Below are 72,089 nucleotides of genomic sequence, written 5' to 3'. Positions count from 1 at the left end.
TTCTAAGATCTTTCCCACTTTTCCTTTGATTGGTTTCAATGTACCTGTTTTTTTTTTTCTTTTTCTTTTCTTTTCTTTTTTTTTTTTTTTTTTTTTTTTTTGTGGAGGTATTTGATTCATTTGGACTTGAGCTGTGTACACGGAAAAAAATAATGGATCAATTGCCATTCTTCTGCATGTTGATTGCCAGTTGAACAAGCACCATTTGTTGAAGATGCTTTCCTTTTTCATTGAATGCTTTTAGATCTTTTGTCAAATATCAAGTGACCATAAAATTGTGGGTTCATTTCTGGATCTTCAATTCTGTTACATTGATCTACCTCTACCTGCCTCTCTCTATACAAATACCATCCAGTTTTTTTTTTTTTTTTTTTTTTTATCATGATTTATCTGTAATATAGTTAAGGTAAGGGATGGTGATTCTCCAAGAATTTCTTTTATTGTTGAGAATAATTTTCACTATCCTATGGTTTTTTGTTTTTTTGTTTTTTGTTTTGGTTATTTCAAATGAATTTACAAATTGCTCTTTCTAGCTCTTTGAAGGATTGAGGTAGAATTTTAATGGGGATTGCATTGAATCTGCAAATTGCTTTTGAATTTTGAATTGTGGGACATTTTTACTATGTTGGTCTTTCCAATCCATGAGCAGCAGAGACCTTTCTATCTTCTGAGATCTTTTTCAATTTCCTACTTCAGAGATTTGAAGTTCTTGTCATACAGATCTTTCACTTGCTTCCTTGGAGTAACACCATGTTATTTTATATTTTTTTGTGACTATTATTAAGGATGTCATTTCCCTAATTTTGTTCTCAGCCAGATTATCCTTTGAGTAGAGGAAAGCTACTGATTTGTTTGAGTTAATTCTATATCAATCTACTGTGATGATGTCGTTTATCAGCTGTAGGAGTTCTCTTGTGAAATTTTTGGGGTCATTTAAGTATACTATTATATCATCTGCAAATAGTGATAAATTAACTTCTTCTTTTCAGATTTGCATTTTTTGACATCCTTTTTCTGTTTAATGTCTCTGGTTAGTAGTTCCAGTAATATAATGAATAGGTTGGGAGAGAGCAGGCAACCTTGACTCATTCCTGTTTTTCATGAGATTGCTTCAAGTTTCTTAAAATTTAGTTTGATGTTATCTACTGGTTTGTTATGTATTGCTTTTACTATGTTTATCTATGAGCTTTGAATTTCTGCTCTTTCCAAGACTCTTACTATGAAGGTGTGTTGAATTTTGTCAAATGTTACTAATGGATTTTCATATATTTAACCATTCCTGACTCCCTTGGGTGAAGCCTACATGAACATGAAGATTGTTCATTTTGATGTGTTCTCAGATTAAGTTTTCAAAAATTTTACTGAGTATTTTTGCATTGATGTTTATAGGAAATTGGTCTGATGTTCTATTTCTTTATAGGGTCTTTTTGGGAATTAGGTATAAGCTTAATTGCAGATTTCAAGAATACACTAGGTAGTGATACTTCTGTTTCTATTTCATGGAAGAGTTTGAAGAGTAATAGTGCTAGGTCTTCTCTGAAAGTATGATAGAACTCAGCACTGCAACCATCTGGTCCTGAGCTTTTTTACTTTGGAAGGATTTGATGACTGCTTCTTTGTGTTTAGCTGTTATAGGATGGTTTAGATTGTTTATCTGGTCCTGATTTAACTTTGGCACCTGATATCTGTCTAAGAATCTTTCCATTTCCATCAGATTTTCCAGTTTTGTTGAGAATATGCTTTTGTAGTAGGATCAGATGATTGCTAGAATTTCCTCAGTTTCTGCTGTTATGTCTCCCCTTTCTTTTCTGATTTTGTTAATTTGCATACTTTCCCTCTGCCTTCTTACTAGTCTGGCTCAGGATTTATCTCTCTTGTTGATTTTCTCAAAGAATCAGCTTGTAGTTTTGTTGATTCTGTGTGTAGTGTTTTTGTTTCTACTTGGTTGATTTCTGCTCTGAATTTGATTATGTCCTGCTGTCTCCTCCTCATGGATGTCTTTTTTAAAATTTTCATTTGTTTTGTTTCAGAGCGTTCAGGTATGGTGTCAAGTTGTTAACTACAGTTCCTTTTCAAAGGCACTTTGAACTATAAGTTTTACTCATAGTATTGGTTTTATTACATCCAATAACTTTGGGTATATTGTGCCCTCAAATTCATTAAATTCTAATAAATCCTAAATTTCTTTCTTCATTTCTTTTTTGACCAAGTTATCATTGATTAGATCATTGCTAGGGTTTCATGTATATGTGATATTTTTGTTCTGTTTGTTGTTTTTTAGACTAGCCTTAGTCCATAATGATCTGATATGATGCATGGGATTATTTTGATCTTTTTTTATATGTTGAGGTCTCTTTTGTGACTGACTACATGGTCAATTTTTGAGACGATACCATGTGATAAAGAGAAAAAAGTATATTTTTGTGCTTTGGGATGAGATGTCCTGTTGGAATCTGTTAAATCCATTTGGTTCACAACTTCTGTTAGTTTTACTGTGTCTCTGTTTAGTTTCTGCTCCCATAATCTGTCCATTGATAAGATAGAAGTGTTAAATTCACTCACTATTATTGTGTTTGGTGCAACACATGCTTTGTGCTTTATTATAGTTTCTTTTATGAATGTGGGTGCTCTTGTATTTTGAGTGTAGATTTTAATTATTGAGAATTCATCTTGATAGATTTCTTCTTTGATGAGTAAAAAGTGTCCTTCCTTATCTTTTTGTAACTTTTGATTGAAAATTTATTTTATTCAATATTAGAATGGCTATCTCAGATTATTTCCTGAGAGAACTTGCTTAAATATTGTTTTTATATCCTTTAACTCTGAGATGTGTCTGTCTTTGTAAGTGAGGTATTGTTTTCTGAATGCAGGAACATTCTGGGCCCTGTTTATTTATCCAGTCTGTTTTTCTGTGTCTTTTTTTGATGAATTAATTCTATTGATATTAAGAGATATTAAGGAATAGTGATTTCTGTTTCCTCTTAATTCTGTTAGAGGTGGAATTACATTTGTGTGGGTATCTTTTAGTTTGATTGTTCGTTGCAAAAATATTTTTTTCTTGGTTTATTTATTTCTCTCCTTCTGTTGAAGATTTCCCTGTATTATCCTCTGTATGGCTTCATAGAAAGATATTGTTTAAATTTATTTTTTCTCATGGAATATCTTGGTTTCTCAATGTATAGTAATTGAGAGTTTTATTGGGTATAGTAGCCTGGGCTGACATTTGTATTCTTTGAGTGTCTGAATGACATCTTTCTTGAATCCTCTTTCTTTCATGGTCTCTGTTGAAAAATCTGATGTAATTCTTATAGATTTGCCTTTCTATGTTACATAATCTCTTTTTCTTTCTGCTTTGAATATTCTTTCTTTCTTTTCTGCCTTTTGTGTTTTGACTATTATCGAACAGGAAGAATTTCTTTTCTGGTCTAGTATATTTGGAGTTCTGTAGACTTTTTTATGTTTGTGGTCAACTCTTCTTTATGTTAGGAACATTTTCCTCTATAATTTTATTAAAGATATTTACTGTTCCTTTAAGTTGGGAAACTTTGCTCTCTTCTATGCCTATTATTCTTATTTTGGTCTTCTCATTGTGTCCTGGATTTGCTGGATGTTTTAGGATAGTAGGTTTTAGGATTTTGCATTTTCTTTGATGGTTGTATTAATTTTTTTCTATGATACCTTCTGCCACTGAAGGTTTTTTTTTTCTATCTCTTATATTCTGTCGGTTATATTTGTATCTATGATTCCTGTTCTCTTTTCTGGGTTTTCTACTTCTAGATTAGGGCTGTTTCTCTTTGTGATTTTTGTATGGTATATATTTCTATTTTTAGATATTGGATGGTTTTGTTCAATCGCTTCTCATGTTTGGCAATCTTCTCCTGTATTTCATTTAGGGGGTTATTCATATCCTTACTGAGATCCTTTATTATCTTCATGAGATATGATTTAAATAGAATCTTGCTTTCCAGGTATGACAGGATAGCTATAGTGGGAGAAATGTGTTCTGATGATAACAAGTAACCTTGGTTTCTGTTGCTTATGTTCTTGCACTTGCTTCTCACCATCTGGTTATCTCTAGTGCTACCTACCTTTGCTGTCTCTTATACTTGCCTGTCATTCTTGAGACTACAATTGTGTCAGAATTCCTCGGACTCCACATGTCTCTGTGATCCTGTGATCCCATGATCCTCAGAGTATCTGGGCTCCTGGGAGTCAAGATGATTCTGAGAAACGGAAATCCCAGTTTGACAAAGCTCTAATGTCCTTGAATGTATCATAGTTCTTGTGGTCCTGAATGTTTCCAATCTCCTAGGAGTAAATTTTCCTCTGTGATCCTGTATTCCTGGACCTGTTATCACAGCCCTGTTTCAGTGATTCACAGTGTGTTAGAACACCAGATAGATGACCCCCTCTGGGTTTTGTGTGGATGAGTGCAGAACCAGTACCAAAAGTTTTCTCAGGGCTCAGGTTCAGACCACAAAAGACCCACTCTGCTGGCTAGGCCAGTAAGTTGTTTCTGGAGTGTTCAGAGATTTCTGGAATTAGTATTCAATTATCAGTGACTGCATATTATGTCAGTTCTTTTGTAACTGGGTTACCTCACTCAGTATGATGTTCTCTAGATGCATGCATTTTCCTGGAATTTCATAAAGTCATTGTTTCTGATAGCTGAGTAATACTCCATTGTGTAAATATACCACAGTTTTTGTATCCATACATCTACTAAAAGACATGTGGGTTCTTTCCAACTTCTGGCTATTATAAATAGGGCTGCTATGAACATTGTGGTGCATGTGCCCTTATTGTATGCTAGAGCAGCTCTGGGGTACACGCCCAGAAGAGGAATAACTGGGTCTTTAGGTAGTACTATGTCCAATTTTCTAAGGAACCGCCAGACTAATTTCCAGAGTGATTGCAGCAGTTTACAACTCCACCAACAGTGGAGAAGTGTTCCTCTTTGTTTGCATCCTCACCAGGATCTGCTGTCATCTGAGTTTTTGATCTTAGCCATTCTGACTGTTGTGAGGTGGAATCTTGGGATTGTTTTGATTTGCATTTTCCTGATCACTAGTGATGTTGAGCATTTCCTAAGATGCTTCTCAGCCATTCGATATTTCTCAATTGAGAAATTTTTGTTTAGCTCTGTACCCCACTTTTTAACACAATTGTTTGATTCTCTGGTTCTAACTTCTTGAGTTCTTTGTATATATTGGATATTAGACCTCTATCAGATGTGGGATTTGTAAGGAGCTTTTCCCAATCTGTTGGATGCTGTTTTCTTTTCTTGACTGTGTCCTTAGCCTTACAGAAACTTTGCAATCTCATTAAGTCCCATTTGTTGATATTTGACCTTAGAGCACAAGCCATTGGTGTTCTGTTCAGAAAGTTTTCACCTGTGCCAATGTGTTCTAAGGTTTTCCCTACTTTCTCTTCTAACAGTTTCAGAGTACCTAGTTCAATGTAGAGATCTTTGATCCACTGGCATTTAACCTTTGTACAAGGAAATAAGAAAAGATCAAATTTTATTCTTCTGCATGCTGAGTGCCAATTGGACCAGCGCCATTTGTTGAATAGGCTGTCCTGTTTTCCATTGAATATTTACAGATTTTTGTCAAAAATCAAGTGTGAGGGTTCATTTCTGGATCTTCTATTCTGTTCCATTGATCAATGTGTCTATCTTTGTATCAGTACTGTGTGGTTTTTAACACAATTGCTTTGAAATATAGGTTGAGGTCAGGGTTGGTGATTACCACAGATATCTTCTTGTTGTTGAGGATGAATTTTGATATGCTAGGTATTTTGTTATTCCAGATGAAATTTCACATTGTTATTTTCTACCCTATAAAGAATTAGTTTGGAATTTTGATGGGGATTGCATTGAATCTGCAGATTGCTTTTTGAAAGATGGCCATTTTTACAATGTTGATCCTTCTGATCCATGAGCATGGGAGATCTTTCCATCTTCTGAGATCTTCTTTAATTTCCTTTTTCAGAGATTTGAAGTTTGTGTCATACAGGTCTTTCACTTGCTTAGTTAAAGCCACATCAAGGTATTTCATATTGCCTCTGACTATTGTTAAGGGTATCTTTTCCCTAATTTCTTCCTCTGCATGTTTCTCCTTTGAGTAGAGGAAGGCTACTGATTTGTTTGAGTAAATTTTATATCTAGTCACTTTGCAGAAGTTGTTTATTAGATGTAAAAGTTCTCTGGTGAAATTTTTGGGTCATTTATGTATACTATCATGTCATCTGCAAATAGTAATCTGATAGGATGCATGGGAGTATTTCAGTCTTCTTATATATATTGAGTCTTATTTTGTGACTGACTATATGGTCAATTTTGGAGAAGGTACTGTGAGGTACTGAGAAAATGGTCTATTCTTTTGTTTTAGGATGAAATGTTCTGTAGTTATCTATTAATTCCAATTAGTTCATAACCTCTGCTACTTTCACTGTGTCCTTGTTCAGTTCTGTTTCCATGATCTCTTCATTGATGAGAGTGAGATTTTAAGTCTTCCACTATTATTGTGTGTGGTGCAATGCATTTTTTGAGCTTTAATAGGGTTTCTTTTATGAATATGGGTACTCTTATATTTGGAGCATATATGTTAAGGATTGAGAGTTTCTCCTGATAAATTTTCTCTGTAATGAGTATAAAGTGTACTTCCTTATCTTTTTTGATAACTTTTGGTTGAAAATCTACTTTATTCAATATTACAATGGCTACTCCAGCTTGTTTGTAGGGGCCATTTGTTTGGAAGGTTTTTTTCCCCCAACCTTTTACTCTGAGACAGTTTTTCCTCTTTGTCTCTAAGATAAGTTTCATGTATACAGCAACACGCTGGATTCTGTTTATGTATCCAGTCTGATAGCCTATATCTTTATATTGGGTAATTGAGTCCATTTATGTTAACATATATTAAGGAATGGTGGTTTGTGTTTCCTGCTTTTTTTTGCTTTTAGAGGTAGAAGTATGTCTGTGTGTCTTTCTTCTTTTAGTTTTCTTGCTTAGTTATGTTCTTGTTTCTTCTAGGATATAGTTTCCCTTCTTGTGTTGGGTTTTCCATCTATCATTCCACATAGAGCTAGATTTGTTGTCAGAAATTATGTAAATTTAGTTTTGTCTTGGAATATCTTGGTCTCTCCATCTATGGTGATTGAGAGCTTTGCTGGGTATAGGATCCTGTCCTGACATTTTTGTTCTCTTAGGGTCTGTATGTTGTCTGTCCAGGTTCTTCTAGCTTTCATATTCTCTGTTGAGAAGGTGGGTGTAATTCTGATTGGTTAGCCTTTATATGTTACATGACCTTTTTCCTTTTGTGCTTTTAGTATTTTTTCTTTGTTTTGAACCTCAGTGTTTTGACTAATATGTGTCCACAAGGATTTATTTTCTGGTGCACTCTATTTGGAGTTCTGTAGGCTTCATTCATGCACATGGTCATCTCATTCTTAAGGGTAGGGATGTTTTCTTCTAAGATTTTGTTGAAGATATTTACTGTGCCTCTTAGTTGATATTCTTTGCCATCTTCTATTCCTGTTATTTTTAGGTTTGATCTTCTCATTGTGTCCTGGATCTCTTGAACATTTTGGCTTAGGAGCTTTTTCGTTTATGCATGTTTTGTCTATGTTTTCAATGTTGCCTTCGGCCCCTGAGATTCTCTCTTCCATCACAGGTAGTTTGTTGGAGATGCTTGCATCTGTGATTCTTGATTACTTTTTTTTTTGTTTGTTTTTGATCTCCATGGTTGTCTCTTTTTGTGTTTTCTTTATTGTATCTAATTCCATTTCAAATTCCTTCATTTCTTTGTTTCTGTTTTTCTCTAGTTCCTTGAGTATTTCTCGTGTTTCCTCTTCTATTTGTTTATGGTTGTCCTCCCATATTTGTTTGAGTTATTCATGCTCTTCTCTAAGATCTCCATTTTCACCTTGAGGTATGATTTCAGCTCTGAGATTTCTTTTTCTAGAGTGTTTGGCAATCCACTGCTTGCTGTGGTGGGAGAGCTGGGTTCTGATGTTGCCAGGTTGTCTTGGTTTCCATTTCTTAAATTCTTTCATTTTCCACTTGTCATCTTGTTCTCTGTGATTATACATGGTCTTATTGTCAGTGATTGGTGCCCATCTCTCCTGTGTACCTGAGGGTCCATGAGTTCAGGAAGAAAACTGATTCTGAGTGTTTGGCTTTTGGTGGGCAAGCAGTGAGTTCTGGTAGCAGTGACTCAGCTCTGTCTTTGTGTGCTCTGATATGGGAGATCTTGTGTGGCACTTCTGGTAGCTCAGCCCTTTTTTCATGATCCCTGAGTACTACTGGCAGGGACCTGGCTCTTTGTCTAGGCCACAGTGGACCCTTTTCCGAATGGCCCAGCACTTTCTGCTCACCGAGGACTCCCAATTTGCTCCCTCTGTGCCTATGTGTCAGACTCCTCTCTAGTCCAGAAGTAAGAGGGTCTGTAGGCTTGAACTTCAAGCACTGCCTTTTCTGGGCAAACCCTGGCTCCCACTGACAAGGGCTTGTGCTTTACTTTGGGCAGGTGTGTCTAGACTTTGAGCCAGGCCTTATCAGATAATCCCGAGTCCCTATGCAAGTGTTCAGGCTCCACTGAACAAACCAGAGGGCCACATTTTCTGCATCCTCTGCTTAACCCTCTCTGAGATTTGGATACTCACCGTGCAGTCTCACAAGAACTGTGTCCCCTGGATCTCTGCTCTGCCAGGTGCCAAAGAAAGAGAACATTTGGTCCAAACCCAAGGGCTTTCTGGGCAGATCTGGAGTCCCTATGTCAAAGTTCTGGCTCCACTGAACCAAGTGGACAGGTGAGTTTTCCTCATGCTCTGCCAAGCTCTCTATGGGCTTTGATTACTCACACTGTAGTCTCACTTGGACTGTGTCCCTGGATCTCTACTGTTCCAGGTGCAACTTCTTCTTTTTTTTTTTTTTTATTTTTTTTTTTTACATTTTCTTTTTTTTTATTATTATTATTTTTTAAACGACTTTATTTTGCAAAACAAAGATAAATGTACATATTTTAAACATTTTTTGCTTAAAATTATACATTTTTGTCAGTACTGTTTTTTCAGACATTAAAATAAATTTTACATAAAACCATGTGAATATGTTTTTTAGTCAGTACTTGATTTTTTTCAAGGGCTTGACAGTATGCATTGAAAACCTACTAGTTGCAATAAGCGTAAAGTACATGCAAAACAAAACACAACATGGAAATAGTCAAAGTCTTCTTGTTTTGTGAATATATGTATATTTTTTGTTTTCTTTATTTCTTGGACTTCATACAGTCTGTGAGTTGTTTCTGGGGGAGTGCAAGCCTCTGGGGTTAGCATCCCACTATCAGTGACTGCATATTATGTCTGTTCTTTTGTGACTGGGTTATCTCACTCAGGATGATCTTCTCTAGATGAAGCCATTTTCTTAAGAATTTGGTTAAGTCATTGTTTCTGGTGGCAGAGTAGTATTCCATTGTGTATATGTACCACAATTTTTGTATCCATTCGTCTTCTGAAGGACATCTGGGTTCCTTCCAGCTTCTGGCTATTATAAATAGAGCCGCTATGAACATTGTGGTGCATATATCTTTGTTGTGTATTGAAGTGTCTCTGGGGTATATGCCCAGAATTGGAATAGCTGGGTCTTCAGGTAGTACTATATCCAATTTTCTGAGGTATCGCCAGACAGATTTCCAGAGTGGTTGTATTAGCTAGCAAAAACACCAACAGTGGAGAAGTGTTCCTCTTTCTCTGCAGCCTCGCCAGCATCTGCTGTCATCTGAGTTTTGGATCTAGGCCAATCTGACTGGTGTGAGGTGGAATCTTAGGGTTGTTTTGATTTGCATTTCCCTGATGGCTAAGGATGTCGAGCACTTCCTCAGATGTTTCTCGGCCATTCGGTGTTCCTCAACTGAAAATGATTTGTTTAGCTCTGTACCCCATTTTTTAATAGGGTTATTTGATTCTCTGGTGTCTAGCTTTTTGAGTTCTTTGTACACCTTGGATATTAGGCCTCTATCTGATGTGGTGTTGGTAAAGATCTTTTCCCATTCTGTTGGTTGCCGTTTTGTTTTCTTGACGATGTCCTTAGCCTTACAGAAACTTTGCAATCTCATTAAGTCCCATTCGTTAATCTTTGACCTTAGAGCTTGAGCCATTGGTGTTTTGTTCAGGAAATTTTCTCCTGTGCCTATCTGTTCTAAGGTTTTCCCTACTTTCTCATCTAATAGTATCAGTGTATCTGGTTTAATGTGGAGATCTTTAATCCACTTACACTTGAGCTTTGTACAAGAAGATAAGAACGGGTCTCTTTTCATTCTTTTGCACGTTGAGTGCCAGTTGGACCAGCACCAATTGTTGAATAGGCTGTCCTTTTTCCATTGAATGTTTACTTCTCCTTTGTCAAAAATCAGGTGACCATATACATGAGGGCTCATTTCTGGATCTTCTATTCTATTCCATTGATCCACATGCCTATTTCTGTACCAGTACCATGCAGTTTTCAGCACAATTGCCTTGTAATATAGCTTGAGGTCAGAGATAGTGATTCCCGCAGATGTTTTTTGTTGTTGAGGATGGATTTCGCTATTCTAGGTCTTTTGTTATTCCATATGAAATTGCACATTGATCTTTCCAATTCCATGAAGAACTGGGTTGGAATTTTGATGGGGATTGCATTCAATCTGTAGATTGCTTTTGGTAGGATGGCCATTTTTAAGATGATGATCTTTCCAATCCATGAGCATGGGAGATCTTTCCATTTTCTGAGATCCTCCACAATTTCTTTCTTTAGAGGTTTGAAGTTCTTGTCATACAGGTCCTTTACTTGCTTAGTTAGAGTCACACCAAGGTATTTCATAGTTTTTGTAACGATTGTTAAGGGTACCTTTTCCCTAATTTCTTTCTCCACATGTTTGTCCTTTGAGTATAGGAAGGCTACTGATTTGTTTGAGTTAATTTTGTAAACGGCTACTTTGCTGAACTTGTTTATCAGCTGTAGGAGTTCTCTGGTGGAATTTTTGGGGTCACTCAAGTACACTATCATGTCATCAGCAAAGAGTGATGTTTTTATCTCTTAATTTCCGATTTGTATCCCGTTGATCTCTTTTTGCTGTCTAATTGCTCCAGCCAGGACTTCCAGTACTACGTTGAATAGGTAGGGAGTGAGTGGGCAGCCTTGTCGAGTCCCTGATTTTAGTGGGATTGCTTCAAGTTTCTCGCCATTAAGTTTGATGTTGGCTGTTGGTTTGCTGTATATTGCTTTTATTATGTTTAAATATGGGCCTTGGATTCCTGTTCTTTCCAGGACTTTTAACATGAAGGGGTGTTGGATTTTGTCGAATGCTTTCTCAGCGTCTAGTGAGATTACCATGTGATTTTGGTCTTTGAGTTTGTTTATATGGTGGATTACGTTGACGGATTTCCTTATGATAAACCATCCCTGCATCCCAGGGATGAAGCTTACTTGGTCATGATGAATGATCGTTTTGATGTGTTCTTGGATTCGGTTTGTGAGGATTTTGTTGAGTATTTTTGCATCAATGTCCATAAGTGAGCTTGGTCTGAAGTTCTCTTTCCTTGTAGGGTCTTTGTGTGGCTTAGGTACGAGGGTTATTGTAGCCTCAAAAAATGAGTTGGGTAATATTCCATCTGATTCTATCTTTTGGAATAGTTTGGTGAATATTGATGTTATATACCCAATAAATGTCTGATAAAATTCTGCACTGAACCCGTCTGGACCTGGGCTTTTTTTTGGTTGGGAGGCTTTTGATGACTTCTTCTATTTCTTTAGGTGTTATAGGGTTATTTAGATGGTTTACTTGGTCCTGGTTTAACTTTGGGATCTTGCATCTGTCTAGGAATTCATCCATTTCCTCCAGATTTTCTAATTTTGTGGAGTATAAGTTTTTGTAGTAGGATCTGATGATTTCTTGAATTTTTTTAGTTTCAGTTGTTATGTTACCACTTTCCTTTCTGATTTTGTTAATTTGGATACTCTCTCTTTGCCCTTTAGTTAGTCTGGCTAGGGGTTTATCAATCTTGTTGATTTTCTCAAAGAACCAACTCTTTGTTTTGTTGATTTTTTTCAATGGTTCTTTTTGTTTCTATTTGGCCTATTTCTGCCCTAAATTTGATTATTTCTTGCCGTCTACTCTTTTTGGGTATATCTGCTTCCTTTTGTTCTAGGGCTTTTAGCTGTGCTGTCAGGTTGCTAATGTGAGCTCTCTCCAGTTTCTTTTTGGAAGCACTTAGGGCTATGAGTTTTCCTCTCAATACTGCTTTCATTGCATCCCATAGGTTTGGGTATGTTGTGTTATCATTTTCGTTGAATTCTAGAAAGTCCTTAATTTCTTTCTTTATTTCTTCTTTGACCTTGCTATCCTTTAACAGAGCGTTGTTTAGTTTCCATGTGTATGTGGGCATTTTGTTGTCTTTGTTGTTGTTAAAGACCAGCCTTAGACCATGGTGATCTGAGAGGATGCATGGGAGTATTTCAATCTTCTTATATCGATGAAGGCTTGTTCTGTGTCCAATTATGTGGTCAATTTTCGAGAAGGTGCCATGGGGTGGTGAGAAGAAGGTGTATTCTTTTACTTTAGGATAGTATGTTTTGTATATATCTATTACTTCTAGTTGGTTCAAAATCTCTGCTAGTTTTGCAGTGTCCTTGTTCAGTTTCTGTTTCCCTGATCTGTCCATTGGTGAGAGTGGGGTATTAAAGTCTCCCACTATTATTGTGTGGGGTGAAATGTATTTTTTGAGCTTCAGTAGAGTTTCTTTTATGAATGTGGTTGATTTTTTTTTTGGAGCATATATGTTAAGGATTGAGAGTTCCTCCTGACAGATTTCCCCGGTAATGAGTAAAAAGTGTCCTTCTTTATCTTTTTTGATAACTTTTGGTTGGAAATTTACTTTATTCAATATTAGAATAGCCACTCCAGCTTGCTTCTTGGAGCTGTTTGCTTGGAAGTTTTTTCCCACCCTTTTACTCTGAGATAGTGTCTGTCTCTGTCTCTGAGATGAGTTTCCTGTATGCAGAAATAGGCTGGATTTTGTTTATGTATCCAGTCTGATAGTCTATGTCTCTTTATTGGGGAGTTGAGACCATTTATGTTAATAGATATCAAGGAATAATTGTTTCTGTTTCCTGCCATTTTTGCTTTTTTGGGTTGAGTTGTGTCTGTGATTTTTCTTCTTTTAGTTTTCTTGTTTAGGAGTTTTCTTGTTTTTACTAGTCTGTATTTTCCCTCCTTGTATTGGGTTTTCCACCTATAATTCATTGTAGTGCTGGGTTTTTGGTCAGATATTGTGTAAATTTTGATTTGTCTTGAAATATCTTTGTCTCTCCATCGATGGTGATTGATAGTTTTGCTGGGTATAGCAGCTTGGGCTTGCACTTGTGCTCTCTTAATGAGTGCATGATGTCTGTCCAGGCTCTTCTAGCTTTCATAGTCTCTGTTGAGAAATCGGGTGTGAGTCTAATTGGTCTGCCTTTATATGTTACCTGACCTTTTTCCCTTACTGCTTTTAGTATTCTTTCTTTACTTTGGGCACTTGATGTTTTTACTATTATGTGTCGGGAGGTATTTCTTTTCTGGTCCAACCTATTTGGAGTTCTGAAGGCTTCTTTTATGCTCGTGGTCATCTCATTCTTGAGGGTAGGGAAGTTTTCTTCTATGATTTTGTTGAAGATATTTACTGTGCCTCTTAGTTGATACTCTTCTCCCTCTTCTATTCCTATTATCCTTAGGTTCGGTCTTCTCATTGTGTCTTGTATTTCCTGGACATTTTGGGTTAGGAGCTTTTTGTTTTTTGCATCTTCTCTGGCTGTTTTGTCTATATTTGCAATGTTGTCTTCTGCCCCGGAAATTCTCTCCTCGATCTCTTGTAATCTGTTGGAAATGCTTGCTTCTGTGACTCCTGATTTATATTTTTGGTGTTGTGACTCTAGGGTTATCTCTTTTAGCGCTTTCTTTATTGTGTCAATTTCTGTTTTAATTTCCCTCTTCCATTCCTTTATTTCTTTGGTTCTGTTTTCCTCTCGTTCTTTGAGTTCTTTCAGTGTTTTTCTTGTTTCTTCTTTAAAAGCTTCTGAATCTTTTTGCTTTTCCTCCCTTTCTTGTTTAAGTAACTCTATCAGCGTCTTGAGGCATGATTTCAGGTCTGTGTCTTCTTTCTCTGGAGTGTTTGGAATTCCAATGTTTGCTACTATTGGAGAGCTGGGTTCTGGTGTTGCTAGATTGTCTTGGTTTCCTTGGGATATTCTCTTTCTCTTTCCTCTTGCCATTTTGTTGTCAGTGATATGTTCTTGCCTTTCCCTTGTATCTGGTCTGTGTCCCTGGTCCACTTTCTGTGTGCACTCCGCAGAGATCTCTCTACTCCCTGGCAGCCCAGGTTCTGGGTAGCAGCTGGGCTAGGCTCCGCTCTGCGTCCTGAAGTCGCCTCTGGGTGGGAACAGACGTTCCTAAGATCTGTTCCTGGTCACAGATGCTCAGCCTCTCCGAGCCACCTTTCTGGGTGGCAGGTGGGCCAGGCTCCAGTCTGCATCCTGAAGTCGTCCCCGGGTGGGAACAGAAGTTCCTAAGATCTGTTCCCGGTCACTGGATCGGGTTGGACAGGGCAGGTCAGGGCAGGGGGTGCCCTTTCCGTGTGCACTCCGCAGAGATCCCTCTGCTCCCCAGCAGCCTAGGTCTCCCACTCACCAGTTGCTCAGCCTGTACGAGCCGCCTTTCCGGCTGGTAGTTGGGCCAGGCTCCGCTCTGTGTCCTGAAGTCGTCTCCGGGTGGCAACAGAAGTTCCTAAGATCTGTTCCCGGTCACAGTTGCTCAGCCTGTACCGCAAATTCTTCTTTTTAATCACTATTGCTCTGTAGTATACTTTAAGGTCAGGTATCGTGATTCTCCCAGAAGTTTGTTTATTGTTGAGAATTGTTTATTTTAACCTGGGTTTTTCTTTTTTTATATATAAAATTGAGAACTTATCTTTCTCTTTCTGTCAAGAATTGCATTATAATTTTGATAAGGATTGCACTGATTTTGTAAACTCCTTTTGGTAAAATGGCCATTTTTTTTTATGTGTTAATCCTACTAATCCATGAATATGGGAGTTTTTTTATCCTCTTTTGTTTTCTTTGATTTCTTTCTTCAGAGGCTTAAAGTTCTTGTCATACAGTTCTTTCACTTACTTAGAGTTGTGCCAAGTTATTTTAATACAATTTGTGATAATTTGAAGGTTTTTGTTTCTCTATTTTTTTTCTCAGCCCATTTATATTTTACGCAGGGAAAGCTTAGTGATTTGTTTGTGTTAATTTTATATGCAACCACTTTGCTGAAGTTGTTTATCAGGTATAGTAGTTCTCTCATAGAACTTTTGGGGTCACTATACTATATATTCTGTAAACAGTGATATCCTGACATTTTCCTTTATAATATTCCTTTCATCTTTTGATGTCTAATTGCTCTAGCTAGAAATTCGAGTAGTATAGTGGATAAATAGGGATAAAGTGTGCAACCTTGTCTTGTTCCTGTTTATTGAGATTGCTTCAAGTTTCTTTCCATTTAACATGATACTGGTTGTTGGTATGCTTTATATTACTTTTATTATGTTTAGGTATTTGCCTTAAATGCATGATTTCTCCATTAGTTTTAACTTGACGGTGTGCTGAATTTTGTCAAGAGGGTTTTCAGCATCTACTGAAATGATTATGTGATTTTTTTAGTTGTATATATAGTGGATTACATTGACTTAGGTGGGGAAGTGGAAAAGAGTGAAAAAGGAGGGTGGGATTAGGTATGGAAGGAGACAAAAGAAAAGCCCAGAGGGCAAGAAGAATGAATAAAAATATGAATTTGTGTGTGGTGAGGGACTGGAAGAACTACCAGAAGGTCCCTGACACCAGGGATGTGAGCAGCTCCAAGGACCCATAGAGGAGATTAGCCAAAATGCCCACCAGTATAGATCGAATCTGAAGGGACCACCTCAAGAAAATAGGCATGGACCCCAGTTGAGGGATGGGGCCACTGACCCATCTAAAAAATTTTAACTCAGAATTCTTCCTGTCTAAGGAAATGCAAAGGCACAAAATGGAACAGATACTGAAGGAAAGGACATACATTGACTGCTCCATCTTAGAATCTATTCCATGTGCAGACACCAAACCCCGCATGATTGCTGATGCCAAGATATGCTTGCAGACAGGAGCCTGATGTGACTGTCTAATGAGAGGTTCTGCCATTACAGGATTAAGACAGATTCAGATATAGCTATCCGCTGAACTGAGCCTGGGAACTCCATGAAAGAGTTAGGGGAAGGGCTGAAAGAGCTGAAAGGGATGGCATAGGAAGAACAGTGCCATATATTTAGTTATGTAAATTATGTCTGTTTTGGTCAAGTCAGCTATTAGCATACTAAAGCATTTTAAATACTTCAAACCCACAATTTTTTATTCATTTTAGTTAGTTGGTTACTTACTTTATTTTAATTAGAATGTAATTATACCAAGTCCCGCGCCACCGTCTTGCCGGCAAGAACGGACCCGGTACACAAAGATCTTTCTGCAGCAAAACTTTAATGGAGGAAGATGCTGAAGGGTGGAAAAGCACCCAGTTTTATACCCTTAAGGGAGGTGGGGGAAGCGTGTCTCTACCTGATTGGCTGCTCGCTGGTGGTCTGATGATTACGCCCCGAGATGGGCGGTGACTTTGGCTCGACTTGCTCTTTACACATGCGCTTTTAGGTTGTTTGTCAGTTTTAGCTGACTCACGGCCCCGGAAACCGGTGCCATCTCTGCAGGGCGTTGGTTGCGGCCCCTTACATCTCCCCCTTTTTGTTTTATTAGGACAAGAGACTTGGACTAGAGATATTCTTGTGCTGTGATCTCTGTCTTAGGTCAATCACTCTCAATGTAGCCTTATCTGTCTTTGGATTCCCTCATCATCTCAGGGGTCCTGTCTTAGATTGGTCTACACCAGAGGAAGGTTGCCCGTCTCTGAGTATCACAGCTTATAGTCCGTTTCGCCTCTTAATAATCCTAGGGCGAAACTCCAAGCAGGAGGCTAAGCGCTATGAGGAGTAAATCTACTAGTTATTGTCTGAGTATAGAAAGCCATATTTTGGGAGAGGCTACATGATCAAGAGTGACAAGCGCTTGAGCAATGACAGCTTTGTCACGTTTTTGTTGAGACCTCAGCTTACAAACCAACCAGAGCAAGAACACGATCCCACAACATAAGATTACTAAGAATAACCCCACTCCCACCCATTCTTTAAAGTAGGAGGAGATAGAGGAAATCCAAGTGGACAGCCCCTCGGTCAGCGACAGGTCCAGTCTCGTAGAGTTCACTTCCAAGATAGCAAGTCTCAAATCTCGAAGCAACTGCTTGAATTCAGTGGTCCAATTCTTCATTAAAAACCGAGAAAGGGATTTACATAAATTGGCCGCTCGGGCAAATTTTTCAAATCGCACAGATGTGATGCAGAGTCCAGGTAATTTTTGTTCACAGCCCAAATGGGCCATCTGCCACAAGATGTCTACTTGTTCTTGGACTAGGTCTATCTGCTGATTAATCAGCATTAGGCCTCCCTGTATCTGGGAATTGGCCGTGGCCTGGAGATCCAAGGCAGATGTCACGTGAGCCGAGAGCTCATTGATGGTTTGTACAGTCTGCACTGATGTTGAGATTGCCAGTGCCGAGGCTGTAACTGAGGCCGCCACAGCCGCAGTGGCAATCAGACCCATGATAACAGCAGAGATCCCAAAATCTCTTTTCCCTCTCATCAGGCTCAGGCTACTGGGGGCGTCCGCTGGAACAGGGATGAAGCGGGGCATGCGAGTAACCACAGCAGAAGGATAAACAGCCGTTTCCCAGCATAAGGCATAAAAACAATTACTTGGGGAGCAATCTAAGCTGTCTTGACCCTGGGTCACACTGATATTACTTACTATTCAAATAAAAGGGGGCCACACACAAACAGGGGAAGCCGAGTGCTTCACTCTCTTATAAGTTGTATATTTTACACTGGAGGTCTTCCATTTGAAGCTCCCTGAATTCTTACCAATTCACAAGCCTGCGGCTATGCGACCCTTCCAATCAAAGCCTAGTTGTCCCTTTTCTGCATATCCTCCCCGTAACATTGCCATTGGTGATAGGTCAGTACAACTCCCATTAATCCCACAAAGAAGCCACTGATCAAAGGGGTTAACATCAGCTTTGCTAGGATCTCTAAAGGTAAAATTATATCTTGCAAAGGAACTATTAAATAAAGCTGGTGCCAATATATGAGGAAAAGGAAAAATAACTTTTAACGGCCCATGATGACCTTCTGGCCTGGCATCCAGTCCAAGGAAGCATTAGATCATCAGTCGTAATTCCCTTACGAAATGGCACCAACCTGGGCTGCTGTGGTGGGACATCATCACCCGAATGGCTAGGCCACCATCCAGAAATTACAGAGGCGTTAGCTACTATATCAGAGGTCGAGCCCCAGGTTGCATCTTTAAGCCAGGCTGCTGATTGGTTGTATAGCAGTATGCAATTACTATGGACCCCCAGTGTTAGAACCACTGTAAAGTAGAGGCTGCCTTTGACAAAAAGTGTCCGATTGTCTTGTAGGCTCTGAATCTGATTATCTAAAGGCAAGTATGCAACTCCTAATTTCCTATTTGTAGCAAAAAAGTGTGGGAAAACATGAGCTGTATGCATAACAGGCATGGATAAGGGGAAGGTAGACATAATTCCCCATCGAGGGTCTCCCAGAATACTAGGAACCAGTATCCAAAAGAGGAGTAGCAAGATCATCTTCCGCCTCCTGTTTCCTCTGGTGATCATCATCCCTGCCGTGGGGTATCCTCCTGGTAAGGCGCTTTGGGATCCAAAAGGGATTGTCTTCATTCTGTGGGAAAACACAAACAGCTCCCCTGGATCTTATCAAAATAGGATCTGGGCCTTTCCATTGTCTTGTCAAGACATCTTTCCATTTGACCATTTCTTTAGGCATGGCAGGCTCGGAGCAGTGTCGCTCAGCCGCATTCCTTCCATGGTCATCCAAATTTAGAAAATTAAGTGTCCAAAGAGTTATTGATACTGAAGTTTGGGGTGTCGAGGACAGTATGCCTTCTATTCCCCCTTTTTGTTTCATTAAATAGGATTTGATTGTACGCTGGGCACGTTCAACAATGCCCTGTCCTTGAGGATTATAAGGGAGGCAAGTCAAATAGGTTACTCCCATTTGTTTGCAGAATCGCTGAAATTTCTGTGAGGTATAAGAAGGTCCATTGTCAGTTTTTAAAATTTTTGGTTGTCCCCAGGCGCTCCATGCCTCAAGGCAATGTTGGATAACATGTGAGGTCTTTTCTCCTCCTAAGGGAGAGGCAAAGACCACGCCTGAGCACGTATCAATGGACACGTGGAGATACTTAAGTTTTTCCAAATGACTGGATGTGTGTCACATCCATTTCCCAAATTTGTAGCAGACGAAGGCCACGAGGGTTGATACCCACATGAGAAACAGGCAGAAACTGACAACAGTTTTGGCAATGAATGACAATGTCTATGGCTTCTTTTCAAGTTAAAGCAAACCTTTGGCGAAGGGTCTCAGCGGTAACATGAAATTGCTTGTGGAATTCTCTAGCTTTGTCTAAGGATGAAGCTAACACAACAGCTGCTAATCTTGTGGCTTTATCTGTCAAATCATTACCTATGGACATGGGTCCTGGAAGACCAGAATGAGCACGAATGTGGGTAATGTAAACCTGGAATCTCTTCATAAGGAGGACTTGTAATTGAATAAAAATTGGGGCTATCCTGCTCTAGGGCTTGATTATACCAGCAACCTCTAAAACCCGCAAGGCATTAACTACATAGGCCGAATCAGAGACAATATTAAGAGGCTCGGAATAATTTTTTAATACCTATAATACTATTAAGCATTCTACAAGCTGGGGTGAATTTTCTTTAAATTGTCTAGTAATAATTTTCTCATTCACAACATATGCCCCCAGCCCAGACTTGGAGCCGTCTGTGTAAATAACCAGTCCATCTTTTAGTGGATTAGGGGAAATTGCTTGTGGTAAAACCAAGGATTGTTGTAAAGCAAATTGAAGAATGGGATGTTTAGGATAGTGACTGTCAATTGTACCTGAAAAAAGGGTTACCAAGACAACCCAGTTATTTGAGGCAGCTGCAAGCACTTGGACCTGCATTGCAGTAAATGGGATAATTAACGTCTTTGGTTTCCTACCAAAGTGTGATATTGCTAATTTTATGCCTCTGATGGCTAACGAGGCCACCGCATCAGGGTACCAATCAATGACTTTTGCAGGGGAGGCATTGGGATGGACCCATAGTAGGGGTCCCCCTTGCCACAAAACTGCAGTTGGAAGTTGCAGGGTTTTGAACACACACAAATCAAAGGGTTGACTGTCATCAATTCGCTGCAGCTGGGCAGATTGTAAAGCACTCTCCACCAACTGTAGAGCCCTATTTGCTGCGGGTGTTAACTTTCTGAGGGAGGTGATGTGAGCATCACCTTCGAGTGTGTCAAATAAGGCCTTAAGCTCTACTGTGGGTATCTTGAGAAAAGGTCTCAGCCAATTAATATTTCCCAATAATTTTTGAAAATCATTAAGTGTTTTAAGATTATCTTTTCTTATCTCTACCTTTTGCAAGCGAAATCCAGATCTTTCCCTAACTTATCCCAGCACGCCACTGTTAGGTTTCCCGAGACTGCGAACCAAGGTGCAATTGTATCACACTCATCCAAAAACCTTTCTTGGGTGCTTTTCTTTATTTTGAGGTTTACTTTGACAAGAGTAGCTCTTGAAGACCCAGAAAAATTGGATGAAACTGAGAAGTTCCCATCCTAAATCTTTTACTTTCGGTTTGTGGCTGCAGTGAGAGCCCTTTCACTTTCGGTTTGCTACTGCCCTGAGAGCTCTTTCACTTTCAGTTTGCTACTGTTGCAAACCTCCTTGCTTGCTACCCCAGACCTTATAGCTGCTTTTCTCCACCTTTCTCTGTTTCTCTACCAGGGCGTCCTTTCCCTTATCTCTCACTACAGGGGCCTTGCCGGCTCCTGTAGGGCCTGTTTTCTTTGACCAGTCAGTTCCCCTGCTTAATTGCAGTCTCTCACTTCGCTCTGTTTCTGACATGCTATCCTGGATCTCATCTAGGGCCTCCTGTCCTGCACCCCAGTCAGCGATATCAGGACCAAACATATCTCCCAGAGCCTACCTTTATCCTGCAGTTCTGGATCCCCTCCTCAATGCTGCCAGCGATGATAAGGCTTGTCCGGGGTTTACAGCACTAGATGTCCTGAGCCACCGTCTCGCAGGCAAGAATGGACATGGTACACAAGGATCCTTCTGCAGCAAAACTTTAATGGAGGAAGACGCCAAAGGGCAGTAAAGCACCCAGTTTTATACCCTTGAGGGAGGCAGGGGAAGCATGTCTCTACCTGATTGGCTGCTCGCTGGTGGTCTGATGATTACACACCGAGAAGGGCGGTGACTTTGGCTTGCCTTGCTCTTCACCCATGGGCTTTTAGGTTGTTTGTCAGTTTTAGCTGACTCACGGCCCCGGAAACCGGCGCCATCTCTGCAGGACATTGGCTATGGCCCCTTACAATACCAATCTTCTCTCTCTCTCTCTCTCTCTCTCTCTCTCTCTCTCTCTCTCTCTCTCTCTCTCTCTACCTGCCTATAGTCCTAGCACTTAGGAAACTCAGGCAGGAGAATCATGAGCCTGAATTACATACCCATAAATGCAAAACCAGCATAAGTTACATAGGATATAACTGCAACAGAATAAAGAGAGGGAAATAAAGACCTTACTGAGGGAGATGCTATAGATATCAACACAGTATTGTCCTTTACTAAGATAAGACAACCAATTCTGGGGTAATAACATTTTATATCACAGAGTTACAGTTTTGTTATAACTTGAAATATAATTTAACTTCACATTGCCCATTTGAGAAAATGAAATATTTTTAGCATATAAACATTTGTTGTGGGTATGTAATTAAAGTGAAACATCTACATTTGGTATGAAAATTTATTTATAATATTTTTAATTTTATATTATCCATTTTAACAGAAAAGATTATTTGAAATGCAGCTGTAAGGAAAGCTTATGAAAATTTATAGTAATATAAGCTATATGAAATTTCACAGTATTTTAACAGACACTATCTTGAGAAATATGCTAGTTTGCAAATGTCCAGTGTATTTAATAACTATACATTTTTGTAAACAGACATGCAAAACATTAAACTGAGTATGATTTCTGTAGATTTCAAATTGGTTTAATTAAATATCTTAAATAATAATAAAGGAATGTTCTCATTTTATGTTTTAAGTTGTAATGAGTAAATATCCATATGGAAATGAGAACCAGAAATTTCCTTTCATCTTAGATTTATTTTATAACAGAAGTTATAAAATACTGAGGTTAGCATCATGGTTTAATTCTCTTATTTAATAACAAAAACAGAACCCTGAAAATTAAGTTTCAATCAATATATCCATATGAGGAGGGTAATTGGCATTATTTCCATAACTTGAGGAATTATAAGGAAGACTTATGATGGCCCACAGTTCTCCTGACCACTTAAGCCATCTTACTAGGGGACAATGGGAAACAAAGTAACAACTACTCTTTTGACAACTGGAAAGCAGACAAAAATATAACTCTTCCTTTCAGACAGAGACAAGCATGATCCAAATCCAATTACATCAAATTAAAGATTCAATTTTTTTTTGATATTCATGCTGCTGTGGCAAGCAGAGTGATGGGGGCAGGGGGCTGCACTGTACAGAACTATGTATTCATAGAAAAGGTCACTGGCTGGTAATCTCTAATTTGATTAGACTTGGGATGCGTGATGTAGAAATCAGTGTTTTTTTGGCTTCTGTGTCTATCTGGAACAAGTCATTCTTCAGGGACCTCAGTCTTGGAAGAAGGGTGTTGCACAGATGATGCACACATTCCTGATCACAAAGCCAGCAAGATATTAAAAAGGATTCACTATCAAAACAAGCAGAGCTTGCAATTCTTATGGCTCAGTGATTTGGGAGGCAAAGGAGGAACAAATTAATATCTGTGACTGTTGAGCTGAAGGACGGCCAATTTGATCAATACCCGTGGGGAAGATAAAACTAGGATTTTGCTGCTTTGCACAGTCCTCTAAGGGCAATCTAGTCAAATTAGGATAAATCCACATAGGGGTTCATACATGAAAATGCTGCAACTGGATGTAGAACAGGGAATAAGAAGAGCAATTGGATTAAGTAAAAGAGAAAAGAAATACAATGAATATAAAACACATGATATAAATTTATATCAGAACAGGGTTAAGTTACCTGGAGCTTGTTATAATATAATACTTATTGTTATAATTTTAATTCATCTTTTGTATGTGTGCATATATATGATGTACTCACATGGATGCATCTGTGCATGTGTGTATGGAGACATGTGTGCCATAACACAGTATGTGTGTAGAGGTCAGAGAACAACCTCTGTATAGGGTTTCACCTTACACTTGTCTGATACAGTAATTATTTGTTACTTCTAAGATGCATATACCAGAAGTATCTCCTCTGTGAACTGCCAGATAATTTCTTATGTCCATCTCCAGTCTTTCTATAGGAGTGCTCGAAGTACAAATATGCCACCAACTCCACACATTCCAGCTCAAGTCTATGCTTGGGTGGCAAGCACTTTATCCCCTGAACTAACTTCCCAGCTGAAATGTACTCCTTTTTAAAAACTCACTCCTTCCATCTCTGCTATATGTTAACGCTAAATTATGTTACTCTTTTTAATAGTGAAGCTGCTTTGTTTGCAAGATTTACTATTATAATTATGATTTATGATATTTTAATTTTAAAAGGTTTATGATGCATAGAAGTAAATAAGTACTTTTAGATGAATTCAAGGGGTGTAGTGGTTTTGCTCTAACCTGATAGATCATTAAATATGTATTGAATACATGTATACACAAAGTCTATAAAATAATAAATTCTCTCTAGGCCGCTTCTGGCTCTCGGTCAGTTTCTTTCTGGGTACTTTTATCTGCCTCCTTTTAACCTCATATTTGAGTCTTTTTTTCAAAAAACTGTAACTGCAAAAACTTCTAATTCTTTGGAGACAATATTTGGAAGTTCTTCAAAGCACTTTGTACAGCATTTGGGGAAAATAACTGAAGTTAAGCAGGATATGAAGTGGAAACTTTCACAAGTTTTCCCTCAGTTCATTTCACTGGAATTCAATTCTGAATAGCCCTAGAGTGTGATTACATAGTTCAGAGCCCCAGGCAAAGCACACATTTCTCAGGATATCCTTCAGAACTGGTTGCAAACTTCTATGTAGAAATGGAAAATTCTAGGAAGAACCAATGCATTATGTAATGGTTTTATTTAAAATAAAATGCAATACCCTCATGAAGTGTTTGAGTCATCTTTGAAGTGACTTACATCAATTTTTATCCTGCATGGAGTTCATTAACATATCAGACACCATCACAAAATACCATTGTCTCATTCATGTATAATAAGTTTTTACCTAGAATGTATTACTACGGTGATGCTAATTTACGAAATGCATTGACTAGAATATACAAATAAACAGGAAAGACAGTCTAGTGTACTTAGTAAATGGAATATTATGAAGATATAGCTCTTTAAAATATTACTGCTAACTATGAAAATTAAATTAAAATTTACTTAAAACTATCATTTTACCTGAAAATTTTATAAAAATTATTTATGTATGATGTACATATAAATATGTACATATTTATTGTACGCAACAAATGTCCAATTCTCAAAAACTCCAGAGAGTTTTAATTTTTCAAGAACTATAGGCCACAGAAAGTCCTACATATATAAAAAATATATTGCAGTATCTAAAAATGAATGCACACAAATATAATTATAAATCAATCATCTTTTTCTATCTTTTGAGCATCAATAGATGTAGTCTAACAGTAATGACTATATTTTACTGAAATCATTTTTGTGTTTAGGATATATGTGTATATATAAATATATGGATTAAATATATATCAACAAATATATCATATATTATATATTATATATAGATATGACCATATATGTATAAATTTGGATAATTTAAGCTTTTTCCATTTACGATATTAGCAATATCAGTACTGCAAGTCTCAGAAAGTTAGATAAGAATTCAACCACAGACCTTCATCTCTGGCCCACTAATTTTCTTGAAAATTTTAAAATTAATATATTTTAACAATGTTAATTAAATAATAGCAAATATACATATTATTGTGGTTTCTCATTAAATTTTATTTCAGTTATTTGATTATTTTTAATTGAAAAGGGAATTAAGGTATTGTTCAAAAATTATCTTTAGGAGTGGATTTTGACTATAAGAGATGCATATTTAGCAAAAAACAATTGATTTTTATTTTATGTGAAGTGGTGTTTTGACTACATTTGTATTTCTCTTAGTGTGACTGTATCTTCTGGAATTGGAGCCATAGGCAATTTTGTTTTACTGTGTGGGTACTGGAAATTGAACCCTCATTCTGTAGAATACCAGCCTGTGCTTTTAACTACTAAATAACCACCACAGCCCTGTTTTAAAAGTGAGCCATTTCAAAGGAAAATGGATATATCTCCTGCAATAAGCAATTTCCTTTAGAACTTTCTGATTCTTTGCAAATGTAAATAAATTTAAAAAATACTCACAGAATATTTGTTAGATACTATAAAATATGGCCATGTATAATTATTATCAAATAAACTCTAATTTTATGTTTTACTTAATATTTTAAAATATTCATTTTCATAAAATTCTATTTAGGTTCATGAATTTGATCACTTTTGAATATTAGTATATAGTGAAACCCTACATAATTACATGGCCACTAGCTGATACTTCTGAAGGATAGTAAACTATCTTGAGAAATTGCATTTATAAGTGTTCCTAACTGCTGAATATAGCCCATTTTGCTTGACAGAATCTAAATTTTCCTAAAGAAATCTTTCTCTTAGGTTTGTCACCACTCTATATAGTTACTTCCCCTTACATGCAATCAAACATTGCCAATAAAATATAGGTGTTATATTAGCATTGGATAGGTTGAGAGAAAGACTGATACAATCCTTAATCAGTTGACATTGAAACAAGTTTTAAAAGGAGACTAATCACATGAACAAGTACCTGACTTACCTCTGGTTATGGTGGAAGAAAACAGCCACTCTTTGAACTACCAATAGAAAAGAGATCTTGACACCAGCCATAATTGTGCTCCTGAGTAGACAATGAAGCTCTGTACCTAGGTCACAGAAAGGCAAATTTTATGACTATCTTGAACTAATGTTGGCCTACTCAGAGTGAGTTGTATTAGTTTGAATGAGAAGCCCTCTATATGCTCAAACATGTGAATGCTTGATCCCAAGTTGTCAGTATTTTTGAGATTTAGGGGGTGCCTTCTTGCTGGAGGATGTATGTCAGTGTGGGGTAGAAACATTTGAAACGTCATAGCTTTTTCTAGTTCCACTTAACTCTCTATGCTTTATGCTTCTATTCAAACATGTGAACTTTGACCTTTCTGCTCCAGCTGCCATGACTTGACACTTGTGGCTGTATTTGCCCAGTATGATAGATGCTAAGCCAAGCTAAACTCTTTTTCCTATAAGATGCCTTGGTCATGGTGTTTTATTACAGCAACTGAAAAATAAGTAAGACAATGATTTCATCCATTCATTACTGAGGAGGAGTTAGAATCTGCTGAACTTTGCAGCAAAATGAACATATTTGTTTCATACTAAAAATATGAATTAGAGGAATCAGGAGGACATAAATTCAATGGTTCTGTTGTGTCATGTGGTCATATTTACTGGAACTTGTTACAGGCAAAAAGAAATATAGCTATGTCACAGGTAGTATCAATTATGTACCATTGTTCTCTCACATGCGAACAGAAAACATGCAAATGATCTCTGTAAACTGTATGTATAAGGTCAGCCAGCATCTATTGATGAAAAAATTATAAAAATACTGGTTTATAACTATGATAATATAGTTAGACATAAGTGTCTTCCTTTGTACATGCTAAGTCATACATTTTCATTATATGAAATTTTTGGTCCACATATCTTGAAATAAAATATCCATTTATTTTGAGCAACAAGGCATGTATTGCAAGGAACTGACTTCTGACAATTGATCAACTATGCTGGAAGAGTGGGAAGAAGTGTCTTTTTTTTTTTTTTTTTTTTTTTTTTGCTTTAAAATTAGTCCTTAGGCTTTATTGCAATATCTTCTTATATGTGATAAACTGAGGAGAATAAGCACGGAAGGACATAACAACAGATTCAATTTCTCTGATGTGCACATGCCTACTTCATAGTTTCAACTATGTGGAATCTCAAGTCCTTGTTATTTCTGTTACAATGAATTTATCATAATTCCTTCCACATGGAAATTTTTTACTTTATTTGTTTATTTGTAATTATTGTATACATACAGTCTGATTAAAATATTGGTCAATGGCATGTTATTTTATTTGGTTAATGACAAAGAAGCACCAGATTCTTCTTTTTTTATCATTTTTATAGGATATTCTCTGAATTTACATTTCAAACGTTATTCCATTTCCCCCCACTCCCATCTCCTTTGCCCCTGCCCTTGTTTCCATGAAGTTGCTCCCACTCCCAACTGCCCACACCCACCTCAGCACCTTGGCATTTCCCTAATTTTGAAAAAGGAGCCTTCACTGGAAAAAAGTCCTTTCTTCCCACTGTTGTCAGACAATGCTATCCTCTGTTACATATGCAACTGGAAACATGGTCTCTCCAGGTGTACTCATTGGTTGGTGTTCTAGGCCCTGGAGCTCTGAGGTGTCTGGTTGGTTGATATTGTTGTTCTTCCCATGAAGTTGTAAACCATTTCAGTTTCTTCAGTCCTTTCTCTAGCTCATCCATTGGGATTCTCATGTGCAGTCTGATGCTTGGCTGCAAGCTTCCAAATCTATATGTGTATGGCTCTGGCAGAGCCTCTGAGGAGGCATCCATATCAGGCTCCTGCAAGTAAGCACTTCTTGGCATCAGCAATAGTGACTGGGTTTGGTAGCTGCATATGGGAAGAAACCCCAGGAGAGACAGTCCCTGGATGATGTTTCCTCTAGTCCCTCCTCTTCTCTTTTTCCCTGAATTTCATCCCATAAATATTTTGTTCTCCCTTCTAAGAAGAACTGAGGTTTCCACATTTTGTCCTTCCTTCTTTTTGAGCTTCATAAGGTCTGTGAATTGTTTCTTGGTTATTCAGAACTTTTTAGGGCTAGTATCCAATTATCAGTGACTACATAAATGTGTTGTTTTTTTTTTTTTTTTTTTTTTTTTTTTTGTGAATGAGTTACTTTACTTGGGATGATATTCTTTAGTTCCATTCATTTGCTTTGCCTAGGAATTTCATAAAGTCATTGTTTTTAATAGCTGAGTACTCCATTTTGTAAATGCACCACATATTCTGTATCCATTCCTCCATTGAAGGACATTTGGGTTCTTTTCAGCTTCTGAATATTATAAATAAAGCTGCTGTGAACATGGTAAAACACGTGTCCTTGTTAGATGTTAGAGCTTTTTTGGGTATATGCCCAGGAGTGTATAGTTGGGTCCTCAGGTATTACTATCTCAAATTTTCTGAGTGAAGGCCAGACTGATTTCAAAAGTGGATGTACCTGATTACAACCTGTCCAACAATGGAGGAGTGTTTCTCTTTCTCCATATCCTCACCAGCATCTGCTGTCACCTCAGTTTCTGATCTTAGCCATTCTGATAGGTGTGAGGTAGAATTTCAGTGCTGTTTTGACTTGCATTTCCCTAATAACTAAAGATATTAAACTTAAAAAAAAGTTTTTAGCCATTTGATATTCCTCGATTGAGAATTCTTTGTTTAGCTCTTTCCACCATTTTAATAGGGTTATTTGATTCTTTGGAGTCAAACATTTTAAGTTCTTTGTATATAATGGATATTATCCCTCTATCAGATGTAGGATTGGCAAAGTCTTTTCCTTATCTGTTGGTTATTGTTTTGTCCTTTGACAGTGTCCTTTACCTTATAGAAGTTTTGGAATTTCATGTGGTCCCATATGTCGATTCATAATGTCTGTTAGATTCACTGTGACTTTGTTTAGTTTCATTTTCCATGATCTGTCCATTGATAAGAATGAAGTGTTAAAGTATCTCAGTATTATTGTGTGAGGTACAATGTGTGCTTTGAGCTTTAGTAAGGTTTCTTTTATGAATGTATGTGCCCTTGCATTGGATGTATAGTTATTCATAATTAATAGTTCATGTGGTAGATTTTTTTTGATGAGTATGAAGTGTCCTTTCTTATCCTTTTTGTTACCTTTTGGTTGAAAGTTGATTTTAATTTATAGAATTGCTACTCTAGTTTGTTTCTTGGTAATATTTTCCAAGCCAAATTGATTTTCTGCCTTTTACTCTGAGGTATTGTTTGTTTTTGTCACTGAGGTGTGTTTCCTGTATGCAGCAAAATGTTGGGTCCTCCTTATGTATTCAGTTTATTAGTATATGTCTTGTTATTGGGGAATTGAGTCCATTGTTGTTGATTAGGGACCAGTGATTGTTATTTCTTTTTTAAAAAAGATTTATTTATTTAATTTATATGAGCACACTGTAGTTTTCTTGGTACACACCAGAAAAGGGTGCCAGATCCCATTACTAATGGTTGTGAGCCACCATGTGAATGCTAAAAATTGAACTCAGGACCTCAGAAGAGTAGCCAGTGCTCTTAACCTCTGAGCCATGTCCCCATCCCACGATTCTTGTTTCCTGTTTTGTTGGTTTTTTTCTTTTTTTGGTAGAGGTAGAATTATGTGTGTGTATCTGTCTTCTTTTGGGTTACTTGAAAGAAGATCATTGTCTTGCTTTTTCTAGGATGTGGTTTTCCCTCTTTTGTTGGAGTTTTCTACCTATTATTCTTTGTAGTGCTGAATTTTTGGAAAGATATTGTGTAAATATTGTGTAAATTTAGTTTTGTTATGGGATATTTAGGTTTCTCCATGTATGTTAATAGAGAGTTTTGTTGGATATAGTAGCCTGGGCTGTCATATGTGTTCTCTTAGGATCTGTATAACATCTGCCCAGGATACTAGCTTTCATAGTCTCTGTTGAGAAGTCTGTTATGATTCTGATAGGTTCACCTTTGTGTGTTACTTGACGTTCTTTCCTTACTGCTTTTAATATTTTTTCTTTGTTTTGTGCATTTGGTGTTTTGACCATTATGTAATATGAGGAATTTCTTTTCTGGACCTATCTATTTGGAGTTCTGTAGGTGTTTTGTGTGTTTATGAGCATATCTTTCTTTAGGTTAGGAATTTTTTTTCTATAATTTATAAATTCTATAAATTTCTAAATATTTATTGACCCTTTAAGGTGGGGATCTTTGCTCTCTTCTAAACCTATTATCCTCAGGTTTGATCTTCTCATTGTACCTTTGATTTTTTTGATATTTGGGTTTAGACATGTTTTGCATTTTGCATTTTCTTGTGTCAATGTTTTCTATGGCATCTCCTGATCCTGAGATTCTCTCTTCCGTCTCTTGTATTCTGTTTGTGACCTTTGTGTCTATGACTCCTGATCTCTTTCCTAGGTTTTCCATCTCCAGGGTTGTCTCCCTTTGTGAATTTTTTATTGTTTCTATTTTTATTTTAGATCCTGAATGACTTTTTTCAATTCTTTTACCTGTTTGGTTGTATTTTCCTGTAATTCTCTAAGCAATATTTGTTGTTGTTGTTGTTGTTTCCTTTTTAAGGGCTTCTATCTGTTTATCTGTGTTGTCTTCTATTTCTTTAAGGGACTTATTTATGACCTTCTTAAAGTCCTCTAACATCACCGTGAGTTGTGAATTTAAATGAGAATCTTTCTTTTCTGGTGTGTTTGATGTGTTGGGGTATCCAGGACTGGCTGTGGTGCAGGAATTGGGTTCTGATGATGCCAAGTGGCCTTGGTTTCTGTTGTTTAGGTTCTTGCACTTGCCTGTTCCCTTCTATATGTCTCGGGTGTTAGCTGCTCTTGCTGATTTGGACAGTGGATTGACTCTCCTGTGTTTTTCAGCATTCCTGGGGTACCAGCTCTCTCCCAGCAGGATCTGTGTACAGATAGCTGTGCCACAGGGTTAGCACAGGGCATAGACTGAAACTGGAAGGGCCCTCTCCCAAACTGCTTCTTAATTCCTGTGGCCAGAGATTACTGTGTCCTATGTCCTGAATGTTTTTACAGAGATGTAGTGGTGGTCTTATCTGTGCTCTCAGGTTTGTCAGCATTTCTGTGAGACTGCGTTTTTCATGTGGGGTCTGAGTACAGAGTGTTCCAGCACTGGGTCAACTCAAGGATTAGGCAAAAATTGGAAGGATCCTGTCCTAGACTACTCCTAGGTTTCTGTGAACTGAGGGCTTTAGTTGAGAACCTCAGAGCAGAAACAATGGTTTTGCCTGTGTCCTCAATGGTATCATCACTTCTGGGGAACCAGTTTTCTTGCAGTGGGGTTTGTTTATGTAGAGCTGTAGCATAAGTTCAACTCCAAGTGCAGGCAGAAACAGGAAATACCCTGTCCTAGACTGCTCCTCAGTTCCTGTGTCAGCATTTATAATGTTTTTAAAGACTACATTTAATGTAAATTTATTGTGCTTCAGTTGTGTTTGGATACCCCGGGCTTGTTGTGGTAGGATAGCATTCCTCCAAAGGTGACATATTATTCTAGCTCTTGTTGATTGTGCTCATATGCTGGACTTCATCTATCCAACTATTTTTGCTATAGAAGGTATCAATACCTAAATGTTCTGGAAGCAGCTGGCCTCTGATGGGCAGCCTTGGTGGCAGTGATCCTTTCAGATGAGCTGGATGGACCACATAGGACTTGCTGGGCAGGGGCATGTAAAAGGGACATGGAGATTTATCCTGGATGTTCCTGGTGCAGCAGGCGTAGTAGAGGCCTATGGAGTAGTATCTTTACATTGAAGTGTAATGGGAAGAGCATGTAGCTCCCATATAGTCTTTAATATGAAAAGGAGTCTAATAATAGTTTATATGCAATATATCTCTACAAAGGACCTTACAGAAAGATAGACTTACTTTGAAAGAAAAATATGTATGCCCAAATAAGATTGGTAGAAATATAATTATAAATTTAATTGAATATAAAATAACAAAATAATATCTAATGGTCTTTTAACAGTGTGTTATATATTCTTAAATGGATACAAAAAGGATTATAAAGCAGTGTTAATAATTTGTGATTTATTGTTACATGCTAGACACTCTTCAGATATATAAGTACATTTTAAAATTCCAATTTGTTCTCTGAAGAACCTAATGAATGAGTAATGTTAATAATTTAAGTTTCTTTACACAGAATAAAAAGTGTGCATGTTAATTGTTCTATAATTTTAAATAAAATTAAGCAATGATTGATAATACAAGCCTGTTATTCTAGCAGGTGGGAATCAATGAATGTTTGAGACAAGATTGAGGGCTTGAGGTATACACAGATGACATGCTTTAAATTAAAAAAAATATTAAAAAATAATAAAATGAAGGATAGAGGAGACAGCCAATACAAGCATAAACTGCTTTCAGAAGACCTGAGTCCAGCTCCAGCTCCTATGATGGAAAGCTCAGACTCACATGCACCTCAAGCTGAAAATTCACAAGTGTACATATTCACAAATATATACTTGTATTTTTGTATTGTATGCTACTGTTAAGAATGATTTATTCCATTACATACATTGTTTATTTGTGATTCTTCTTTGTATTTTTATCATTTGTAAAATTTAATTGGATAAAAATAAAATATGCAATTTCCCTAAAATAAGTTATTGTTAAGCTTTCATTATGTGGCCATAATTTCCTGTGTTTGATACAAAATATTTAAGTGAATATTTTTCCATCAGCATAACTAGTTTATAATTCAAATCATGCCAAGATCACTTACATGAACATAAGCAGAGTTTATACTTTGACCACAATGGTATATAACACATGCATTTTAACTATCATATATTTAATATAGTAGTGGACTAGTGAATTTTAGTTGGCAAATAAAAATATCTGTTATAGCTTTTCTTTTAAAATATTTAATTAATTAATTAATTAATTAATCCATTCATTATTTGTGTGTTTGTGTGTATGCAGAAGTGTGTCTAATCATGAATGTGCATCTGTGTATATGTACAGAAGACACAAGTGGACATTAAATTTTTCTTCTATCACTTTACAGCTGTTCCTGTCATACTGGGCTTCATTTACAGCATGGAGCTTTCATCCTCTCTAGGTTCAGAACTAACAAACTACAAAGACTATATTCTCTCCATGTGCATTACAGAAGAAGTAACAGGGTGGGTGAAAATACCTCATGGTTGACTATGTGGGAGCTCAACTTCAAAGTATATTTAAGCGACTATGGAAAACAGACTTTAACTGTTGAGCCATGTCTGCAAGCACATATACAAAGTATTTTCTTAAACATATAGACACATTGGTGAGACAAGAATCTATAGGCAAATAAGGAATGTTAAGAGTTTAGCAAGTTGTCTAATTTAGGGATACATACAAATTAGTTATCCAATACCAAATTTTCAGTCCTGAATACATACATGCAAGTAACATTATACAAAACGAGAATACTAAGACAATATATATATATATATATATATATATATATATATATATATATATATATATACATGTATGCATGAATGTCTGTGTGTACCCATGTATCCATGTATTTATGAAGTAGCAATTAAGAAAACCAAGGGCATAGATTTGAAATTGAGCAATGAAGGACATCTAGTAGTTTCTGAGAGGTGAAAGAGAAGATTCAAGTTATATAATATATTGTAATTTCAGAAAATATAAATAATTTAAAATCTACAAATATCAAGAGAAAATGTAACTCTAAAACTCTGCAATATACAGTTATCAATTTGTATTGGTGAGTAAAATAGTCAAGGTATTTGAAATTCACTTTTGCACACAGAAACCACCAAAAACAACAAAGTATATGTTGAGCTGTTTAACTCAAAGATGTTGCAGTCTTTGAGCCTACAGATATATGATAACATACTTTTGAGGTTTGGTTGTGTGCATAAATTGACTGCTTATTTTTATTTCAAGCAAAATAATTCTAGGTGATTGTACTAAAATATGATCTACTAAATATATCTCTCCCTTTCATTTATTGTATTAAAAGTCCCATAGATTTTAATATGAATTAAATTCATTACAGTCTTATTTTGTAGAAATCACAAGACAATATTTGAACGACAACAGTGACACACTTTTAACCATACTTTTGCTTTTCTTATCACATAATATTTATTCTACCACATATATTGTTCTTTTCTGCATTATTTTATTTTATAAAATATGGAAACTTTGCACATTTAACATCCTCTCCCTCACAGGCTATACCCATTTTTATATAGACCCAATTTTACTTTTAGTCTCTGGTATCAGAAATAATTCACTCCTAAGAGTTTTGTCAAAACCACACCCCAGTTTCAGTCTTTACTTGGATTCCTACTATCCATAATTCCTTTTGTCACGATCTTTTCCATCTGTCATGCTATAGTTGTGGACCATTTCCTCCTAAAATATTTTTGTTGAAACTAGAAGCTTCCAAGTATGTTACTTACGTAATATGTACTTGCAGTCCTTACACCTATTGGATATATGCAAGATTCTGTTTCTGTGTTCTTTAAAGTTACAACACGATTACATTCCTGTGGCATCTATTCATAAATAAAGTTTATTGGAGATGAAGGTTTACTCAAATAGAGAAACATAACTCTATGAACATAAAGATTTACCCAAGTTTAACAAAGCACCATGTGTACAACAATTTTTTATATTATATAGCAATGATTTATTACAGCCTTGTCCTATATTTTCTATTTAATCGAGAACATAGAGATTTAATGACTTCTTTAATCCTTGGGATTTAAAATGAATTTACTGTACTCTAACTGACTCAGGTCAAACAAAACAAAAACAAAAACATGGCTGCCTGACTTTTATGTACTTTTACTTAATATTTTAATATTATATTTTCTGAATGTTAAATAGAAATTTTTACATCACAAATCTTTTTTCCACTTTTTAATTTTTAATTTTTATTTCTTATTATTTCTTTTTTTTTTTTTTACTTATTCACTTTACATCCTGCTCATTGTCCCCTTCCGGTCTCCCTATTCCCCAACATTTTTCTTCTTAAGTACTGAGCCATCTCTCCAGCCAGCAGATGTCATTAAGTGATAGGTTTACATGGCATGCATTGAAGTCCTAACAGTTTTCTTATGCGAGGTTGATCTCTTTTTATTTGTCAAAAGTGTTCAGTGAAACTCACTTCTGTATATTTTTGAAAAATTAATAAAATATCTTATTCTATTAATGAATTAATATTTAAAAAGTATGTAACTTTGATTAGAATTTGCAACATTATTTTGTGCATAACAGGAGCTTTTAAAAGGTTTAGTGAGTCTACAAGTTTTTTATAAGACATACTATCTGCTGCACCATATCAAAATTTACCATTTAATAACAGCATCAGAGGGCTAACAAGTTAATGCCAATAATGACTGTAATCCTGTAAGGAAAACAAATATTATAGGGGACCACATAACATCAGAAATGATGATAAAGTATAATAAAATTAGATATCAAATATTAAGACCAAGGAATTGATGACTTATTTTGTAAAACAGTTCTTTTTTTTTTTTTTAATTTAAAAACTTTATTTTACAATACAAAGATAAATGAACAAATTTTCAGCATTTTTTGCATAAAAGTATACCAGAACATTTTTAAGGTTGTAATTAAGTATTTGTGGGTACATATACATAGTCACACCTGAAATCATACCTCAAGATGATGATAGAGATCCTTAAAAAAGAACAGGAGGAAAAGCGTAAAGAAACAGAAGCTTTTAAAGAGGAAACAAGAAAAACACTCAAAGAAATCAAAGAACTAGAGGAAAACAGAACCAAAGAGATGAAGGCATTGATGAAGGAATTAAAATGGAAATGGAAACAATACAGAAAACAGTAAAAGAGACAACCCTGTAGGTAGAAAACCTAAAAAAAAATCAGTAGTCACAGATGCAAACATCTCTCCAGTTTTTTTTTGGCAGTGCTCAGAGTTATGAGTTTTTCTCTTAGCACTGCTTTCACTGAATTCCATGTGTTTGGGTTGGTGGTGCACTCATTTTCATAAATTCTAAAATGTCTTTAATTTCTTTCTGTCTTTATTCTTTGACCAAGCTATTACTGAATAGAGCATTGTTAAGCTTCCATGTGTATGTGGGTTGTTTGTTGCTTTTGTTGTTATTGAAGACCAGTCTTTTTTTTTTTTTTTTTTTTTTTTTTTACATTAAGTATATTTTATTTTATTTATTTTTTAACAACTTTATGTTACAAAGCAAAGATAAATGTACATATTTTAAGCATTTTTTGAATAAATTATACAATACATTTTTGTCAGTACTTTTTTCATATATTTTTTTTAAACAATTTTATTTTTCAAAACAAAGATAGATGTAAAGATTTTAAACATTTTTTGCTTAAAATTATACATTTTTGTCAGTACTGTTTTTTCAGACATTAAAATAAATTTTACATAAAACCATGTGAATATGTTTTTTAGTCGGTACTTGATTTTTTTCAAGGGCTTGACAGTATGCATTGAAAATGTACTAGTTGCAATAAGCGTAAAGTACATGCAAAACAAAACGCAACATGGAAATAGTCAAAGTCTTCTTGTTTTGTGAATATATGTATAGTTTTTGTTTTCTTTATTTCTTGGACTTCATACAGTCTGTGAGTTGTTTCTGGGGGAGTGCAAGCCTCTGGGGTTAGCATCCCACTATCAGTGACTGCATATTATGTCTGTTCTTTTGTGACTGGGTTATCTCACTCAGGATGATCTTCTCTAGATGCAGCCATTTTCTTAAGAATTTGGTTAAGTCATTGTTTCTGGTGGCTGAGTAGTATTCCATTGTGTATATGTACCACAATTTTTGTATCCATTCGTCTTCTGAAGGACATCTGGGTTCCTTCCAGCTTCTGGCTATTATAAATAGAGCCGCTATGAACATTGTGGTGCATATATCTTTGTTGTGTATTAAAGTGTCTCTGGGGTATATGCCCAGAAGTGGAATAGCTGGGTCTTCAGGTAGTACTATATCCAATTTTCTGAGGTATCGCCAGACCGATTTCCAGAGTGGTTGTATTAGCTTGCAACCCCACCAACAGTGGAGAAGTGTTCCTATTTCTCCGCAGCCTCGCCAGCATCTGCTGTCATCTGAGTTTTGGATCTTGGCCAATCTGACTGGAGTGAGGTGGAATCTTAGGGTTGTTTTGATTTGCATTTCCCTGATGGCTAAGGATGTCGAGCACTTCCTCAGATGTTTTTCGGCCATTCGGAGTTCCTCAACTGAAAAAGATTTGTTTAGCTCTGTACCCCATTTTTTAATAGGGTTATTTGATTCTCTGGTGTCGAGCTTTTTGAGTTCCTTGTACACCTTAGATATTAGGCCTCTATCTGATGTGGTGTTGGTAAAGATCTTTTCCCATTCTGTTGGTTGCTGTTTTGTTTTCTTGACGATGTCCTTAGCCTTACAGAAACTTTGCAATCTCATTAAGTCCCATTTGTTAATCTTTGACCTCAGAGCTTGAGCCATTGGTGTTTTGTGTAAAACAGTTCTTAATCAGACATGATAAGGCATGGTGAAACAGGGCTACTTTTTTTTCTTTTCTTTTTAAGTTCCTTGTAGCAGTAACAGTAGTAGATTAAAAATTTCTCTCCCTGTGAAATGTACCCACATGGTATGCTGACAGCTGTGATGGGTGAAGTAACTACAAGAACTGTGAAATTTAACACTGAAGAGTTTTAATATTCTATCTAAACTAATTGAAAATGAAAACTAATGATCCATATGATATAATGTGATTAAATACAATATAATTTATGAGATATTGCAAAATTGAAAAGGATACCCATTGTTAATTAAAGCAAAGGGAGATGAAACCTGAACAAAAAGGATAAATTAAAAAACAAGGAGTGAGGACAGAGAATATCCACATGTATGTCAGGGCTGCCAATTATTTTACTTATGCAAATGGCTCTTCCGTCATCATTTATTAAGGTAATTTGGGAAATCAAGGCGGTGTAATTGAGAGGGATGTGGGAGAGGATATGCCGCTGCCACAGGGGAAAAATCACTATAAGTATTGAGATAGTGTACAGAATATGGTTCAGGAGTATATTTCCAATAACACTGCTCTCAATACGTAAGTTGAATGGAAATGAGTAATGCATCAAAGAAGCAGGATATGTGAGAAATCACAGAAGGGGATCACAAATAAATTAATAAAACACAAAAACTTATGAATCTCAATTATTTTCTTAACTTTCCTTTTCAGTGATGTAGTGAAAATAAAACTTTGAAAATCTAGTTTCACTAAAAACAAATACCATTTCATGTTTTTATCAATAAGCAAAACAGTTGTGCTAAACATATAAGAAAGAATGTAATGCATCATTTAATATATTAGTGAACACCGAGACTGGTATAGTTCTATAAAATTTTAATCTCCGAATTTGAGGGTGCAGAACAGTTCATAATCATAATTCCAGACCAGCATTAGGTAAATTACTAGGTCAAAGCCACCTTGGACTACAGAAGAAATAATCTCAAAATAAAAATAAACAAGTAAAATGAAATTAATAAATGAATAGTACATTGTTGGTGGTTTCCAACAATAGCAGTGGTTGTAGATTCTCTGGTCTCTTCACCTTCATCAATACTGGATAGTTACCTGGGTTTCAGAACCATAAATGATTTCCCTTTTGTTGAACACTGGTAATATTTTGATTGTTTTGTTTTATTATTAATTTCTAAATTTTCTAAATACCACTTGGTTTTGTGTTTGTCTTTGCAATGCCAAGATATTAAAAACATTTCTAGAGTATTTATTCAAAGCTCAGTCAACACACACACACACATCTCTTTATCTAAATTTTTAATTTATGTATAATTATAATATATATTAATTGAATGATGAGTTGAAAACATAACATACCAATGTAAGGAATATTCAGGTGTAGTCATAAGTATTATAACCTTTTGTTGGTAGAGTTATCAATAAGTAAATTATTGTAGATTATGTTCATCAGCCCATATATATTTACTAATAAAAATATGCCTTTTTCTCTGTATGTTCTTACAGGTTTTACATGGTTGCACATTGAACGTACTCTCTCTCACAGATTATACCCATCCTTATATAAGTAATATACAGACAGCAGTCTCTTCTAGTACTTACAACCACACCCATGTTTTTTTGGTAGATATTTAAGGCCAACATTATTTTGTTGAGAATTCAAAATTATATCTTGCATCTCTTTTAATATCACTACATTTTTGCTTGATTAATGAAAGAATCTAAAACTAATTTTTTTCTCACCTGACTGCTCCAGTAGCAGGTTCATTCTGAATTCATAATAGATTTAAAAAAAAACTCATATTTAATTCCTATTTTACAACCTTGTCACAAGAGAATGACCACATAGACCTGAATGTGATCAAGAATCACAATAATAATTGATACATTGTTTCAAATGCCATTGATATTTTCCACACAGTACCTCCATTCCATAGGCAAATTTGATCAAGAACAAATGTTTGTTACTTGATTTTGTGACTCAAATACATGATGATAGAATTTGAAAACAATAAAGACAGCGGGCATGCTACCAGGGCTCAAAGGAAAATCTATGTAGATTCTTCTTTTAGTTGGCTACATAAATACTTTCTATGCCATTGTCCCAGTAAGAAGCATTTTACATTAACACATTAAAATATTCTTAAAAATACACAAACAAAAGGTGAAGATGGCAATGCATTTTGATCGTGTTATTTGTAAGGAAACCGGTGAGATTATTTTTGTCATCTACTTGTGACCATTCCATTTTAATTGTGATAACAGAGTATGTGTTTTTGACATGATCCTCCTACATTGACATGCATTTTATACTGAGTCTGTCTATTACTTCTTGAATAGCTGTGTATCTGTATTTTTACCTGAACTAAAGATCTGATACCTACAGTGTCATTCTTTGCCTCTTCCCTTAAAATTCACTGTCACACACACAGTTGCTATAGCTATATGGATTTTTTCTTATTATAACTGTTATACATGACTCATTAACAGTAAGCATTAGAATAGGGGTTATTGAATATTGGCTGTGTGAAAATCCTCTTTTGTACAGTCAATGATAGATGGTTACAGTGCTATAAAAATCATGTACACTCCTATCAATGATAATGCTTTCAACTATAGTGGACACAGTTCTAATGTTGTAAGTTTAGCCAGATGCCTTGTCTTCTAATGTAACACATGTCTCAAAAGAAGTCAGTGCTATATATTTTACTATGTGAGTTGCATTGAAGATGTTCCATTGTGGACTATTCATGATTAATAGATGGGACCAAATAACATTTTAAATCAAAGCACATTGAGATTCTGAGAATTTAGTTATGTGCCAAGCATAAGTTTGATTTATCTGAATAAGGTTTTCTTTTTTAATTGATTTATTTATTTTATAAAATATTATTACAGCTCACAAACTTTGATACATAATAATATATGCTTAATGCTCAGTTTTTTTTTTTCTTTTTTTCTAAGAAGGATGGAGGTTTCCATATTTTGGCCTCCCTTCTTTTTGAGCTTCATAAGTTCTGTGAGTTGTCTCTTGGGTATTCAGAGCTTTCTGGAACTAGTATCCAACTGCATATTATGTGTGTTCATTTGTGACTGGGTTGTCTCACTCAGAATATTCTCTACTTTTATCCCATTTGCCTAGGAATTTTGTGTAAAGTCATTGTTTCTAATAGCTGAGTAGTACACCATTGTGCAAATGTAACCATTCCTTTCTTGAAGGACATTTGGGTTTTTCCAGCTTCTGGTTATCATACATAAGGCTGCTATGAACATGGTGGAATTTCTATCTTTATTATATGTTAGAGCATCTTTGGGGTATATGCCCAGAAGTGGAATAGCTGGGTTTTCAGGTAGTACTATGTCAAATTTTCTGAGGAAATGACTTCTAGAGTGGTTGAACTAGCTTACAACCCTACCAACAGTAAAGATGTGTTCCTCTTTCTCCACATCCTCACCAGCATGTGCTGTCATCTGAGTTTTTGCTCTTAGCCATTCTGACTGGTGTGAGGTAGAATATCAGGGTTGTTTTGATTTGCATTTCCCTGATGACTAGGCATGTATAGCATTTATTTAGGTGCTTCTTGGCCATTTGGGATTTCTCAGTTTAGAATTTTTTGTTTAGCTCTGTATTCCATTTTTATAGGATTGTTTGATTCTCTTGAGTAAAATTTCTTGAGTTCTTTGTACATATTTGATATTAGCCATCTATCAGATGTGGGATTGGTAAAGATCCATTCCCATTCTGTTGGCTGCCATTTTGTTTTCTTCACAGTGTCCCTAGCTTTACAGAAACTTTAAAATGTCATGACGTCCCATTCTAATAAGGACTCAAGCATCCAAACTTTAATCTTCCTTCTTCTTAAGCTTCATGTGGTCTTAGAATTGTATATTGGATAATCTGCGCTTTTGGGCTAATATCCACTCATCAGTGAGTACGTACCATATATGTTTTTGCATGATTTGGTTACCTCACTCAGGATGGTATTTTTTAGTTCCATTTATTTGCCTAATAAGTTCATGAGGTCATTGTTTTTAAATGCTGAGCAGTACTCAATTGTGTAAATGTACCATATTTTCTGTATTCATTCCTCTGTTTCCTAGAGAAATATCACTCTGTTTCAGTTGATACCAACTATCAATGGCTTTTCATCAAGGGTAGGTATTAAAATATGCCACACCAGATTCATATTAGAATTTTGATTGGCTTCATATGTAAATGCAGGTTGGCTATAGGCAGCCATTGCTTCTATGGGCAAGAGCTACACTTTTTCTAGATAAGCATCAACATCATACAGAACACTTCCCCATCCCCATTTCAAGAATGAGAGAGAAGAAGCTCTCTCATTCTTTCTATCCTATTTTCCACTGTTAAAGATTTCTCATGAACAGATGAATCTTCACATGATATTAATCTCAGTAGTTTTGCTGTATATCTTTATTCTGTGCACTATATATTGAATTAAAAAGCAATTCTGATCACATTTAGTAGCATCACAAATTTATGTATATAAATATAAATGTTTAGTAGCCATCTAGTTGATTCTAACTTTTAGAAAAATAGCAATAAGTCATGCCCTATATCCTGTGACTTCTCTAGCCATGAGTCCTGACTTTGCTTATGGTGCTAGGAATTAATTTCCTCCTGTGAAATAGGTCTTAAATCCTACCAGGACAGTAGTCAGTTACCTCCAAGGTCAGTCTTGCATCCACTGTACTGGGGAGACATCTGACTTTACATGTTGTTAGTGTAGCAGACAGGGTCCAGTGCTGTGTAGCAATACTGATATCTTTTTACCCCAGCAGCTGACATAACATTTGAAAGCATTATGAACCAGTGTTGAGGGCCCAAAATTAATATTAGAATACAGGCCGTATTAGGTTAACATACTACAAATGACTGGCCTAAATTCAGACTCATCCTGTAGGAGAGAACAAATGCTGACTCTGTTAATGAGACTCTGCTATCATTAAAGACAAGATTCTACCATAACTGTCTTCTGAGAAGTTTCATCCAGCAATGCATGGAAAGAAAAAGAGAGATCATATTCACCCATTAGACAGAGCCCTACCCCCTGTTTGGTTGATTCAACATCCCATACTTTCTTTCTTTGCTGTCAATTCAACCACATTTCATTACCTCATCCCTATAAATGCACCCTACAACAATAGTCTAATTCTAGTTTTCTAGAGTTTACCTGAGTTCAAATTCAATACTAAACACACATGACAGAATTGAAGGTGGGACTGTTTGTTATGTAAGAGAGAACATAAAACATTTGCATCTTTGGACCTGAATGACCTTGTTCAGTGTAATTGTGTTTCACTTCCACCTAATTTACATGTATGTTTTGTATTATTTTTTTTTTCCAGGTGAGTATTACCTTATGTGCATCTGCTTCATTACCCATTTGTTATTTGGTGGTCATCAACTTTGATCCAATTTCCTAGCTATTATAAATAGGTCATTAGTGAGCATGGTTGTGTATATTCTCTTTGCAGATGGGCCCTGGAGTATCTTCAGGGCCATATGGTATACCTATTTTTAGATTCTTAAATAAATCTCCAGACTGAGTTCCAGAGTAGCTGCCCTAGTTTATATTCCAAGAGAGGGTATACTTTTTCCTCTTCCCTTCATTCCTGCCAACATTTGTTCACATTTGTATTCCTGCTAAAGCCTATTCTGGCTAGTGTGGATGGCATCACAAATTAGCTTCAGTCTGCATTTGCCTGACAGCTAAAGAGAGTACACGTGTTTTAATGTGTTTACGAGTCAATTCTATTTCTTCTTTTGAGAACTTTCTGTTCAGTGTCATATCCCATATTTTTAGCTGAGTTTTTCTTTGCTTACTGTTCAATTTCTGTAATATTTTCATAGCTGGATACTATTAATTTTATGACTATATAGACAAAATTTGAAAACAGTATGGTAAGAGGAAAACAATTTTCCAGAATGATGTCTGTGAGCATCTAATCATGAAGAGCACAGAGGCAGTTAGGAAAAGCATGCTCAATAGAGGTAATAGCAAGCTTGCAAACATTTAGAGATATTTGACGTGGTGTGAAGAACAGTAGTCTGGGATACTTATTAGACATGGATGAAGAATGAAGATCAAGGAGACTGACTGAAGAAGCCTGACCATGTGGCCTATTAGGTTAGTGAACTCCATTTAAAGTCATTTTTTGAGGTTATGAAAACATGCAACTTATATCTTATGTAGATATAGTAACACACTGCAAATTAAATGGGAAGATCTAATATTAGGGATCTAAGTAGATGAAAGTTTCAGGAAAATTAGATAAGGTGATTAGATAAATATAGTTTCAATTGTAATTCAACGGAAAGGCTTATGTAACAAAAATAGATTAATGGAAGTTTTATTTGTGAAAATTTTAATTGTTGACCAGAGGTGCAAAAGGTGGATCCTTTTCTCTGAGGACACAAATTTGTTTTCCCTTTTCTAGAAAGTGGCCTTTTCTAAGAATCTGGAAAAGGGCTAGCTTTCTTCTAACACAGGAGTAACTGAACTATGAAAAAATGATTTGTTACTTTATATATAGGAAGATATTTTACTTTCACTTGTAAAGTTATAGCACACATTTAATTTTGGCAAAACCATAAGGGGAATGCCCTAAAAAAGTTGGTCTGTAAAAATTTACAGAATGAAATGAACTGGAAAGAATTAGAAGCAGAGGGCTCTAAAGTATGTTAACCCAAGTATGAAATTATACAGACTTGTATGATGTGGACAGCAGTAGTGAAAGATGTGAAGCCTGTTTCTGAAAAGCATTACAGAAGATGACTGTATTTCATTGTACAATTTTACCTACATTACTGGTTTTTATCACAGACCTTTGCACAAATTTATTCATTTATAAAACTTCTAAGGCAGGAGCAAATCCTAAATGTTGAAGTATAAAATCGACCCTCACATTAAATTGCTTCATTCTATGTTTATTCTGCAGGGTTTCATAAAAATTCAAGCCAGAGTTCATTTTAAAATGAAATTAGTATGACATTAGTTCAAATTAAAATAGAAAAATGGCAGATATCAAATTTAAATCAATAGATGAAACAGAACTTTAATGAAGTAAATGTGGCATTTGGTCTTGTATGCTCAATTATTTTAGGAATAACAATTGGGGTTTCTAATACATTTCATAGATTTGAAAATGCTAGTCCCTGTTTAGTGTTTTTATAAACTTACCTACTAGTACATAATTATCATTTGTCTCTACATAGTTTTCGGAGGTATTTCTTTTGGATACCAATGAACATATACACTTAAAATGAAAACTGAAACAGCTATACAGATATTTTCAGGAAATCAATAAAATATGATGAAAGGAATAATAAATATAATTCAATGTATTGGTTACTCAATATTTTCATTTTTTTACATACATATGTTCTTTATGTTTTTTTATCTTTCTTTCTTTTTTTTTTTTTAAACAACTTCAAACAGGGCTTTAATTCCAAATAAACCAAAGACCCAGGTGCCCAGGAAAAAGCAGAACCAAAGCTGATGTGCTGACCAGGGCTGGCAGTGTCGAGTGGAGAATTTTGAAAGCTCCTGACCCACTGCTGGTCCTGACCAGGCCTTCTGATGAGCGACTTCATGTGGACAGGCCCTCCATGTGTTTGGGTTTAAGCAGTCTGACTCCAAGCAGTAACAGTCCTTGGTCCATGAGTAGAGCAGGCCCTCGGGACAGAGGTGGCACAGGCGAACAGCACTCGGCTGGGTGGCTGGGTAGATGGAATGCGGTGACACTGAGTGCCCAAGGCAGGTCTGGGTTCCCAAAGCACCCCAACGAGGGCCATGGAGGCCATCCCTCAACCCAGGATTTTCAGAGAGATAAGATTTCAAAGTCTTCATCCTTAGAGTCAAAGAACCTCTCCAGTCTCTCTACATCAGAAGAATCTAGGGACAGGTTCAGGACATCCTGGCAGGCCAGATGGGAAGGCTGCTGTTCCACCAACTCAAACATAGGCAGGGCACCTCCAAGCTGGGATAACTTTTTGACTTGCTGACACCAGTCGTTAAAGTCTTTCTCAATCTTACAGAAAAATCCCACGGCAATGGATGGGTCAAGCTCTCCAATGCCCATCCTACAAGGAGGGTGTTGGCAGTGGAAGCTCTTGTCAGGGATAAAGCAGCTGTCGGTCAGCTCCACCGCAGGCTGTGTAGTTTGGGGGTCCAGATAGATGAGCTCCTCACCAACGTAGCCAATAAAGTAGTGGGCACTGTTGGGCTTCCCTCCAATAACACCCAGGGACTGGGGCATCATGAAACAGTGCTTCAGTGTCTCCACATAGGCCTCATTGATGTCTGTCAGTCCTAGGCTGAGAGGGATGAGGAGCACTAGTGGTCTCCAAGCCAATGGCTTATTGGTGACGTCAGCTCCAGAAGGGAACCCATTACAGTGCCTCTCTGCATCAGTAGGAAGTGCAGCAGCCCCAGCACAGGGAAGGCTGGCCCTGCATAGCCTTCTGATTTCCTCCATCACCACAGTGTTGTCCATTGCTGTGTGAACAGCCAAGGAGCTCCATGTGTCGAATACAGCAAGTTTCTTGAGGACCTGGGCAACAGTGTTCGGCCCGTACCACTGGCCTATAGACTTGCCTTCGCCAACTCCCATTTGCGCTATCTGATGAATGGAGTAGTAGCTGTCCTTCCTGTCCAGGAAAGCATTGAGGACATTGAAGTAGCTGTCAGGCTGTCTCTTCCGTTGAATCCATCGCCAATCTCGGCCTAAGTGTCGGCATACCAGGGCCTGGGCAAAGATCATCTGTCCACACCGAAGCATGCAACCCCAGCCTGTGTCTGAAGTAGGGCCAGTTCCCCCAATAGCTGGAAAGTTTCTCCTGTATGTAAACCAAAGTCTAAATGCAACATCAGAAAAGATTTCGTCCTTCTCTGTGAAAATGCTATATTTTCTGCCCAGAATCCAAACAGGCTCTGAGGTCTCGGAGAAATCTTCAAATTTGGCAAACTGGAGAGTATCATATGTTAAAGTGGCTGCGTCCTTCTTTCCTTTCCGGCTGCCGACTGACCGTGCTGTCGCTCCGACGGGCTACTGCCTTTCTTTCTTTCTTTCTTTCTTTTTTTTTTCTTTACTTTTATATTTTTTATAAAAGCCAGAACATCAAACAAACAAAAACCCAAAACAACAACAACAAAAACAGTCTGAAAAATGAGAGCAAGTATTACAAGCAATCCTGTAGTGAACAAAGATACTGAAATTATTGGACTGGGAATTTAAAGCAACCCTGATTTGCCTTCAAGATTTAATGAATGAAACAGTTAGTATGCAAAAAGACTTGATACTTGTAAGCAATTTTTTTTTACAAATCTTCAGAATATTTTGTATAAAAAATAAAATTTTTTAAAAATTATTATAGGTTTACTAATTCAACATTTTTTGTTTGTTTTGTTTTGTTTTCTTTATTTCTTGGACTTCACACAGTCTGTGAGTTGTTTCTGGGGCAGTGGGAGCCTCTGGGGTTAGCATCCCACTATCAGTGACTGCATATTATGTCTGTTCTTTTGTGACTGGGTTATCTCACTCAGGATGATATTCTCTAGATGTAGCCATTTTCTTAAGAATTTGGTTAAGTCATTGTTTCTGGTGGCTGAGTAGTATTCCATTGTGTATATGTACCACAATTTTTGTATCCATTCATCTTCTGAAGGACATCTGGGTTCCTTCCAGCTTCTGGCTATTATAAATAGAGCCGCTATGAACATTGTGGTGCATGTATCTTTGTTGTGTATTAAAGTGTCTCTGGGGTATATGCCCAGAAGTGGAATAGCTGGGTCTTCAGGTAGTACTATGTCCAATTTTCTGAGTTATCGCCAGACTGATTTCCTGAGTGGTTGTATCAGTTTAAAACCCCACCAACAGTGGAGAAGTGTTCCTCTTTCTCCACAACCTCGCCAGAATGTGCTGTCATCTGAGTTTTGGATCTTGGCCAATCTGACTGGTGTGAGGTGGAATCTCAGGGTTGTTTTGATTTGCATTTCCCTGATGGCTAAGGATGTCGAGCACTTCCTCAGATGTTTCTCAGCCATTCGATATTCCTCAATTGAGAACATTTTGTTTAGCTCTGTACCCCATTTTTTAATAGGGTTGTTTGATTCTCTGGTGTCTAGCTTTTTGAGTTCTTTGTATACCTTGGATATTAGGCCTCTATCTGATGTGGAGTTGGTCAAGATCTTTTCCCATTCTGTTGGCTGCCATTTTGTTTTCTTGCCAATGTCCTTAGCCTTACAGAAACTTTGCAGTCTCATTAAGTCCCATTTGTTAATCTTTGACCTTAGAGCTTGAGCCATTGGTGTTTTGTTCAGAAAATTTTCTCCTGTGCCTATGTGTTCTAAGGTTTTCCCTACTTTCTCATCTAATAGTTTCAGTGTATCTGGTTTAATGTGGAGATCTTTGATCCACTTACACTTGAGCTTTGTACAAGGAGATAAGAAAGGGTCTATTTTCATTCTTTTGCATGCTGAGTGCCAGTTGGTCCAGCACCATTTGTTGAATAGGCTGTCCTTTTTCCATTGAATGTTTACAGCTCCTTTGTCAAAAATTAGGCAACTTGAACATGGTGAATTATAGTCTTCACCAAGAACCAGTGTGTTCTTGGATTCAGATTGCAAGGATTTTGTTGAGTATTTTTGCATCAATGTTCATAAGTGCGATTGGTCTGTAGTTCTCTTTCTTTGCAGGGTATTTGTGTGGGATAGGAATGAGAGTTATTGTTGCCTCAATAAATGAGTTATGTAGTATTTTATCCGACTCTATTTTGTGGATTAGTTTGGAGAGTATTGGTATTAGGTTGTCAATAAATGTCTGACAGAAATCTGCACTGAAACCATCTAGACCTGGGCTTTCTTTTGGTTGGGAGGCTTTTGATGATTGCTTCTATTTTTTTAGGTGTTATGGAATTATTTAGATGGTTTACCTGGTCCCGGTTTAACTCAGAAAATTAGACATAGTACTATCTGAAGATCCAGCTATTCCCTTCCGGGCATATACTCCAGAGACACTCCAATATACAACAAAGACACATGCACCACAATGTTCATAGCAGCTCTATTTATAATAGCCAGAATCTAGAAAGAACCCAGATGTCCTTCAGTAGATGAATGGATACAAAATTGTGGTACACTTACACAATGGAGTACTACTCAGCTATCAGAAACCATGACTTAACGAAATTCTTAAGAAAATGGTTGCATCAAGAGAATATCATCCTGAGTGAGATAACTTAGTTACAAAAGAACAGAAATAATATGCAGTCACTGATAATGGGATACTAACCCTAGAAAGCTCTGAATACCCCAGAAACAACTCATAGAGTGCATGAAGTTCATGAAAAAAAAATATTATATTCAATCCTTACACATCAAGAAAACTTTGACTAATTCCGGGTTACATCCTGTTTTACATGTACTTTTTGCTCATTGTAACTAGTAAGACCTTAATGCACACTATCAAACCTTTGGGAAAAAATAGCCAAGCACTGACAAAAATATATTCGTATACATTTATGCAAAAATGCTTTAAATTTGTTCTTTTATCTTTGTTTTTTAAATAAAGTTGTTAAAAAAAACACAGTTTACCTGGTCCTTGTTTGAGTTTAGTATCTGGTATCTGTCTAGGAATTCATCCATTTCCTCCAGATTTTCCAGCTTTGTTGAGTATAGGCTTTTGTAGTAGGATCTGATAATTTCTTGAATTTCCTCAGTTTCAGTTATTATGTATCCACTTTCATTTCTGATTTTGGTAATTTCGATACTCTCTCTTTGCCCTCTAGTTAGTCTGGGTATGGATTTATCAATCTTGGTAATTTTCTCAAAGAACCAGTTCTTGGTTTTGTTGATTCTTTGAATGGTTCTTTTTGTTTCTATTTGGTCAATTTCTGCTCTGAGTTTGATTATTTCTTACCTTCTACTCTTCTTGGGTGTTTCTGCTTCCTTTTGTTCTATAGCTTTCAACTTTGCTGTCAAGTTGCTTGTGTATACTCTCTCCAATATCTTTTTGGAAGCAGTCAGAGCTATGAGTTTTCCTCTCAGTGCTGCTGCTTTCATTGCATCACACAGGTTTGGGTATGTTGTGTTTTCATTTTCATTAAATTCTAGAAAATCCTTTATTTGTTTCTTCATTTCTTCTTTGACCATGGTATCCTTTAATAGAGCATTGTTTAGTTTCCATGTGTATATGGGATTTTTTGTCTTTGTTTATATTAAAGACCAGCCTTAGACCATGGTGATCTGAAAGGATGCATGGAAATATTTCAATCTTCTTATATCGATTGAGGCTTGTTCTTTGTCCAATTATGTCGTCAATTTCGAGAAGGTGCTGTAAGGTTCTGAGAAGGTGTGTTCTTTTGTTTTAGGATGAAATGTTCTGTAGATTTCTATTAATTCCAATTGGTTCATAACCTCTGCTAGTTTCCATGATCCTTGTTTATTTTCTTTTTTCATGGTCTTGCCAATGATGAGAGTGGGGTGTTAAGGTCTCTCACTATTATTGTGTGTGGTGCAATATATTTTTTGAGCGTTAGTAGGGTTTCTTATATGAATATGAGTGCTCTTTTATTTGGAGCATATATAATGGGGATTGATAGTTAATCCCCACAAAATTTCCCTTTAATGAGTAAAAGGTGTCCTTCCTTATCTTTTTTTGATAACTTTTGGTTGAAAATCTCCTTTATTTGATATTAAAATCACCACTCCAGCTTGCTTCTTGGTGGCATTTGCTTGGAAGTATTATTTCCCCAACCATTTACTCTGAGATAGTGTCAGTCTTTGTCTCTGAGTTGAGTTTCCTGTATGCAGCAGAATGCTGGATTCTGTTTATGTATGGATTCTGATAGCCTATGTCTTTTTATTGTTGAATTGAGTCTATTTATGTTAAAAGATATTAAAGAATAGTGGTTGGTGTTTCCTTCTATTTTTGCTTTTAGAGGTAGAATTGTGCTTGTATGTCTTTTTTCTTTGGTTTTCTTGCTTTGTTATTTTTTTTTCTTTTGTTTTTACTAGGATGTAGTTTCCCTCTTTGTATTGCATTTCTACCTGTAATTCCTTATAGTGCTGGGTTTGTGGTCATATATTGTGTAAATATTTTTTTTGTGGAATATCTTTGTCTCTCCACCTATGGTGATTGAGAGTTTTTCTGGGCATAACAGTTTTGCTGACACTTGTGTTCTCTTAATTTCTGCATGATGTCTGTCCCGGATCTTCTAGCTTTCATAGTCTCTGTTGAGAAATCGGGTGTGATTCTGATTGGTCTGCCTTTATATGTTACATGACCTTTTCCCCTTACTGCTTTTAGTATTATTTCTTTGCTTTGGGCACTTGGTGTTTTGACTATTATGTGTTGGGAGGATTTTTTTTTCTGGTCTTCTCTATTTGGAGTTCTGTAGGCTTCTTCTGTGTTCATGGTCATCTCATTCTTAAGGGTAGAGAAGTTTTCTTCTATAATTTTGTTGAAGATATTTACTGTGCCTCTTAGTTGATATTCTTTGCCCTCTTCTATTCCTATTATCCTTAGCTTTGGTCTTCTCCTTGTGTCATGGATCTCCTGGATATTTTGTGTTAGGAACTTTTTGGCTTTGCATCTGAAAGAAGATATTCTTAAACTGTTTAAATTTAATCAGTTGCATCTTAATATTTCCCAAAATTTCAATGAAATACTTCAGAATGAAAAAAAATCTCGATTTTCATTTCAAAACACACATATAATTAACAATACCAAAAGCAGCACAGTGAAGTCAATCTTGAACAATAAATAATCTATTTTAGTTCTCATCATGCTAGGTTTACATTTATATTTCAAAGAGATAGTGCTAAAAAACAGAATGGTGTTGAAATTAAGCCAAATACACTGAAAAATTGGAATCAAACTAATGACCCAGATATGTGTCCACTGAAGCCAATGACCATTCAAATTTTTACAAAATGCCCAGAAACATACTGTATCTATCACAAACACTGTTGGGCCAACTGAATAACTACACATAAGAGAATTAAACTTTATCCTTATCTCCTTGCTATTTGAAAAGCTCTATTAGAGCTGTATCAAATGCCCCCAAAATAATGCTTGAAACATTGAATCTAGAAGGTTAAACATAAGCAACACATTTGAACTTACAGGCACAGGAGAAGACTTTCTATACAGAACCTAATAACACACATAGCAAGTCTATCAATCACCAATTTAAACTTGAGGAACCTAAGAAGCTTCTGTACCACATAATATATCATCATTCTAGTGTAGAGGCAACATAAAATTTTAGAAAAAAATGAATAACTATATATTTTTCCAGAGGATTAGTATCTGGAATATACAAGGAACCCAGAAAAGCTAAGCATCAAGAGCACAAAGAAACCAGTATAACAATGAAACTTGGATCTACACAGACTTCTCAGATGGTGAAATGTAAATGGCTGATAAATATTTTACAACGTACAGGAGTCTTAGACCTCAGTGAGATGCAAATTCAAACTTCTTTGCGATTTCATCTCATCCCTATAGTAAAGGTAAATATTTAAATATTAATAATAGTAATAATAATATAATAATAATAATAACAAATACAACAAATAAACACTCATTCACTGATAGTGGGAGTATATCATGGTATAACCACTATAAAATGTGTGTGATAATTCCACCAAAAAAGGACGTTTATGTACTACATGATATTGCTCTTAGGAATAGACACCAGAACACTAATTGTACATTAACACAATTTAAAGAATCATTTCTTCTATATCTTTAAAGACTAAATAAAATTTAATGTCTATGAGTTTAGTGTACATTCATTTGATGTTTTTACTTCAGGTGAGAACTTATTATATTCTTAACATGCTAATAAATGTTATTTATATTTGATAGAAAATATAAGTAAGCAAAGTCTATTTCTATTCATTGTTAATTCTTACCCTGCATCTTCATTGTCATATTTTAATTTTCCTTAAATGTTGTTAACATTTCACTATTAAATTGCACTTTTCTTTTCAATATTTCAGATAAGTCTTGTATAGTACAGGAAGTTTAATATTACAAAAGAACTAAGATTCTGTTTAATTTTTTTGAGTTATTTAATTTAATACCCTTCTTTCTAATCAAAATATAGTAGAATTACATACACATTAATACCCTGGAGAATGTCAGAGTAGCACATGCTTTTTGCTGCATGGAATTAAAGTTATCTAATACAGCAGCTAAATCAACTTAAAATTTTCTCTTAACTGAAATAACTTAAGCTTCATTTTTAGAAGAATCCAGACAGGTTGCTGATTGTTTGAAAAGTGATGCCCTGACTCATATGTATAAAGCTTTAGCACATATAATAGTATTTATGGTGGTTTTATTTTACAGAAGAAAATGTGGAATTCTAGATAGAGATGATCACCTCCTGGACATATGGTATAGCTTTAGGTCTGTGTGGTTCCAAAGCAACTGTTTCAAGGTTTACTCGGCCATGTTAATTTGTTCATATTGGGGGAAAGATCAGGAAATAAATATTTGAGGCAAAGCATCTGAAGAGTGAAGGGTAATTTAAAGAGTTAATGAGAGACAATGCTAACAACCATCAGTATGACAAATGTTTATAGCATTAGGTATATATTTCAAACAAGAAAATTTGAATTGTTTGATTTTTCATGTATTTGATTAGCTATGTCTAGTTTGTATCTCATGACATTAGATCTGTTATAGATTACTGGGCAAATACTGAAGTTTTCCTCTCCCCTCAAAGAGGTGATGTCCAACATTGAAGGAAGAAAAAGAACCTTTATAAAACATAAATCTATGGAGTACTATTAACACAACTTCCATCAACTCAACAATAATTTAATTCTAACAATATTGAAATAGAAAAAATATAATCTGGTCCATAGACCATTGAAAAAAAAACTACCAACTACTATTTTTCAATTTATAGATAATTTAATTACCTATTAGTAAAGATATTAGCAATGACTAATATAGTCTACAGAAAATATTAAATTTTACCCATAACTTTCAGTCATTTACAAATGCAAAACTTTTGTAAACTGTTACAACTCTGCTTAGACTTTTATGCCAGCAGAGTCATGTAATAAAGATGAGAGGAATTATATATTATGAAAACACTAATTTATTTAGCACATGTGCAAAGATGCTTTTAGAAAAATAATGTAGGGACAGTACAAAGTATAATAAATTTATGTAAAGGAAAAACTAGCCCAATCAGATAAGGAGGAAGAAATGAGCCTAGAAGTACTGGAATCATGACTGCCATTTTTAATTGTCATCTGTGAGATTTGTTCTCCCAAAATGGTCTCATGCTTCTTCTGAGCCCTATGACCTTTCAGTACCAGGCAGCTTGTGCCTAATTTCAATGAAAATATGTAAGGTGACTTAATAATGTCTGTTACAAGGGAGGGCAGTTTTAAGGGTTAGCTATGAATGTCTGAGAAAACTGTGCAAATACATTTAAATAGTTCATTTCAAATTGTATATCAATTATTTAAAATCAACATAATTGCTATGGCAACAACCTATTACACAAAGCAACCATTTCCAAACAAATTATTTTAGAATTGAGTTCTCAGATCAAAATGAGTGAATAAAAGAGATGGAAGGGTTAATTTAAATATTTAATCCTTCCATAACTAAAATCATTTTACCTGCTCAGTGATTAGATATAAATAAACCAGCTTTTAGCCCGGACCAAATGTCTTCATTTAAACGCCATTCACATTTAGCTGCTGAACTTTACAATAGAAATTTCCAGGGAAAGTAATTATAGAGACATTTTGAATCTAAAGCCACATGGGGAAGTCATTAAAGGTAATAATGACCATAGTTTCTGAATAAAGACATGTAAAATAAATTCTGTGTCTTATTTAAATGGACAATGTGAAAAATGACAGTGAAGGTGGCTGTTTGGTTACAATGAGAAAAATATATCATTTGTTAAACCTCTATTTCTAGATATATAACATTCATAAAATTATACATAATATGTTATACTGTGCTATCAAACACATCTTTCAAATATGATATATAAACAGATAAATATGGCACAAGAAATGTTTCCTTTGCTGTATATCTTGATACAAATGAGAGGAACATTCTTTTTGAAGCAGCTAGTCTCTGAGCATTAATGACTCTGCAACTACTCTTGGCCTTCATCTTAACCTTATAACTTTGTATATTAGAGATGAAATAAATGGGTGACCACAGAAAATATGGGAAGAGGAAAAGATGCAATAAGGGCAATGAGGATAATAGTTTGTTCCCTTGGTCCTAGTGCTATAGTAAGTATCACAACAGAAACCAGTGTCAAACTGCCAAGAGTACTGAAATACATATTTTACAGGCAGTAGAAAATGCTGATTCATTATTTTTCTTTCTTTTATTATTAGATATTCTCTGTATTCACATTTCAGATATTAACCCCTTTCCCATAATCTCATTCTTTCTCCCCCTCCCATTGCCGCCATGAAGGTGCTCTCTCTCCCAACCACCATCTTCCCCCTCAGTGCTTTGGCATTCCCCTACCCTGGAAAAACAGCCATCATTGGACCAAAGGCCTCTCCTCCCATTGATGCCAGAGAGGGCTATCCTCTGCTGCATATGCACCTGGTGCCATGGGTCTCTCCATGCGAACTCATTGGCTGACTTTTTAGTCCCTGGGAGCTGTGGTGGGTTTAGTTAGTTGATAATTATGTTTTTCCCATGGGGTTTCAGACCCTTTCAGGTACTTCAGTTTTTTCTTTTATTTTATGTTTATTTATTTATTTATTTATTTATTTATTTATTTATTTGCTCCTTCATTGGGGTCCCCGTGTTTAGTCTTGGGTTTAGTGGCTGCATATGGGATGGATCCCAAAGTGAGGCAGTCTCTGGATGATCTTTTCTCCAAACCCTGCTCCTCTATTTGTCCCATTATTTCCTCCCATGAGCGTTTAGTTCTCCATTCTAAGAAGGACTGAAACATCTACCTTCTGGCCTTGATTCTTTTTGATCTTCATAAGTTTTGTGAATTGTTTCTTGGGTATTTTGAGCTGTTTGGGATTATAAGTGAATACATACCATGAATGTTTTTTTGTGACTGGGTTACCTCACTCAGTATGATAGCTTCAAATTTCATCCATTTGTCTAAGAATTTCATGAAGTCATTGTTTTTAATAGCTGAGTAGTACTCCACTGTGTAAATGTAACACAATTTCGGTATCCACTCCTCCATTCCTATTTTAAAGGACACCTGGGTTGATTCATTAATTTTTCAATTACTTAAATTAGAGCAATTATATGGAGGTTTCAAAATATTTACATATTTGTGGGGTTTTTTGTTGTTTATTATGTCAATGTGATGGGTGTGTTTGGCTAAGTTCATGTGTAGTAGGTACATGTAGAACCCTGTGCAGGCAGGAGTGAACAGAACAGAAGTTATTGGACCCTTGTTGTGTGAGCAGGAGACCAAATTCCAGACTCTGCAGAGCAGCATGTGTTGTGAACTCTCTCCAGCCACAATACTGACTTCTAAACATCCTCAATATTTTATGGTAAAAATTAGGTCTCATTTCCAATCTCACGTGTTGATCTTATGAGAGTAGTTCAGATATGCTTGGCATATAGCCAGTAACTAGGAATAGTTCTGCTCCATACTATTTCTCAAACTCCTTTACGTTTTCAAGCTCACCTCCCTCTCTGTGGCCATGGTTCACATCTCCATTCCCACTTACTATGGGACAATAGTTCAGCATCTCTGAGAAGGCAAGCCCATGGCACATCATCTCTCTTTTAAGTGATCTGTTTTCTTCTGAGGATCAATTTTGTGAGTATTCCACACATCCTTTTGTAGATCTTCTTTATGTTTTAAAAGAATGTTGTGTTTCACTTTTACTATATATTTAACTCATAATATGGTAGAGTATATTTTCCACAAAGTACTAGCAGTAGAAAAATATGAACCAAATTCTTCCAGAATTGCTGTTTTTTTTCTCCTTGCACACTGGATTATTTTTACTGAGTTAATCATGATAAATTTTTCTTTCCCTTTTTGACATTGGTCTCTGAAGGGTTATGTCTCCTACTAGAACAGGGATCTTGTAGATTCATCCTACTTGTTAATTAGACATTCTCTGCCACACATGACAGCTAAATTAAACTCGAGGAAGCTCATTCAGGCATTTTAGACATTCTTTAACCACTAGCTTTTCACATGCAACACTTCAGCCCTGAGACTGCTCACAGCACCATGGACCATTTTTACTCCTGCCTCTTAGTCTCTGTGACAGAACAGGACTTTGTCTCATAAAAAAATGGAGTCCACCACAGACTGTCTTTGACTTCTCCCAACACCATGTAACTTTATGAAATTCTTAGGCAAATAGATGGGACTAGAAAATTTCATCCTGAGTGTGGTAATCCAGACACAAAAGAACATACATGGTAAGCATTCATTGATAAGTGGATATTAGACACAAAGTTCAGAACACCCAAGTTACAATTTACAGATCACGTGAAGATTAAACAGAAGAAAGATTAAAATGTGGATGCTTTAGTTCTTCACAGAAGCGGGAACGAAATACTCTGGGGAGGAAATACAAGAGCAAAGGGTGCAGGAGAAACTGAAAAAAAAAAAAAAAAAAAAGCTGTCCTGAGACTGCTCCACCTGAGATCCATCCCATATGCAGCCAGGAAACCCAGTCACTATTGCTGATACCAAGAAGTGCTTGCTGACAGGAACCTGATATGGATGTCTCCTGAGAGGCTCTGCCAGAGCCACCCTGATACAGATTAAGATGCTTACAGTCAACCATCCGACTAAGCACAGGGACTCCAATGGAGTAATTAGAGAAAGGAATCAAGAAGCTGAAGGGGGTTGCAACCTCATAGGAAGAACAACTGTTTTAAAAAAACAGACCCCCTCACCCCCAGAGCTCTCTGGGACTAAACCACCAACCAAAGAGTTCACATGGGGGAACCCATGGCTCCAGCAGCATAAGTAGCAGAGAAAGGCATTATCTGGCATTAATAGGAGGAGAAGCCCTATTTTCCTGTTAAGGTTTCTTTCCCCAATGCAGGGGAATGCCAGGGTGTTGAGGTGGGCGTGAGTATGTAGGAAAGGAAACATTCTCACAGAAGTTAGGAAAAGTAGATGAGAGAGGGGGAAAAGGGAAAGGGGATAACCTGTGAATTGGAAATACATAAACTATCCAATAAAAAGTAAGAAAAAAATTGATTTATCTAGTATCTTTAGAAGTTCTCCACACCTGTTTATATCAAACACCATTTAACCTTGGAGCTACCTTCTCTAAAGAAAATCAAGCCTTTTCTTGTTATCTTATCTCATCTCCCTTTTATATCTATATTGATGAAAATAAAGATCTCCTCAATGTGTGTTATACTTGTGCATTACTTTTCTACTACATTTATGTTTTTATGAAAATTATTGAATAGGATCACTAGTGATTATCTTCTCAAATATAATGGAGCAATTGTTATAAAAGTTTTTCAGCCTGGTAATCCTAAAAACATTTACTGATAATTCCATTCTTTTTCCAAAGACATATTTTCTAGATTTCCATTAAATCATCGGTTAATATATCTTATATTTTTTCATTGATTACTCCATGTATTTTATGATTCTAATGTTTAATTTTTTAAATTGTTATAACTACCATTTGTTAACATATTTTTATTTAATTATGTTTTCAAATGTTTCAGATTAAGTTCTTTTAAATGTAATGGTGAGTTGCAAATGTAATTCCTCACATATAACTCCAATTCTTCTTAAAGTTCAAATTTATGTTTATCTTCATAATGGATACTTCAACTAAAGCCCCCTGTGAGGCTAAATTTTTGAATATATGTTATAAAATTTACTACGGTTCCTAAGATTTTATGATCATTTAAATGTATTGCTCTCTAAGATTCTAGTAACACGATCCAACCAAGCTGTGTTTTTATAATATATTGATTTATTTTGTATAGATTCATTGTAATTTTTGCTTTCATGTTTATTAGTATATGGGGAATGTGTTCTTTCTTTTTAATCTGTACTGTAGCTAACTCATTCAAAGCCAGCTTAAACTCCTGCTTGTAAAACAGGAGTTCCATAACACTTGAAGATTCTATAATTCAGGCCTCCTCCCAACTTATTATGATCTCACTCTAAAGCACAATTTGAAGAAAGTCTAAAATTAGTTCTTTTTTTTTAGTGTTTCTTTTTTATTAAAACCTCTATTTTTTAAAAAAAAACAGATAAGTGTACAGATTTTAAAAGCATTTTTGTATAAAACTATGGATATATTTTTGTCAGTACTTGATATTTTTTAAATGTTTGATAGTATATATTGAAATCTTACTAGTTACAATGAGTATAAAGTACATATAAAACAAAACATAACATGGAAATAGTTAAAGTTTTCTTTGTGTCTAAAGATCAAACGTAATTATTTTAAATACCAAGAATTGCCACAAGGCTGAATTCTTAGTTAGCTCTTGAATTATTAATGATTTAAGGTCTAGGTGTAACACACTCTGAAAGGGTGCTATACACTTATTTATTTATTTATTCTAAGAATGACTGAGGCTTCCAAATATTTGCCTTACATCTTTTTGAGCTTCATAATGTCTGTGAGTTGTTTCTTGGGTATTCAGACCTTTCTGGGGCTAGTGTCTGCTTATCAGAGAGTGCATACCATGTGTGTTCTTTTGTGACTGGGTTACCTCACTCAGGATGATAGTTTCTAGTTCCAACTATTTGCCTAGAAATTTCATAAAGGCATTGTTTCTAATAGCTGAGTAGTACTTCATTGTGTAAATGCAACACAGTTTCTGTATCCATTCATCTACAGAAGGACATCTGGGATTTTTCCCCCCTTCTGCCTATTATAAATAAGGTTGCTATAAACAAGGTGGAGCATCTGTACTTATTATATGTTGGAGCGTCTTTGGGGTATGGGCTTAGAAGTGGAATAACTGGGTCTTCAGGTAGTACCATGTTCAATTTTCTGAGGAACTACCATACTGATTTCCAGAGTGTTTTTTTATCAGTGGTGTATAACCACAGAAACAGTAGAGAAGTGTTCTTCTTTTTCAGTATCTATAACAGTATCTGTTGTCATCTGCGTTTTTGATCTTAGCCATTCTGGTTGGTGTGAGGTGGAATCTCAGGGTTGTTTTGATTTGCATTTTCCTGATGACTAGGGATATTGAGCATTTTTTTAGGTGCTTCTTAGACACTTGATATTCCTCAGTGTCTAAGAATTTTTTGTTAAGCTCTGTACCCCATTGTTAATAGGATTATTTGATTCTCTGGAATCTAACTTCTTGAGGTTTTTATACATATTGGATATTAGACCTCTTTCAGATGTTGAACTGGTAAAGATCGTGTCCAATCTTGGCTAACATTTTGTTTTCTTGACAGTGTCCTTAGCCTTACAACAACTGCAATCTCATGAGGTCCCATTTATCAATTCTTGTTTTTACAGCATAAGCCATTGGTGTTATGTTTGGGAAATTTTACCCTATGCCCTTGTTTTCTAAGCTCCTTCCCTACATTCTCTTCTGATAGTTTCAGTGTACCTGGTTTTATATGGAGATCTTTGATCTGCTTGCACTTCAGCTTTGTACAAGAAGATAAGAAAGGATGTATTATCATTCTTTGGCATGCTGACTGCCAGTTGAACCAACACCATTTGTTGAAGAGGCTATCCTTTTTCCATTGAATGTTTTTAGATATTTTGTAAAAGATCAAGTGACCATATGTGTGAGAGTTCATACCTGGAACTTCTATTCTGTTCCATTATGTAATTTAACATAATTTCCTTGCTGCCAACGGAATGTTCAGAGTCATAGCACATGTAAATGACAATGCATTTTTAGTAGAGTTATGACATTCTTCTCAAGAGACCTGTATTGATAATTTCATGAATCTTTAAAATCCCCAAAACTCTTAGAGAATGTAATTCCTCCTATAAAATTCTGTAAATCATGGAGTTCTTAAGATTGATAAGGATAAGTAACTCATTCAACACATAACTGTGGACTATTCAAATATGGTCTTAAGCAAAATTTGAAACCTCCTTAAGTCACAGACCTGAACACTCATTTTCACTTACCTTGAACTGTTTGTCTACACCCACAAAGCTCCCCTTACCATCTAAGTCTGATAATACCACTCTGACTATATGTAATCTCTATTAAAAATTTCCTGTGGACTCACCCAGCAATCTTTTCATTTTTGATGTCTAATAATTTCAATATAATATTTGTTTTTATCATGTTATAGTAATTATTTTATTAATGTAATTTGCTTATTGTGCCTGGGATGTCAAAAGTTTTATGCCATACCTTTAAATATTAATATTCTTTTATAAATTTGACAGTCATGGTGATTGATTGGAAAAGGGGGACCTGTGCTTTTAATCAAATTCCATGTTCTAAAAAATATTGTAACTAAACAAATTGAATATCCCGACTATGATTAGCCCTAGAATCAGGGATCTTAAGAGATGACCATGAGGACATAGAGAAGTAAATTATACCAACATTGGCTGCAGCAGGGTACTCCATATATTTCAGTCCTCACATTTCTATCTAATAACAAACTCATTTTTTCATTCTTACATGAAGAATGTGACATTTTAAAAACAGAACATAATGAGTCATATATTTACATATCCTTTCTTTTATAGCTCTCCTATATTAGATGGTGGACAGTTTTCTATTTTTCTTTTTATATTTAACATGTAAGAGTTATATTTTTAGCTCCATCTGTTTGAATTGCTGGGAAGCCTTTAAAAATAGGACTTATATTATTCCCTACTGATACTACCATTTCTTCAGTGACTATTTTATGATAGGTATGATTTATATTTTATGATACTTTACAACTTATGTATGGATACAGTTTTAATTTTTCTTGATTTATATGACCTTATAGTATTAATGGGGTAACTTGTTTGGGCTATAATTCATAGTTAATCAGATATTTGTCTAAGTAGCCATTTTAGATCACAATAGCCAATAGCCCCTATGTTTATTATGCAGTCAGTGATTGCACTGAAATAAAGATATGTATGAAGTAGGTGGTATTTTCATCTTCAGGGTGAAAAATACCTAATTATTACGGATTTGACAGAGAATCAAGAGTGAAGACAGTAACTGTAATTTTCTCAGAATAGATTTTTTATTACACTCACAATTTTCTACTCTTTATTATTTTTTTAACTTCCCTTAAACCTTATGAGCAAATCCCTTGCTAAAATATGAGTTTATTTTAATAAACACTCTATTCATTTTATATTATGGGAAAATAGTAACCATGTTTGAGATCTTGTAATCCTATAAATCAGAAGGCTAAAGAAGGAGGATTACCAGTTTAAGGCCATCATGAGCTACATAGTGAGTTCCAGGTCACTCTGGGCTACATAAAAAGACACTGTCTAGCAACAAAAACAATAAGTATAACTTAAATAATGAAAGCATAATTTCCAAATACAAGTAGTACCAATGAAAATAGACAGGGTTTACACTATATATGTCAGTTTCCAGTTGGTATGAGATAACATCACAAATGAAAGGAAACTATGAAAGAACTTATTTTGATATCTGAGTCCCTTATAGTTCCAGGAGAGCATGGAAACAGGTGGTCAGAACAGGAAGATGAAAAATCACAATATAAACAAAAAGCAGGAAGTGGACTGAAAGTCGGAGGAGAGTACAAGTCACACCTCAACTGACTTACTTCCCTCAGAATACTATTCTCTAAAGAGTTCATAGCCTTCAGAAACAGTGCCAGTAACTGAGGATCAAGGGTTTAAATACCTGAGTTTATGGGGAACATTTTTATTAAAACCACGAAACATACAATCTCTGTTTCTTAAGCTGTTTGGGATAGAATTAATTTTTTATATTGTTATCTATTTTGTGGGATACTTATGTAAATATATCTGTTCTTAAACATAGAGTAGTGCTGAAAATAACATTTATTACTTTTAATAAAATAAATAAAATTAAACTTTTTAATTTTAGTCTGCCAAATCTTTAGTGCTTACTCTAAAATTTGTTTTGTGCTGATCTGAAATGTGCAATAGGTCCTCCATTGCTCATTACACTGAATAAAAAATGCTTATGTTATATAAGTTCACATAACCTATTTTATAGGCATGTACTTGTGTATATAAGTCTAGAGTTTGCAAGACTTTGAAGAAAACAGTTTTTATCTTTTGAGGTCCCAATTGACAGCACTCAACCACTTTTCTTCACATTCCATGGAGAAAGATTTATTCAATGTGGTCTTAGTTAAGTTGTTCCAAGTTATTTTGGGGGAAAATTGACAGGTAGTTTGAGTTCATATAGTAGTGAAACCATGGTGGGTTCTGAGGTTTATTTACTTCACATACCAGGCTTGTATTCTGACCACAGTCAGTTCTGCTTTCCAAAGTGTGGTAGACCAATTGTAATCATTTTTATTCCTTGAAGGGAGCAGCCATATTCCCAGAAGATGATTAATCTTGTTCAGGAATGCAGTCCTATACAGAGTGTCAGGGCTATACTGTCTCACTGGGGTGGGTGTCTCATTATGGGCTTCAAAGTTATAAGATGCTGGCTGTTGCTTGGGGGTTATTTTCTATAACTAATAACAATAAAAAAGGCCGATGGATCCATCTTGTTCTTTCCAGAATGCTGGGCAACACTGGGGAAATTTGTATTGAAGAAGTGACCACCAGAACAAAGGGGTAAAGTAAAATGATTTAGGCTGAAACTGGTCACCCCTTTAATCATTAACAGAGAAAATGAATAGAATAAAATACAGGGGTGTCTGATATTTCCTATTTGTCACTTCCTCACAAACCAAAATAAAAATGGATTCACAATTCTATGAAATTTTCAGGCTGAAAGACATGGCATTTTGTCAAGTTTAACATTCTTAATTTTACAGATGAACAGTCCCAAGGCTGACACTGTTTCATGTGTGAGAATACACTATGAAATATAAAACTATTGAGAATTGTTGGGCTAAGGCTTTGGCCAGAATCCAACATGGAGAGTCTCTATTAACAAGCATTGCTAGCCTAATTTTCTGCTATTCGTTTTAGTTCTCACCAGCCAATATCCATAGAAAAGCACATTTCTTTCCATTGTGTAGTTCCACCTCCAAAATTGTACTAATCTTTATTTAAAGAGTTATCCAACCTGTAATTAAACAGCTAAAAAAATCTCAATAGCTAAAATGCTTATACATCTCTCATAGGGAACCTGGTTTTAGTTTCTAGCATTCACATGAGCTCTCACAAGCACTTCTGACTACAGTTTAAGAGAGCAGGGTGATGGGAGGGAGTGGGTGAGTGGGGAAACACTCTTATAGAGTCAGGGGGAGGGGGATGGGATGGAAGAATTCCATGGGGGGAACTCAGGATAGGGGATAACATTAGAAATGTAAGTAAAGAAAATATCCAATTTAAAAAAAAAAAGAGTATCTTAAACACTTTTCTTGACTCCTGAGTCTTCTGCACTAATGTGACACACAGTCTCCTGGAAGCACAACACACACACACACACATACACACACAAACATACACACACAAACATACAGTCATTAATAAAGCAATTATTTAAAAATTTTAAATGGGAAATACACTATGTCTATTTATAACCCAGGAGGCAGAGGCAGGAATATCAGAAATTAAAGGTTAGCCTAAGCTACATAAATAAATACCCTACAAATCATCTATGATAGGGTTGTAGCTCGATGGGCAGAGTGTGTTCAGCATGTCTAAGCCACATAGTGTTATTTCCAACATCACACTCATACACACGCACAAATAATAGAAGGGAGGGAGGGAGAAAGGGAGGGAGGAGAGGAGAGAGGGAAATGGAGGGAGGGAGGGAGGGGGAGAGAGAGAGAGAGAGAGAGAGAGAGAGAGAGAGAGAGGAGAGAGAGAGAGAGAGAGAGAGAGAGAGAGAGAGAGAGAGAGAGAGAGAGAGAGAGAGAGAGAGAGAGAGAGAGATCCTCTGGGTATTGTCCATGCATAAAATCACAAAACATAAGTATTCATGCCTCTCTTTTGCTTTTCTCTTGTTGCTCTCTTTTTTGCTATATGAGTACTGTTAGGAAAAGGATGAAGAGAGTGGGGGGGTATATGGCCCATGGAGGTGCGGTGAGGCCTGGGGGTAAGGGAGATGCCTCTGGGAGGCTATGTTGGGAATCCCATTTGCCTGAGGGACCAGCCACATGAAGGTATAGGACAAAAGAGAGTTCATTTAAATCATGGGAGAATTGAGAGGGTAGTAGAGGCAGGGAGAAAAAAAAGAGAGTAATAGAGGAGTAGAGGCCAGTCATGAACACGTGGAGGGAGAGGGGTAAGGGAAGGGGAAGATGAGGGGTAAATGGAGACAGTGAGAACAAGTGAACAAGAGAGGAAATCGAACAAAAGAAAGAGGAAGAAGCAAGAAGCCCCTTTTGTAGTATCAGGTCACTTTCACAGTGTCAGGATATTGCCAAGTAACTGAGGGGTAGGCTATACCTGACTGTTGCTAGGTAACTGAAGGGTGGGGTTTAGCAAATCCCAAGGACCTTCTAGAGAAGAAAGATATGGGTAGTGATCTAGTAGAAAAATACTTGATTTCCACCATCATATGACCCTTGGCATTAAGCTTAGAGAAAATATTTTCAGCTCTCTAAGAACTCATTCAGCATAACCTGTGGGAGGAAAGCATACAAAGAGACAAGTTTTCCTTTAAATCTACTGGATAGTTATGCAATCAACTTTGATCAAATTAGTCTCTGACCATCTGGTTCTTCCTCTTAAAAACTGTGTTAGGATGTATGACCCCTTCATTTCCCAAAAGAAAGTGAAAGTGAATGACACTGCGTAGGAAAAAGAAATACCTGAAATTGAAAGTAAGTATTGAACTAGATATAAAATAAAGGTTTTTAAATTTTTTATTGGTTATTTATTTACATTTCAGATGTTATCCCCCTTTTCAGCGTTCCCTCTACAAACTCACTATCACCTATCTCAGGCCCTACTTCTATGAGGATGCTCCCCACCCTTTACCCACGCCTGTTTCAGTACCCTAGCATTCCCCTTTGGGCCATCAAGCCTCCATGGTGCCAAGAGGCTCCTCTCCCATTGATGCTAAAGTAGGCCATCCTCTGCTACATATGTTGCTAGAGCCATGGGTCAGCCCATGTGTACTCTTTAGTTGATGCTTTCATCCCTGAGAGATTTGGGAGGTCTGGTTTGTTGATATTTTTGTTCTTCCTATGAGGTTGCAAACCCTCTGGGCTCCTTCAGCCTTTGGCCTAACTTCACCACTGTGGTCCCAATGCTTAGTTTTGCTGCATGCATCCCATCTCATCTGCATCTGTATTTGTCAGTCTCTGAAAGAGCCTCTTAAGAGACAGCTATAGGTTCCTGTCAGCAAGCACTTCTTGGCATTCAGCAATTCAGAGCCTGACCCCTCTAGGGATTCATCCCATCTGCAGACACCAAACTCAGATGCGATTGATGATGCTAAAATAAAATTTAATGTGGTTTGTTGACATCTTTGTGCATGATGCCAAGGACTAAGAGTCGATTATTTCTTTTTGAAAAACCTTTAAAGTTTTCATGTAACTTTAATTTTTCAAACCTTATTTTTAATGATGGTTCTTAAACATCTTCTCTCTCCTTATAGCCTATCACCTACCAGAAATAGTGGAAAAGATAGGAGATGGGGAAGTGGACCTGTTAGAAAGGATCTTTGGAGTAACTCCTGTCTGTGTTATCTAGAAATCAGCAGTTCAGCCCACAGGTAAGCAGTGGCAGCTTGACCCACTCACAAACACTTCATGGATACATCAGGTTGGTGCAGTTGGATGAGCAACAGAAGTGACATGTCTTAGCAGAGACAGCCAGGCCTCAGCCTCAGCTCCAGTCAGCAGGAGGGACCAGGAGAAACACCAGGAGAAGTCCCCAGCTGTGCCTCTCTTAAGAACATCAACATCAGCATAGACTCGAAACACACAAGCATCGCATAGCTACCTGTACCAGCAAGACAAGTCTTATTTATACCCTCTCAACATCACCTTCCTCATGTCTTGCAGATTGTGCATCCAATCAGGCTGAGTTCTCCAAAGTGGCCAGAAACTTCAACACACCACCAGGATTTTTTGGTGTGTTTTTCCCATAGAGTCCTGATAAGTGCAGCTGTAACCATGCCATGTAAGACAGACCAACATATTCCTGTTTTTAGCAAAAAAAAAAAAAAAAAAAAAAAAAAAAAATCTTTCATCGTGTCCTCTCACGTGTTTGCTTTAGCAGAACAAAACTCTCCTGTGTCTGCTTCAGCAAAATCTTCCTTCACTTATCTGCCTGAGCCTCTTACATATGTGTCCACTCTAATAATGTCTTCCTTCATGTGCTTACCCCAGTAAAACAGCATCTAACTGACTTTCAAAACACCCTTAGGTTTCCACATCATTTTCAGATATTCTTTACATTGTGTATGTATAAATATGTCAGAGCTCTTTATTCCACTTTTTCTGAAGGGTAAGAACATCTTTACTAAGTGAATATTCTTGCCTTTCTAGCCCAGCCAGACGGCATAATAACCACCATCAAAACTCAGGACGCATCTGCAGAAGGCTGAGCCCAAAGAGAAGCCTTGCAAGTTCTCTCCCACCTGAGCCCATGGTAAGCCGTAAACCTGCCACACACCCTCACTGGCTGTCTGGAAAGGGAATACCTGGTGATCTCTTGAGCAGAAAGGATGGTGAACGGTGGGACTGGATCCTTTCTGGCCCATCGAGAATGCTGGGTGACCTCCATCAAGATTCAGAACCGGCCTGCAGACAGCTGAGCCCTCAGAGAGTTCTTGCAAAAGCATTCCCGTTGGGATGGGCAGCCTACCTGTGCACAGGTCCCTGGGAGCTTGGAAGAGCTGCAGGAACACTTTCCAACCTAAGCAGAAGGGTGAGTCAACTTCTGCTCTCGTTCTACCCTGGGGAAGGCTGCACAGAATTCTCGCGGTTCAACCAGCAGAACTGAACAGGGGTGCGCAATTCCAGCCCAAGGCCAGAACCAACCTACTTGAATCAGGACGAGCCATCCACCTACACACAAGTCCCTGAGAGCTCGGAAGAACTGCAGAAAAGCTTTCCATCCCAAGCAAAAGGGTGAGTCAACTTCTTTTGCCCACTTTCTACTCTGGGAAAGGCTGCCCAAAACTCTCAAGGTTCAAGCAGCAGAACTGAATGGGGATGCACCCCTCGGGTCCAAGGCCAGATGCGGCCCACTTGCATCAGGACCAGTGGCCTGCCTGTGCACAGGTCCTTGGGAGCTCAGAAGAGCTACAGGAACGCTTTCCATCCTAAGTGGAAGGAAGTCTCCCACTGCTGAGCCTAAAGAGAAGCCTTTCTTGTAAGCCCTCTCCTACATGAGCCCACTCGAGAGAGCCATATGACTGCCATCAAGACTCTGTACCTAACCGCAAACAGCTGAGACCCCAGAACAGCCTTGCAAGTGTTCTTCCAACTGAGCCCATAGAGAGCTTCCCCCACACCCTTAAGGCTGTCCCGGGAGAGATAGGCTGGAGCCCCCTAGCCAACTAGCATGGTAGCCTCCCTGATCAGCAAGAGGGCAGGGTGACTGCCATCTAGACTCAGGACCTGCCTACACATGGCTGGGCTCCCAAAATAGCCTCACAAAAGCTCTCTCACCCGAGCCCATGGAGAAAAAACAGAGTCACTACAATCAGAACTCACTGCCTGCTTACAAAGAGCCAAACACCAAGAAGCAATTCCTTCCTGAGCCCAGGGGCTTTCAGATCCACAGGAGAGACAGGCTCCACTCAGGCACAACAAGATCACCTATAATCACAAATAACAAGTTGGCAAGAGGAAAGAAAAATAACCTAAGCAATGGAAACCAAGACAACCTGGAAACATCAGAACCCAGCTCTCCCACCACAGCAAGTAGTGGATTTCCAAACACACCAGAAAAACAAGACTTATAATTCAAATTATGCTTCATGATGATGATGTAGATATTGAAAAAGCACATAAATAACTCTCTTAAACAATTACAAGAGAGTCAGGAAAAATCACTCAAAGAACTAGAGGAAAACACAACCAGTTATAGAAATTGAAAACTGAAATAGAAACAATAAATAAAACAGAAAAAGATACAACCCTGGAGATGCAATCCCAAAAAAAAAAAAAAAAAAAAAAAAAAAAAATGAAATCGGGAGTCACAGATGCAAGCATCACAGACTACGTACAAGAGATGAAAAAGAGGATCTCAGTGGCCAAAGACAACATAGACAAAACAGTCAGAGAAGGTGCAAATAACCAAATGCTCCTAACACAAAATGTCCAGGAGATCCAGGACACAATGAGAAGACTAAACCTAAAGATAATAGGTGTAGAAGAGAGTGAAGAATAACACCTAAAACGCACAGTAAATATCTTCAACAAAATCATAGAGAAAAACTTCCGTGCCTTTATGAACAAGATGACCATTAACATACAGGAAGCCCTCAGAACTCCCAATAGATATGACTAGAAAAGAAACTCCCCGTGACATAAAATAGTCAAAACACCAAATATTCTAAACAATGAAAGAATCCTAAAAGATGTAAGGGAGAAAAGACAAAAACATATAAAGGCAGACCAATCAGAATTATACCAGACTTTTTAACAGAGACTATGAAAGCTAGAAGATCTTGGACAGATACCATACAGACTCTAAAAGAAATCAAATGTCAGCCCAGGTTACTATATTCAGCAAAACTCTCAATCACCATAGATGGAGAAACGAAGATATTCCAGGACAAAACTAGTATTACACAATAAATATCCACAAATTATGCCCTACAGTGAATAATAGATAAAAAAACTCCAAAACAAGGTAGGAAACTACACCCAAGAACAAGCAAAAAATTTATTATGCAAGGAAACCAAAAGAAAAAAAAAAACATACAAATATAAGTCTACCTCTGATAACAAAAATTACAGGAAACAACAATCACTATACCATATTTTTTCTTAACATCAATGGACTCAATTCCCCAATAAAAAGACATAAACCATCAGACTGGATATTTAAACAGGATCCACCATTTTGCTGCATACAGGAAACTCATCTCAGAGACTACCCTAGTCTAAATGGCTGGGAAAAAAGTCTTCCATGCAAATGGATTCAGGAAACAAGCTGGAATAGATACTGTAATATCAAATAAAATGGATTTTCAACCAAAAGTTATCAAAAAAGATAAGGAAGTAGCCATTTTACTCATCACAGAAAAAATCAATCAAGATGAACTCTCAATCTTGAATATCTATGCTCCAAATACAAGCGCACACATATTTGTATAAGAAATCTTATTAAAATGCAAAACATATTGCACCACACACAACAATAGTGCGAGACTTCAACATCCCACTCTCACAAATGGACAACTCATGGAGACAGAAACTGAACAAAGACATAAAAAAACTAGCAGAGGTAATGAACCAACTAGATTTAACCGACACCTACAGAACATTTCATCCAAAAACAAAAGAATATATTTTCATCTCAGCCTGTCATGGTATGTTCTCCAAAACTGACTATATAGTCTGTCACAAAACAGGCCACAACAGATACAAGAAGATCAAAATACTCTCATGCATCCTATCAGATCATCATGAACTAAGGCTTGACTTTAATAACAACAAAAACACTAAAAAGCCCACATATACATAAAAGATGAAAAACTCTCTGCTCAGTGATAACATGGACAAGTAAGAAATAAAAAAAAATCAAAGATTTTTTACAATATAATGAAAATCACAGCACTACATACCCAAACTTATGAGATGCAATGAAAGCAGTACTAAGAGGAAAACTCATAGCTCTGTGTGCTTCCAAAAAACTGGCACCTTGACAGCATAGCTGAAAGCCCTAGAACAAAAAGTAGATACACTCAAGAAGAGTAGAAGGCAGGAAATAATCAAGCAGAGCAGAAATCAACCAAATAGAGACAAAAAAAAAAGAAAGAAAAAAAGAAAAAGAAAACTAATACAAAGAATCAACAAAACCAAGACTTGATTTTTTGAGAAAATCAATAAAATTGACAAGTTCTTAGCCAGACTAACTAGAGGTAAAAGAGAGAGTATAAAGATTAACAAAATCAGAAATGAAAGAGGAGAAATAACAACAGAAACTGAGGAAATTTAAGAAATCATCAGATCCTACTACAAAAGCCTATACTCAACAAAACTGAAAACTCTGGAGGAAATCGAAAAATTTCTAGATAGATACCAGATACCAAAGTTAAATGAGGGACAGATAAACCATCTAAACAGTCCCATAACACCTTAAGAAATAGAAGCAGCCATCAAAAGCCTCCCAATCGGAAAAAGCACAGGACCAAATGGGTTTAGTGGAGAATTCCATCAGACATTTATAGAAGACCTAACACCTATACTCTCCAAACTATTCCACAAAATAGAAACAGAAGGAACACTACCTACTCGGTCTAGGAAGCCACAATTACTCTTATACCTAAACAACACAAAAACACTACAAAGAAAGAGAACTTAATCCATTATATAAACAAACTCAAAAAAAAAAAAAAAAAAAAAAAAAAAAAAAAAAAAAAAAAAACACTACATGGTCATCTCACTAGATGATCAGAAAGCACTTGACAAAATTCAACATACTTTTATGTTAAAAGTCTTACAAAGAGCTGGAATCTGAGGGCTATATCAAAACCTAATAAAAGCAATATACAGCAAACTAATAGCCAGCATCAAACTAAACAGTGAGAAACTTGAAGCAATCCCACTAAAATCAGGAATTAAACGAGGCTGCCCACTTTCCCCCTACCTATTCAGCATAGTACTGCAAGTCCTGGCCAGTGCAATTAGAGAGCAAAAGGAAATCAAAGGGATACAAATTAGAAATAAAGATGTAAAAATATTATTTGCAGATGACATCATAGTATACTTAAGTGACCCCAAAAATACCGCCAGGAAATGTTTAAAGCTGATAAACAAGTTCAGCAAGGTGGCTGGATATAAAATTAACTCAAACAAATCAACTTCCTTGCTCTACTGAAAAGACAAACATGCTGAGAAAGAAATTTGGAAAATGATAGCCTTCACAATAGTCACAAACATTATGAAATAGCTTAATGTAACCCTAACTAAGCAAATAAAGCACCTGTAAGACAAGAACTTCAAATCTCTGAAGAAGGAAATTGAAGATCTCAGAGGATGGAAAGATCTCCCATGCTCAAGGATTATAAGGATCAACATTGTA

The 72,089-nt window shown here is 36.4% G+C and overlaps 1 protein-coding gene across 1 annotated transcript; it reads right to left on the bottom strand.

Moving 5' to 3' along the window:
• Nucleotides 1–45,571: 45,571 nt before the first annotated feature.
• On the bottom strand, nucleotides 45,572–46,635 carry LOC308423137 (cysteine protease ATG4B-like). Its single transcript, XM_080919779.1, has one exon. The coding sequence runs from the start codon at nucleotides 46,591–46,593 to the stop codon at nucleotides 45,634–45,636; it is 960 nt and encodes a 319-aa protein (XP_080775905.1). The 5' UTR covers nucleotides 46,594–46,635; the 3' UTR covers nucleotides 45,572–45,633.
• Nucleotides 46,636–72,089: the final 25,454 nt, after the last annotated feature.

This window comes from Micromys minutus, assembly GCF_963924665.1.
Source record: "Micromys minutus genome assembly, chromosome: 8".
Classification (NCBI taxonomy): domain Eukaryota; kingdom Metazoa; phylum Chordata; class Mammalia; order Rodentia; family Muridae; genus Micromys; species Micromys minutus.
This window is presented reverse-complemented; position numbering and strand designations above follow the sequence as displayed.

Bases quoted from the DNA above. Each gene is read 5' to 3' on its own strand.
- LOC308423137 (XM_080919779.1), bottom strand. From the start codon at position 46,593: ATGCTTCGGTGTGGACAGATGATCTTTGCCCAGGCCCTGGTATGCCGA.